At 32.3% G+C, this 72,089-nt stretch overlaps 5 protein-coding genes across 6 annotated transcripts in view; 1 reads left to right on the top strand and 4 right to left on the bottom strand.

Moving 5' to 3' along the window:
- The window catches only part of LOC124933773 (translation initiation factor eIF-2B subunit delta-like), a 4,613-nt gene extending 491 nt beyond the window's left edge, over positions 1-4,122 (top strand). The window contains exons 1-7 of one of the 2 annotated variants that reach the window (XM_047474216.1): positions 1-192; positions 370-546; positions 704-1,056; positions 2,113-2,857; positions 2,937-3,033; positions 3,525-3,579; positions 3,660-4,122. The exon at positions 1-192 is cut by the window's left edge and continues 491 nt beyond it. In XM_047474216.1, the coding sequence (XP_047330172.1) occupies positions 1-192; positions 370-546; positions 704-1,056; positions 2,113-2,857; positions 2,937-3,033; positions 3,525-3,579; positions 3,660-3,722 (1,682 nt within the window). In that variant the 3' untranslated portion in view covers positions 3,723-4,122. Of the gene's footprint in view, positions 193-369; positions 547-703; positions 1,057-1,486; positions 1,595-2,112; positions 2,858-2,936; positions 3,034-3,524; positions 3,580-3,659 lie in introns of those variants that run through there. The other variant, XM_047474217.1, reaches the window with a different exon arrangement.
- Positions 4,123-5,156: 1,034 nt separating this feature from the next.
- Positions 5,157-6,536, bottom strand: LOC124936292 (TSET complex member tstD). The gene is made up of 5 exons (XM_047476781.1): positions 6,379-6,536; positions 5,998-6,111; positions 5,793-5,872; positions 5,571-5,695; positions 5,157-5,443 (listed from the first exon to the last, which is right to left on the bottom strand). Exons 1-5 carry the CDS (start codon positions 6,429-6,431, stop codon positions 5,372-5,374), a joined length of 444 nt encoding a protein of 147 aa, XP_047332737.1. The 5' UTR covers positions 6,432-6,536; the 3' UTR covers positions 5,157-5,371.
- Positions 6,537-23,799: 17,263 nt separating this feature from the next.
- LOC124936178 (putative receptor-like protein kinase At5g39000) lies at positions 23,800-27,897 on the bottom strand. The gene has a single exon (XM_047476649.1). It carries the CDS (start codon positions 27,836-27,838, stop codon positions 24,005-24,007), a length of 3,834 nt encoding a protein of 1,277 aa, XP_047332605.1. The 5' UTR covers positions 27,839-27,897; the 3' UTR covers positions 23,800-24,004.
- A 2,226-nt stretch (positions 27,898-30,123) lies between these two features.
- On the bottom strand, positions 30,124-32,792 carry LOC124934735 (receptor-like protein kinase FERONIA). Its single transcript, XM_047475247.1, has one exon. The coding sequence runs from the start codon at positions 32,790-32,792 to the stop codon at positions 30,156-30,158; it is 2,637 nt and encodes an 878-aa protein (XP_047331203.1). The 3' UTR covers positions 30,124-30,155.
- Positions 32,793-37,117: 4,325 nt separating this feature from the next.
- Positions 37,118-40,907, bottom strand: LOC124936674 (putative methylesterase 11, chloroplastic). Its single transcript, XM_047477190.1, has 5 exons — positions 40,454-40,907; positions 38,950-39,186; positions 37,967-38,110; positions 37,745-37,873; positions 37,118-37,668 (listed from the first exon to the last, which is right to left on the bottom strand). Exons 1-5 carry the CDS (start codon positions 40,805-40,807, stop codon positions 37,378-37,380), a joined length of 1,155 nt encoding a protein of 384 aa, XP_047333146.1. The 5' UTR covers positions 40,808-40,907; the 3' UTR covers positions 37,118-37,377.
- Between the last annotated feature and the right edge of the window lie 31,182 nt (positions 40,908-72,089).

Below are 72,089 nucleotides of genomic sequence, written 5' to 3'. Positions count from 1 at the left end.
TTATCTCGCCAAGAGAATTCCCCGATGATGCTCCGTCACCAGGAGGTCATCAAAGAGGACATTTTGGAAAACATGCTTATTCTCTCCCTAGTGCAGGATTTGATTACCCTGCTATGAAACCAAATACTCCCCCTCCGGCGAGTAGTTTGACGACGGTGTCCGTGGTGAATCAACTGCCTCCAGGAGTATCTGGTATGCCATATCTTCTTTCATGAACAAAATAAGCAGTTATCTAGGGATATGTACTTGTATGTTGTGAAAGGACAATGAGAAGAAGTCAGATGTGGTTTCTCCATACATTAATATTCGTACCTTTTAGAATTTCAGCGATTGTTGATCTCATGCTCTGAAACCCTATCATGGACGCAGATTTCTCTGATAAGAGAGACTCAAAAGCATCAATTGTAGAGAAAGAAGGAGGAGGAGTATCAACTGATATTCAAAATGATCGACCATCAGGGCCAAAGCCCCCAAAAGAGAAACTCTCTAAGGCTGAAAGGCGCGCCATTCAAGAGGCTCAACGTGCCGCAAAAGCTGCTTCAAAAGGTGTGTATTTATCAAGCTATGCTTTTCAATATTAACCAGTTTTCCTGTAAGATTACATCTGGCCATCAAAAGTTCAAATGCACTTTTTATACCATAATGTCTTCTCTTGCTTGAATCTTAATAACTCTTGCTATTCAATGCCAAATAATTTCCACAGGTGAAGGAAAATCGGCAGTTGCTTCAACTTTGGAAAATGCAAAGGCTCCTAAAACTGTGAAACCACAAGCACAAAGGAAGGAAAATTCTTCTCCAGCCTCTGTGCCTGAAAGAAAAGGAAGTGATCTTCCTGCTGATAAAGATAGAAAGAAAGATGTACCTCATCCACGGATGCAATTTGATGATAAGAGTCGAGTGGAGAAAGCCAAAAAGCGGGCAGTTGTTAAACAAACCGAGGCCAGGAATAGAGTTGAATTATTCAGGCACTTGCCTCAATACGAACAAGGATCTCTGCTACCTGATCTTAGTTCAAAACTGTTTCAACTCGATACAGTTCATCCAGCAGTTTACAAGGTACTTTCATTCAAAGGGAAATATGAGCTTTTCTTTCATTCTTTTACAAAGTCATAATTTAATTTGGGTTTGATAACCAACTTATTACTTAAATCTAAATGATTAAGTGCTTATTTGAATTAAGTTCATTTGATCAAATTAAGTTAGGAAATCTAGCTTAATTTGTCATAGCATGACTTAACTCATCATATAGTAAGAAAATTAAAAAAGACAACCTTAACCCCTGAAATTGAATCAAATTAAGCCATTATGAGGGTAAAAATAGTCCTTTAAGTACTTTCCGAATATTAGTTCCACATTTTATCAGGGATATTTTCATTTAGTTCATTCAACATTTATTTTCATACACTTTAGCTCATTCTTCAATTAAATTTCAGCATTAAGGATACGAACACTTAATTTTTCACTTTTATCAAATGTACCCTTAATATTCACTTTTCTTGATATTTACTTGCCACAATACAAACAAGGATCTCTGCTCCCTGATCTTAGTTCAAAACTGTTTCAACTCGATACAGTTCATCCAGAAGTTTACAAGGTACTTTCATTCAAAGGGGAAATATGAGCTTTTCTTCATTTGTTTTATTAAGTCATAATTTATGTTGGATTTGATAACACAAATTATCACTTAGTTATATGATTAAGTTTGCTTATTTGAAATAAGTTCGATAGCTGTTATTTAAAATCACATAATTATTTTAATTAAACTCAAATCAAGTTAAGAAATCTGACTTAATTCATCAAGCTGTGTATGGTTTGACTTGGTTATGTATAAGGACATTCAAAAAACAACCTTAACCTCTTAAATTGAATTAGATTATGTCATTATAAGGGTAAAATAATCTTTTTTAGGTACTTTCCCAATATTAGTTCCACATTTGATCAAACCAACTAGTTAAAATTTAGATATTTTCATTTGGTTTATCCAACATTTATTTTTCATACACAACTCATTCAACACTTAAAATTCAGTATTAAGCATTCTAACACTTATGTTTTCTGTTTTATCAAACGCACCCTTAGTATTCACTTTTCTTTACACTTATTTGCTGTAAGGTTGGTCTGATGTATCTAGCTGGAGATATTTCCGGTGGAAATGCACGCTGTATAGCAATGCTACAAGCATTTCAAGAGGCGATTAAGGAATACTCAACCCCACCAGAAAAGGCTCTTATTAGAGATTTAACCACAAAAATTAATTGCTACGTCTCGTTTCTAATCGAATGCAGATCCCTATCAATCAGCATGGGCAATGCCATTAGGTTTCTTAAGACCCGAATAGCTAAATTATCCTCCACATTGTCAGAATCAGAAGCCAAGGCAACTCTTCAATCAGATATCAACAATTTCATTAGTGAGAAGATAATACTAGCAGATAAGGTGATAGTAAGCCACGCTGTGACAAAAATTAGGGATGGGGATGTTCTTCTCACATACGGTTCATCCTCCGCCGTTGAGATGCTTTTCGTACATGCACACGATCTCGGGAAGCAGTTTCGTGTTGTAATTGTGGATTCGAGGCCGAAGCTTGAAGGAAGACTATTGCTTCGTAGGTTGTTGGGGAAAGGTGTTAAATGTACTTACACGCATATAAGTGCGGTTTCTTATGTTATGCATGAAGCAACTAGGGTTTTTCTTGGTGCTTCTTCGGTATTTGCAAACGGGACTGTTTATTCTAGGGTTGGGACAGCTTGTGTTGCTATGGTTGCTCATGAGTTTAGAATTCCAGTCATTGTTTGCTGCGAAGCATATAAATTTCATGAGAGAGTGCAACTTGATTCGATTTGTTCCAATGAACTCGGTAAATCGCAACATCCTTGTGCTGATTTAGTTTTTTCTTTAGGGTTTATGTTGTTTGATGGGTATAATGAATCTTGTAGGTGATCCTGACGGTATTGCAAAGGTTCATGCGAAAGAGGATATGAGCAATTTAGACAATTTGGCTAAGAGTGAGAACTTGCAGCTTCTAAATCTTATGTAAGTATTCCAAAACTTGCAGTTATTTGACAATTTATGGTTGGTTGGTTGATTCTCTGTCTTGATTGATATTTGCAGTCTTAGAATTTGTTTGAAATATATATATATTTTTTGGAAATAAACCGTTTTTTGGATGAAAAAGTGGATTTATTAATTGAATCACTAAAATGTTCTTTGTATTTTAAAAACGAATTAAGGATATTTTAGATGACAAGTTGAATGATTTGATAAAGGATTATTTAGGTCTTGTTATCTGGGTTATTTCCATTTAATCTCGTCGAATAGCCCATCATCTCAAATTACCTTTTTAAGTGTTTTTACTCAAATAGCCCTAACCCAATTTTCAAAAATCTATACATTTGAATAAGGTTATTCTGAAATAACTTACTAGTTATCCAAATAACCCAAGATAGAAGAAGGCCTTACATTAAATCCAAATAATCATTCATTCAATAAACAAAACCTTACCGAGTTGTGATTCTTTGTGACAGTTATGATGCTACACCTTCAGAATATATTTCCATGATTATCACAGATTATGGCATGGTATGTATTGTATTATTTTACAAGTTTATATTTTTATGTATGTTTGAGTGAATTGGGATATTCATTGATTATTTAACCAGGTTCCACCCACTAGTGTTCCTGTGATTGTGCGAGAATATGGTAGGGAACACTTCTGGGTATAATAGACAGACGAGAGAAAGAGCACGAGAAACCCATCTCCCAAGTTTTGTGTTTGTTGTAACGTCGTTGTTTTAGTTCTTGCTGAGTTGATGAATGGGGGAATGGGAATATGGAAAGGAGGGCTCTGTTTTTTTGTTCTTTTTTCTAGAATAAAAATGCGTTTATGGTGTCTTTTTACTTGGATTGAACTCGATATATACTCTTATTTTTTTTGTTTGTGTACCTGACTCAGAGAAGAGTGCGACATTGTAGTACGCCTCTCCGGGCAGTTTGAATTGAGGAACACAATTGTTTTTGTTTTTATTTTCTGGGTTTGTTTTGAAATTGTTATGAGAAGCTCCGGCAGAAACATTTTATTTGTTTATGAAAGGATTTATGGAAGTTCAGGTCAGATTTTTGTGACCATTCTCATCAATTTATATATTTGTAGTAACATAGTATGTTAGCTGGTATGGTAATTTAGATGAATAACTTGAATCAAATATGTTAATAAGCTGATTTTATTTCTTTTTCAATGAGCTGAACATTAAGTATATGATCCCCATAATGGATCCAGATCCTACCATTATTTGAATTTTTGTAATTGTTAATCGAATTTAGTTAATTTTTTTGTTGAGACATTATCAAGTTAATTCACATGGAGGATCCTCCCTTTATGTTGTCAGGAGATAATTACTGCCATTTTGGCCAAATTGGTCTTTTTTATTATTAAATTTGGTATAGTTGTCTTAGAGTACAAATGAAGATCGGATCTGGGTGATTTGATATTTAGAAAGATAGTTATGCGATAAAAGGAGAATTTTTAAAACAAAATGGGTAAAATGGCATAAAACTCCAATTATAAACGATATAGATGGAAACAATTTCAGATAACAAAGTTAAATGATTCAATTCTCATTAAAAATGAAACAATGACTGTTTTATTGGTTCATATATGCTATTCTATCATGATCGAGCAAGAGGCCCAATGGAACTCGAGGAGGCTAGTGAGTTCCATTGGGATATGAATATACCTTTAGCCGATACGGGTTGTGTTGCAGGGTGAGGAGACAATTGTCCATCTCCTAAACAAGTGACAAACATTTGGAATATCCTTAAGAATGACACATTTGGAAATTACTTTAGTGTTATGCTAAAATGTATTGTGGACAATAATATGACAACTCTGGTCAGAACTTAATCGCTCTTCTTGATGATCTTTGAAATCAAAGACTTTGTGACTTACTTTTTCTGTTGTTTTCGGCCTTCTTTCTTGTCTTCTTTTTGTAAGTTTCCATTTCTCTTTTGTTGTGTTCATCACTGTTCTTAAACAATTTTATATTCATTTATGCAATGAACCTTTTCAAATAAAAAGTTACAAAGAAAGTTTTCCAGAAATAATGTGATAAATGTGTTATAACTTATAAGCAAGACAATAATAAAACATACAACATCAGTTGTCTAAAAAAACTAGCAATCAAATGGCTAGTTGTCACAAGCAATGATCAGATATTGATATTCCATAGTGAAACAGTTAGAAAAAAATGAAATCCCACTAGAATGAAGTTCATTTTCCCATCATTTAAGATATACAAACAATACAAATAAAACAACCTATCTCTCCTTGTTTGATAGATCATGTAGGGTTTGAGAAATGCATAAAGTTTCAACCTCAGAAATCAGTCGGAGGTTTCAGCCTGATTAGTCGTTTAATTCTTTCTTTATCCGTATTCTCTAGCAAACCCTACACAACATAAAAATATTAGAAAACTTGAATCAGCAAACCCTACCTGAAATTGTGTAATCAACAAATTTCAATTTTCAAATGATAATCAAATACTTGCAAGAGATTCATTCATTCATTCACTCACCTTCCACACAATTTCATCCAGACACAAGCATATTTTCCCATACTTGTCTAAGAAAAGGCGTTCTGTAGGAACTTTACCACAAACATCCTTCAAAGCCGAAGTAACGACATAAATTGCTTCCGACACTACAAAAGAAGATGGATTTTACATATCAGAGATTCAAAGGAATCACAATGTTCCATTCTAAAAGAACCAATTCAGAAAAAAACAAGCTAAACTCACATGCAAGTTCATCATATTCATCTTTCCCAACTACAAATATGCTGACATCTCCAAGAACAGTGTAAACAACAAAGACTGATCTGCATAAAAAAAATGACCCGATTGGTCAATCATAAAGTTTGAAATGAGGAACCCTAGATGATCTATCATTGAAAACTCAATAAATGAAGAGAATTTGCATAAGGGTATGTAATTCACAACATACTTATGGCAAGCAACTAGGAGTTCTTCATTTTTAACACCTCTAAGATTATCTGCTCCAAGCTTTACCAAGAAAGAACGCCAATGTAAACGTTCCTCAGCTGGAACACCATTAAACCTGTAAGCAGAGATCTAAATTAAACTCGGCGTTTACCTAATTTTTGTTATACAAGAAACGCTTCTTCTACATCTAGATCACAAAAGCGACATCAATAGATGGATCTATTACAGTAAAATATCCAAGAACAGACCGAAAGTGAAATTCAATGTAAGCTTAAAGCATTGAAACTATCAAGTGAAGATAAAATCGATGATCGCAAAGTGGATTGAATCGAGAATGGAACTGAAGTAGCAAAAGATGAAGCAAAAGAAAGTGGGTTTGTACCGTTCTACTAGGATGTTGCCTTCAGAGTTAGCGATCAACACGGCCAATAGCATATTTTCCGTCCGATTTCGCCTCTCTCCTCTCGATGGTTTGTCGTGCCAGCTCCAGATCAATCGAATGAACAAGGTTCAGGCATCAAGGGCGCGTTTGGTTTTGGCTGATTGTCAGATTTCTATAACAACAAATTCACTGAAATATTTTTAAATTTTATAAATTTTTTTCTAATAGTTAAATTGGGACAAATTGAGGGGAAATTTGAGGAGATACCCTAAAAAGAGGCCTAAATGCGAAAAGTGAGGGTCACTAATTTAAATAGTTGGTGACCCTTTTTTTTCTGACGAAAATGTCCCTATTGCGTCACACATCCTCGGTTGCGTTACGCAATTTTTTATTTTTTAATTTTTCAAAAAATTTTAATTATGAATTTGTTTGGACGAAAATGCCACAGTTGCGTCACGCAACCGCGAGACGAATTTTTTTTTTGAAAAAATAAAAAAAAAATCCGGTTGCGTCACGCAACTGGAGTTGCATTACGCAAGGGTACAATTGTCATTAAAAAAAAAAAGAGGGTCACCAGCGCTATTTAAATTATCCACCCACACAAATGGTAATTTACCCTATCAGTAGGGTCATTAATTTAATATATTTGGACTATTTAGTGTTAAAATTATGTTAAAAAAACGTAGTTAACTTAATATATAGATATTTATAAATAAATAAAATTAAAGATTTATATCATTAATTTAATTATTTCAAACGTTGTTAACTTAATATATATATAAGTTGATATTTATAAATAAATAAAATTAAAGATTTATATCACTAAATTAATTATTTAATACAAGCAAATTAAAAAATTTTGACTAACAATTTCAAAGAATAGGTGGTCAAAACCAATCATTTTCTGAAATTTTGTAGTTAAATTAATGACATTAATATTTTATTTATTTATTTATAAATGTTGCATAAATAATAAGTTAACTACATTTTTGAAAATGATAAAACAAAACTTAATTTTGTATAATTTTAACAATAATAAACTACTAACAAGACCGGACCTATTTGGAGGCGAGAAAGACCATTGTCATAGGGCCTCGCCTACTAAAGGGCTCAAATTTTTTTTAATATTAATTGTTGTGCGAAATATAATAAAGTGATAAACAATGACGTATGAAAAAACAAATGAAAAGAAACTTTAATTATCAAAGATGAAAAGCTTATAACAAATAAAATGGACTACATTTATTAATATGTAAATTACAGAAAAACGTAAACACCTAACTTAAATAAGCGTAACCGTTACATTAATATATATATATATATATATATTTATTATATTTAATATGATACAAAAGGCTCGCCACAATTTCTACATGCGTAACTTGCCGGTTGTCGCCCCAAATCCCCATCTGGTCATCTCATGACCCAAAGGTATCAAACAATTCCAATCCTTCTCAATCTGATAACTTGATTCAAATCTTGTTTGATTCTTCAATTTGTTGATCTTACAAGTTGAATAAAAAACTATTTTCTCTTATACTTATATGATTTTGATGAAATATTTGAAATATGTGGAGCTTTAGTGCTTTACTTGAATTAACAAAAAAAATCTTTATTATATTATCAATGAATTTTTTAGAATTTGTAGGCGAGAATTCAAAATCAAAATTATAGCAATTAATTATAACAGATGTTCTAATATATTGAAACGATAAAATCCTAGTTCTATACTTCTGTTGCTCCAGGATATGAATAAATGTGTTGTTGAGTTAGATTGCGTTGATTAAATTTACTTTGTTTGAAAAGAGCTAGATGAATTTAATTTTTATTTGATGAAATTATAAATTGTGACAATTTCAGAATTTGTCAATTGCAAGAAATTGATTGTAGCTACTGTAATTGATCTTGTGTAAAATGTCTCCTAAATGTATGTCTATATCTCAAAAGAGAAAATCGAAACAAAGGGAGGATGCATTAATTCAAAGTCAAAAGGCGATGATATTAATAAATATTTTAGGATAAATAACATAACAAAAAGAGGAGAATTAGAGATAGTTTGGTGATTGAAGAACAAAGTCACTATGAAAATGAAGAATTAATTGAGGCTGTCAATTTGGGTGAATCGAATGAGAACTTGGAGAATTACTCTCAACATGAAAAATTAAATTCGTTTGAGAATTTGGAGAATCCTAAATATTAGAATAACATTAGTCAAAAACTGAGAGATTACTTGGTACATATGGGTCAAAAAAGAGTGGATGATTTTTCGTTTCATAAGGATAGTAACAATATGCATTTTGATTAATCGTATTATACACGGATAATAGCAAATGGACAAACATTTGATAGACTATGGCTTGTATATTCTATTTTATTAGACAAAATGTTTTTCTTCTATTGTAAGTTGTTCAAAACTGAACAAATGATGAGTAGAATGGGGAATTTGGGTACTGACGAATACAAAGACTGTCATAATATACATAGAAGTCTTAAACATCATGAAGTAAGTAGGGATCATATGAATTGCATGTTTGCTTGGGTTGAAAATAGAAAAGAGGCTGAAAAAAAATCAAACAATTGATGATAATATGCAACTTCAAATCAACAAAGAAAGACAACATTGGAGGCAAGTGTTAACAAAAATATTTTCCATTGTGAAAACACTTGCCAAAAATAATTTGGTCTTCCGAGGAAATGATGAGAAACTTTATGTCGAGGTCAATGGACTATTTTTGCAAATGAAAGAAATGATTGCTGAGTTTGATCCAGTGATGGAGGAGCATGTTCGACGTTGTGAAGCAAAAGAATCACAATATACATATTTAAGTCCCAAAATCCAGAATGAGTTGATAGAGACTTTGACAAACAAAGTAAAAATGGAAATCATTGCAAAAGTTAAACATGCAAAATATTTTTCAGTAATACTTGATTGTACTCCAGATGCGAGTCATCAAGAACAAATGTCTTTAATGCTACTATGCGTGAATGATTCGACAGACACACCAAAAGTAGAAGAATATTGGGTTGAGTTTTTGAAGGTGAATGACACATCAAGTTATCAAGTAAACTTTGGAATGTGTTAACAGGAGTTGGGCTTGACATTGATGACGTAAGAGAACAGTGGTAAGACAATGGATCTAACATGAGTGGAAGACACAAATATGTACACAAAAGATTGCTTGAAATAAATTCTAGAACTTTTTACACACCATATGATTGTCATAGTCTTAATTTGGCATTAGTTGATATGGTGGAATATTGTTCTAAAGCCAAGTCCTTCTTTAGAGTGGTGCAACGCATCTATACATTGTTCTCTTCCTCTACACAAATGAATATTTTAAAGATAAGGTGTCTGGTTTGACTGTTAAGCCATTGTCACATACACGTTGGGAAAGTCATGTTGAGAGTGTAAAAGCTATAAAAGAGAAAATTGTACCTATAAAAGATGTTTTACTTGACTTGGCGGAAGTTGTTGAAGATTCTAAAACAAAAAGTGATGCTGAGACCTTAGCATTATATGATCTTGAGAGTTTTTAGTTCTTACTTGGAATGGTAATATGATATAACTTGTTACACGCAATAAATATTGTGAGTAAGTTTATCCAATCTAAAGATATGAACATTGATATTGCAATCAACCTCTTACAATGACTTGATTAATTTCTTGATGAGTTTAGAGAAGAGGGATTTGTTAGTGCCATGAATGAAACTATACAAATGGCAAATGAAATGGGGATTGAACGAAATTCGAGAAAAATGCATCAATTAAAGAAAAAAAACAATTTGATGAAAGTGGCAATGATGATGTGACACAATCTGGTGAAAGTCTTTTAGAGTTGAATATTTTTTGTTTATAATTGATCAAGTTCGATCTTCGCTTCAAGTTCGGTTTGAACAATTTAAACAATATCAAGAAATATTTGGGTTTTATTGAATTTGGAGAAGTTAAAACGTGAGTCTTTAACTAACTTGATGAAGTCTTGTATGGAGTTTCAACAATTTTTGAGTCACGATGGACATTCATACATTAATGGTGATGCATTGTATTTAGAGTTGTTAGTCGTGAGATGTTATTTAACAAATAAAAAATGAGCAATTGATATGCTACAATGTCTGGAAAACTGAATGGTTTATTCCCAAATAATTACATTACCTATAAGATTCTGTTAACCATATTAGTAACAGTTGCATCGACAGAAAAAAGTTTCTCGAAGTTAAAGTTAATCAAAAATTATCTTCAAACAATAATGTCACAGAAAATACTAAATGGGCTAACAATGTAGTTAATTGAGTAATAAATATTCCGTCAATTAGATTATACAGATTTGATCAATATTTTGCCTCTAAAACAGTTAGACGAATGATGTTTATTTAGTTATTTCAAATATTGTTAGTTTTTGTCTTTTTATTGACTTGCCATATGGTTTCTGTTTTATTTACATACTGAACTTTACGGCAACAAAATGACCCTTTTTTTTTTGCCTCAGGCCTTATCGGACATAGGTACGACTCTGATATTTTATTGGTTATTTTGAAAGGAATCATTACTTTTAGATAGCGACACATATTCATTCATGATAGCTCAAATGGTACAACAAATCAAGATGTTGAGATCTCAAGTTTCATTTCACTTATTGAATAAAAAATTGTGCTAGCCTCTGAATTAAAAACCTTGGTCTCAAACAAAAAAAAGAAAAAAGAAAGAGAAATTTGTGGGTAACCTCATTAACTTGTTCATGTCTATTCTTAATTTGTCTTGACAGATACACGGTGAATATACAAGTTATATGTGTTGTTGTTGGCAATATTTTGCACAAACTCTATTGATATCTATGGGCTTGAAGTTGGGAAAACAATTATTATTGCATTTTATGTAAATGAGCCATGCCTTTAGATGATGATTTATTTGTTGTTGGTTAATAATAATATATAGAAAATATATATGAGATGTTGATACACAATGTTATATGCAAATTGAATTATCTTCTAATTCTTTGAGTACAAACCATCACATTTATTCTTTATTTACCTTGTTGAGCCATTACTCACAACTTTCTTGTTAGTAACCTTTTAATAATTTTGAATTCCAATCTTTAAAATTTTATTTAGGTATCATTCATCTGTTTTTGTGAGGCATTTATACACACTTTTGCGAATGACAATGACTTTAACTATCATTTTTAATCAATTTGGCGAGGTTCTTTCGTCCCTTAAGTAATAATGTCACAAAGAAAAACATCAATTATTTTCACAATTCTACATTTTGTGTTGTCGTAGTGAAACCCACATTCTTCACTCCCAATTTCTTAACTTTCTTTTGTCAATTCCTCAATGTCTTTAATAAATTTATCTCAATTTATTATTTTTTCAGATGAAGTCATATATCTTTGAAACCAATTTTTTAATTAAATTTTACTATAGTTGTATGGTATTATCCTTTGTCCATGTCATTGACAATCAATGTAAGTTTCATCCTTTTGTGTTAGCTACATTGACAATAGGATGATAAATGTTTCAAATACATTTCTCAGATTTTGACTAGGTAAGCACGATCTAGAGGGTTATGGGTCAAAAATCAAAACAGTCTCTTTGTGTTGCATTAGTAGTTTTTCAGGTAATTTGATTCTTTTATCCCAATTCTTTATAAATAAAGAATCCAACAAGAATTTTTATATATACCTAAATTATTTAAATTGTTATAGCACAAATTGTAAACACTCATTTTTTACGCCTTCAAAATTTATAACTTAAAAAAAATCTAATTCAATTTTAAAAATTAGTTTTAGATTTTAATAAATTGGCTAATTACAGAGGATTAATAATAAATAACTAATTCAAAAAAAGAAACTGAGTCGACCAATTTTTGAAATAATTAAAATCCGGACAATTTTTTGGGGAGGGAAAATGGACAACGAATTAAGTTTCTAGCTTGTAAACACACTTAACAATTTAACAGAACTTGTCGTTTGATGAGCTTGAACTGAGAAACTTAGGGTTGTTATCCACCTCTTATTACCACTAGGGTAGAAGAGGGGATAAATTCGAATATTTTATAAATAAAATAAAATGATCCAAATAAATAGAACACAAATAAATAAACCAAATAGTCTAGTTTATACGTGGTTTCATATTAATATTGTATTTATTTGTTTGCAGGTTAAAAAGAATAAAAGAATTGTGGCATCAAAAGTCAACAAACGCGGTACGATCGCACGTAGCGACATGACCGACAAAGAGCGGTACGACCAACACAAAACGGAACAACCGACCAAGTTGACACATATTACTCTCGTTTTGGAATTACTGAATAATAAAATAGTTGAAACAAGAAAAAGAGTAAACAAATAATAAATAGATAGGGGACAACGATTAAGTATATAACCCGCAAACACACTTAACCATTTAATAGACACAAAATTTACAATTATAAATAGATAAACAAATGCATTTATTCAAAATAGGAAAATTAATGAATCTATAATCTCTTGCAACTATAAATAAAGAGGAAAACTTGCATTTGCGCATTAGAAAACTAATGAATCTCCAAGTTCTTTACATTTATGAATAAAAATACGAATACAAATATAAATCTTCACAAGGAGACACTGAAGATTTTCTGAAAGAGAGAGCACTTATATACTATTTTTATCTTTTTAACACTCTTTATTTTAGTATAAAATAAATAAATAAAGTGAGGTAGCCAATGAAGCATTGCAAGAATTCTCATTAGCCCAGCATTAGAAAAATCTTCAATCGTGTAAGTCATTCTAACTATTTTTTTTTTTTATAGAAATATTAGGTTGACCTAGAATAATGTTTAGGATTTGAGCTTAGGTTTAGCTTAGGAGTCTTACTATAGGACATTAAAAACTATGTAAGCCCCTACTTGGTCTCAATTCTCCTTATAATTCTCAAATTTTAATATAATCTGATTTGAAAATTTATTCAAATATTGCATTTCAGTTGATTATTTTTCGTAACAGGTATGCTCCTAGCTAAACAATTTTTAGTATGTTTTCTGGTCATGCTATAAACTATAAAAGCATTATTTAGGAAAGGAATTAGGCATATATAGCTTCTTGAACTAGTCGAATTGATTTTATTCCAAAACATATTTGATAAAAAAAAAATCTACAAATAAAGTGGTGTAAAAGGTGTAATGTCTAAAATTAGTAGTTTCGGAGTAGAGACCGTTTATCTGGACGAGCGTGCGAGTCATAGCGCCATTAACCTTTCCCGCACGTAATTAAGCACCAAAACAAAGAAAAATCTCTAAAAAAAACATAGAAAAATTAAAAAGCCAAAAGACTAAAAAACTAAAATGTCAAATGCTAAAAAGTTTAAGCTAAATTTCTTTCCTAATTTCTCAATGATTCAAATTATGTGACGACTCATAAATTATATAATAAAACCGAATGTCGAAGTCGTAACACTAACACTACCATTTAGTAGGTAGGTAATATATTATTTCATAATAACAAAATATTTAAGATCTATTTTATGTCTATATTTTTCTAATGATAACAAAATATTCCAATAATCTTATTTAATGAAAATTATGTATACATGATACCTGCGGTTCAAATTAAAGTCATGAAATAAGTAGTCGAAAAATTAAAATTGGAATTAGAACATTGTAGCAGTTATAGTTTTGGTTCCACTTTTGTGTTTTGTGTTTAGCTCCCGTATGTAAATAGACAATTCCTTTGGATGAATGCAGGTTAAAGGTTTCATTCCAACATCAAATATTTAATTAATATTAGTCTTTTTCTTATAATTCAATCTTTTTTTTTTTTGATAAATTTTATAGTAAACAAAAATATAGTCATTGCTACAACTAAACATGCATTGAGGTCCATCTTGCATTTTTTTTATGGATCAACTGCTTCTAGTCTCTAGTATTTTATTTAATTCTTAGGTCTCGTTTCGATGGATGATATTTTAATATATATATATATATATATATATATATGTTAATATATATATATATTAGTTGTTCAATTCTATATATACATATTTTGAAACTTGACTTAGCTTTATATATGCAGCAAGGGAACTTTAAATCAGTAGATTAGTTTTACATGTATCTCCTCTTTTGTTATTTTTCTAAATAATGGCATGAAATTGATCAGTTTTAGTTTTTCTAATGCACATTATCACTTTTCAAGTTTTTGTACATTTGAGAAATTGTAATAGATGTTGATAAGTAAAAAACATATTGTTCGGTTATTAATCGAGCAACTTAGTATATATACACTCTCATGGACGGATCCAGTAAATCAAGTTTGGGTGAATAAGGTAAGTTTTTGTCTTTTTTTTCTAAAATTAGATAAAGAAAATAATGTATTAAATTTTAAAAAATTAGAAATTAAAGGATAATATCACAATTATAACGTAAAAGTAAAAATTAGAAGATAAATGTCCTATTTAGTTGTTGTGAATTTGTTAAATGTAATAAATAATAATGAGTTAATATAATATATTACCTAGCTCAATATGAGGATGCAACAAATATTCATGATTATTCTAGTTCAATAGTATTTGTTAATACTAATTCGCAGTTTTGTTTGCATTAATTGACGGTTATATTATATTGTTGTTCTGAATTGATATTTTATACATAGTACACCAATTTTGAACCCCTCCCATGTTGTTAGATTAAATGGTGAGACGACAATGTATGAATTATATGTTGAATGTTGATTTATTATTTGTTTATTTAGTTCATAATTAGTTTAGTTAGACTTAGTCTTATTTTTAATTAATTCCTTATTTTAAGGATTAGACTTTTTCAAAGTTAGTTAGTTTAATGTTATGTGCTTATTATTAAAGGCTTGAACTATAATAATATAGGTAAGTCTTTTTGTTGGTTCAAAGCCTATTTTTACCATCATCGAGAGAGAAGAAAAATTTCGAGCTGCGGTTCGATTGAAGAAGAGATTACACGAACTTGTGTCTACGTTGAGAAACAGGTCGTGATCTTGAGAAATGGGAGACGAAAAGGGCGAGTCAAGTTTAACGAGCTTACCCACATTCGACGGGCAACACTACAACTATTGGAATGAGCTGATGGAGAATTTGTTGAAGGCGAAGGGATTGTGGGGGCTAATCGAACGAGGGGTTGAGGAGCCGAAAGAAGGGACAACGCTCAACCAGACGCAACTCGACGAACTAAGAATGAGGGATTGTAGGGTAAAACATATCTTGTTCTTAGCCATTTCTAGGGAAATTAAAGAGCAGATTTTGGACAGAAATACATCCAAAATTATTTGGGAATCCTTGAAGACAAAGTACGGGGGTAATGAGAAGGTTAAGAAATCGATGCTGAATACTCTGCGGAGGGACTTTGAGCTTCTAGAAATGAAGAACACTGAGTCGATTAAAGAATACTTTGCTAGGGTGACGGCCGTGACAAACAAAATAAGAAGCAATGGGGAGGTTACTCCAGACTCCAAGGTTGTTGAAAAAATATTGAGAACTCTTACCGAAAGGTTCACGTATGTGGTAATATCGATTGAAGAAGCCCGAGACACAACTACAATGAGTATTGATGAGCTGCAAAGCTCACTGGCTGTACATGAACAAAAATTCAAGAAAATGAATGTGCAAGAAGATCATGCTTTGAGGGTTGAAGAAACTAAATATGGTAGAGGAGGAGGTCGTATGGGGTCAAGAGGAAGAGGTCGAGGTAGAGTCAGAAGTTTGGATAAAGCCACTGTTGAATGCTATAAATGTCACAAATTAGGGCACTTTCGTTTCGAATGTCCAAGTTGGGAAAAGGAAAACTATGCAGAGGAAGAAGAAATATTGTTGATGACACTTACTGAATCAGAAAGCTCTAAAGGGAATATGGAATGGATAATTGACTCTGGATGCTCAAACCATATGAGTGGCAATAAAGCTTTGTTCTCTCAACTTGATCAAAGCTTTAGACACACTGTTAAGTTAGGAAATGAAGTAAGTTTGGCTGTAGTTGGGAAAGGAAATACAAGGTTAACTATGGGAAAAGGTAAACAAACCATTTCTAATGTGTATTATATTCCTAAACTACAGTGTAACCTACTTTGTATGGGACAACTCCAAGAGAATGGAATAACTATATTGGTTGAAAATGGGGAATGTAGACTATACCATCCTGAAAATGGTTTGTTCTTTGTCGCAAAAATGGCAAAAAAAAGAATCTTCAAGCTTACAGCCAAGCCAATTTTTGGAGAAGAAGGCAATGCACATTCATTGGAGACCTGCCACCAAACTGTGACTGAAGAAACTACACATTTATGGCATTGCAGATTTGGACACACCAGTTATAAAAACCTCCAAATCATGTAAACTAAGGGTATGGTTGAGGGTCTGCCTACTGTGAAGATTCCAGAGAAGAAGTGTTTTCACTGCTGTGTGGGAAAACAACCCAGAAATAAAATACCGAGGAAGAGTACTTGAAGAACATCCAGAAGATTGGAATTTGTTCACTCTGATATTTGTGGACCAATAGCACCAACCTCAAACAACGGCAAAAGGTATATTCTTACTTTTATTGACGATTTTTGTAGAAAAGTTTAGGTATATTTTTTAGTGGAAAAATCAGAAGCTCTAGATAAATTTAAAGTATTTCTAGCTCTAGTTGAAAGAGAAAGTGGTGAGGTGGTGTCAAGTCTTCGTACTGATAGAGGTGGTGAGTTCACCTCAAAAGAATTTAATACTTTTTGTGAAATGAGAGGTATCAAAAGACAATTGACAACTGTTTACACTCCCCAACAAAATGGGATTGCTGAAAGAAGAAATCGAACAATTATGAACTCAGTTAGATGTGTTATGTCAGAAAGAATGGTGCCAAAAGGTTTCTGGCTAGAGGCTGTCAATTGGTGTGTACATGTATTAAATAGAAGCTACACTACAGCTCTTGAGAATAAAACCCCTGAAGGAGCTTGGAATAATAATATACCATCTGTCAAGCATTTTAGGGTATTTGGTTGTGTAGCATATGTACACATACCAAATCAAAGAAGAGTTAAGTTGGATGATAAGAGTCTGAAATGTGTCTTGATTGGTTTTAGCAAAGAATCAAAGGGTTATCGACTATAAGATCCTAAGTCAAAAAGGGTGATAGTTAGTCGAGATGTTGTTTTTGAGGAAAAAGAAGGATGGAAATGGGATGAAGATGAATATAAAGATGGAGCAGAACATTAATGTAAAGGATTATGTGCCTGAATATTACTCTGAAAATGAGGAAGTAGAAGAAGTTATTCAAACTGGAAATGAAATTATACATGCTGATGTTTCTGCTGTTAACACTCCCAGTAGCTCAAGTAAAGACTCAAGCTCTAATGAAGATTCAAGTGACTCAAGTCTTACTTCACCCGAAAGAAATAGTAGAGTTATACTTGTTGATGTTCCTGTTGTTAACACTCCTCATAGCTCCAGTCAAGATTCAAGCTCTAATGAAGATTCAAGTGTCTCAACTGACTCAAGTCTTATTTCACCCGAAAGAAATAGAAGAGAAAATAGAAGGACTCCCACATGGCTTTAAGACTATGTCAGTGGGGGTGATATTTCGGCTGATGAAGATGATGTAGCCATGTATATAGAGTTGGACCCTTTAACCTATGAAGAAGCTACCAAAAGCTTGAAGTGACGTATGGCTATGAAGGAGGAAATTCAATCAATAGAAAAAAATCAGACATAGAAACTTATGGAGCTACCAAAGAATGCTAAAAGCATTGGTGTTAAATGGGTTTTTAAAACAAAGCTAAATGAGCTCGGTGAGATTGATAAATACAAAGCAAGACTAGTGGTAAAAGGATACTCTCAGAAACATGGAATTGATTATAATGAAGTTTTCGCACCTGTGGCAAGATGGGACACTGTGAGACTGTTGATTGCAAAGTCAGCCCAACAAGGATGAAACATGTATCAGATGGATGTGAAGATCACTTTTCTTCTTGGAAAATTAATTGAAGAAGTTTTTGTTGATCAACCACCAGACTTTACAAAAATAGGTGAAGAACAGAAAGTGTACAAGTTGCTGAAAGCATTGTATGGCCTTAAACAAGCACCAAGGGCATGGTATAATCGAATAGATGGTTACTTTACTCGACAAGGCTTTAAGAGGTGTCCATTGGAGCCTACCCTGTTTGTTAAAAATGAATGAAGGAAGATTGGTGATTATAAGTCTCTATGTTGATGATTTGATAATTAATGAAAATGATGAAGAGTTGATTAGAGTTTTTAAGGAATCTATGAAGAAAGAGTTTGAAATGACAGATTTAGGAAGAATGAAGTTCTTTCTTGGTGTTGAGATAGTTCAAAGTGATGAAGGTATTTCTATTAATCAACAAAAATATGCAAGAGAATTTCTAGCAAGATTTGGGATGATGGATTGTAATTCTGTTAGAAATCCATTGTTCCCGAGGCCAAGGTTGAAAAGAATGAAGATAGAGTTAAAGTGGATTCTACTAGCTATAAGCAGATGATTGAAAGCTTGAGATACCTCACTGTGACAAGACCAGATATCATGTTCGTAGTTGGTTTGGTGAGTCGATATATGGAATCACCTACTGAACTACATCTGAATTTGGTTAAGAGAATAATCAGATAAATCAAAGGGACAATAAGTATGGGCATTTTTTATTGAAGAGGAAAATTAGAAGAATTGATTGGATATACAGACAGTGACTATGCTGGAGATGTGGATGACTGAAGAAGTACATCAGGCTATGTTTTTATAATGGTATGCTGGAGATGTGGATGACTGAAGAAGTACATCAGGCTATGTTTTTATGATGGGAAAAGGAGCAGTAGCTTGGTCTTCCAAAAAGCAACCTATTGTAACTCTATCCACTACTGAAGCTGAATTTGTTGCTGCAGCTTCATGTGTTTGGATGAGAGGAATCATAAAAACACTTCATCACTTTCAAAAGAAGAGTACAATCATATTTTGTGATAATGTGTCCACTATTAGTTTGTCTAAAAATGCAGTGCTACATGGGAGAAACAAACATATTCATATACGTTATCATTTTATTAGAGAGTTGTCTAGTAAACGTATTGTGGAACTCGTACATTGAAGGACAAGTGAGCAGGTTGGAGATGTTATGACAAAGGCCTTGAAACTTGATTTATTATTTGTTTATTTAGTTTATAATTAGTTTAGTTAGACTTAGTCTTATTTTTAATTAATCACTTATTTTAAGAATTAGACTTTTTCAAAGTTAGTTAGTTTACTTTTCAAATAATGGTTTAGTGGTTTAATATATTCCTGATTTATAGGTTAGTTGATAATGTTATGTGCCTATTAAAGGCTTGAACTATAATAATATCAGTAAGTTTTGTTGGTTCAAAACAATTTTTTTTATCATTGAAGAGCTCGAGATTTAAAGATATTTCGTTTATACTTGCACTTATATTCCATTATTTTGTTTTTGTTTATATGGAATTGATTTTTTTTAGTTATATCCCGTTGAACTTGTTTATTTGAAATTGAACTTTTACTAACAAAAGTTTTGCTAGTAAATATGTAATTGATTGGCTTTTTAGAATATGAATAATAAAAATATATTTTTTGATAATTGAAATTTATAATTATTATATTTATAATATTAAAAAAAAGTAGAGCACTAATAGGTAAAAGAGCCCTAACACAATATAATAGGAATATGGTGAAGGTTGCTTAAAATGGAAAATGGAAAATGGAAAAGTAAAACACATAATGGGTAAAAAAAAAAAATAGTCATAACAACGCTAGAAACCAAAGCACAAAATATTATGTGGTCCAATATTATAAAAAAGTTCTTAAACTCTTAGAGTTTTAATAATAAAATATGAGAAATGATATATACATTACCCTTATACAACATCTTCCTAATTTGATAAGAAAGAGAAAATATATTTTGAAAAAATACCGGAGAGAGAAAAATATTTTATCTTTTTTACAAAATCAAGTAGGTACTATATGAATGTGTTGTAAAAGGGTATTGTATATATCATTTCTCATAAAATATTGTTACAACCATAATATTTTTTTTTATAATATTGGATTAATACAATTTTTATTCGTTACACATTGCTCAATATATGAAATTATATAAGAAATCATAAGTTAGTCATTATTCAATTCAATGCATACAAAACATCAATCTGTCTATAGCTAGATGGATACCCAAATTTCCTCACAGTCCAATTTTGATTTTTAAAAAACAAACATAACATTTTCTTGCTGGTGGAATATGAAGATTGGTAAATTTTAGTTTGCTTTTCTAATCTCCCATTTATTTTCATGTATAGTTTAATGGGAATGCAGTTTCACATATCCATTGTTCTATAACTAGATAAAAACTTTAGTGGCACATGTATACATCGAAATACCCTGTTTTATGTGCTGGTAAAAGTCAAATTTATTATGGTGGTGGAATGGCACGACATAGTCCAAAGGTGGTGGTACATTTTCTTGAGCCAATGCAATCAGCGATCCTATTTGCATTACAATAAGTTCCTTTTCTATGGACAGCCGAAGGACCAAACGAAATGAAATTTGCTAGAATCCTTCTGCTCGATTCAGACTCCATCAAGAACTCGTCTTCATTACCGACCCCATCTGCAATTCTTCGTCCCATTGAGAACTTGTTGTTAGCTTTGCTATGAATAATAGCGACATAGTTGATGATGAGGAAGAAGATGATCATGTTATATATTTGGATAGTTTTGGTGGCCATTGTTTTGTTTGAGGGTTAACTTATTTATTTTTTTTACCCATCCTTTTATAGAGCTTTAGATCAATGGGAATTGCAAATGACAATAATGAGAATGAGATATAGAAATTGAATAATGAGACAAGGTGGTAGGTTTGCTTTTAATTGACTAGAGTGGTGGTGCAATACTCTCATCTAACTTTTTTAAATATATATTTTGTTTTTGAAAGAAATATATTTGTATAAGTAACTATCAAATTAATTACTTAATTAATCAAATAAATTATCAAAATTATAAATTTACTTTATTAAATTTAAATTTAAAAAATATATTTTAATATTTTATTTACACAAATTTAAAAGAACTCTTTTTATTATAATTATCAATTTTTATTAAAAAAGTTCATAAAAAATAAAATCAAACCGTACAACAATATATCAATCACTTTATTGTGCTGGGGTCATTTTCATTTTAGTGGATCCATAAGAATTTGCATCCACTCAAAAATATATATTTTATCATTTAATTATTTATATATATATTTCTGACAAAAATTTATTACTTGGATTATTATAATGGGGTCATCTTCTCATCCATATATGAATTTGCATCCACTTCATGTATTTTTATCTTTTTAAATATTTTTTATATTATATATATATATATATATCAGTTATTCATCATTTTTTCTTTTTAACTTAAATTATATATTATCATTGAAATGATTCAATTACTATATATGCCTATTTTAAATCGATTTTATAATAGTCTCTCCAATTTGAATTAGTTTGAATTGCTTTGTACAAGACAATTGAGAATTTTTACCTCATATATAGTTATTTAAATTATTACCTAAACGAATCGCTCACAAAGGAATAATGAATTCATGTTTATTTATTTATTTTTAAATTAATAAAATATCTAAGACTAAAATATTTAAGTGAAAAAAATAGTAGGTTACCTAATGACTAAGGTAATCGGCCAAGAAAATAGTTGAGTTTCCATAACTAAAGATCAAACTTGACATTCATAAATTTGAATGATCATTTTTATATTTTGTTAAAAATAAATTTATATATATATATATATATATAATATATATATATATATATAATATATATATATAATATATATATATAATATATATATATAATATATATATATATATATAATATATATATATATATATAAACAAACTTTTGAGATTTATGAAATATATTAATGAACAAATTAATATTCATTCACATTCACAATAAATACTTATATTTATTTGTAAAATTATTAAATTAATTTTTTATTTGAATTTTTTTAAGATTTTGAATCTTTTATTTTAAACTCACCCTTTGAGTCTCATTATTTTTAAAGTTATAAAAAATATAATTTTGACTTATCAATTTTCAAACATCGTTAATTTATTATTTACGTTGTATATATAAATAAAAAATTATTGAATTGTCAAATTCAAATTTTTACTAAGAGCCAATTTAGATTTCGGATCTCTTCTATTAAACCTTACAATTTGAGATCTTTATTTTTTAAGTTATATATAAATATGTTTTGTTTTAATGGATTCAAACGCTATTAACTTATTATCTAAATGACATTTATAAGAAAATAAAAAAATTACATCACTAATTTAAATACCTAATTTCAATAAATTGAGGGTTTTGACTACCAATTATTTTCTAGATAACTGGTAGTCAAAATCCTCAATTTAGTGAAATTTGATAGTTAAATTAGTGATATAATTTTATTTAGTATTTTTTTATAAATGTCACATAAATAATAAGGTAATGATGTTTGAATTCGATAAACAAAATCTTGTTTTTGTATAATTTTAAAAATAAAAAGCAAAAAATTTATAAGATTTAAAATAAAAGGTCATAAATCCCAGTTGACATTCAATAAAGAGTTTCAATTTACCATAAATAAATAAAAGATTCATATCACTAATTTAACTACAAAATTTCAGTGAATCAAGTGTTTTGATTACTGATTCTTTGAAACTCGGTAATTAAAATCCTTCGTTCTCTGAAATTCGATAATTAAATTAGTGTAGTTTATGATAATTTTAATAATAAGAAGTTTTAAATTATGAGGTTAATATACTCATACAAGAAAGACAAATTTTAAAATTCAACCCATAATATTATAATAAAAAGTAATATTAAAGAGTTTAGCTAATTATATTGCTGATAAATTTTATAACAAAATCTGCTTAAATGACAATATTTTCCTTTAAGACAACTTCAAATAATTTTTATTTTGTTGTGGAAGTAAATGAGAAAATTAAAAGAAAGAGAGAACTTGTGTAAAAAAAGAAACAATGAACCCAAATTTGCATAGTCGCCGCCGGCCATAACTCCCGACGATCCTTCGGCTAGAATCTCTAGGCGAGCAGCATTCGGCTAGACCTTGATCTTCAATCAGCAAGAATACGGTAGTGATATCTTGAAATTCATTTTTTTTTTTGTTAAGCAACACATCATCTTTACGAAAACGGCACTGTAGTTGCAATTGTAGAATGTAGATCTTGTCTCAACCTTCATTTTCGTCAGCCCTTAATTTAGGAAGATGAACAACATACCTATTGATTTAGTGTTCTTGTTCATCATGAAATTATAACATTTTAATGTGATAGGGATTTTGGAAACATGTAAACTAGTCTTATGCTTTCTTGTAAGTAATGCTATAACTGAAGTGTATAAACCAATTCAAATTATTATCCATTTAGGCTGATGTATTCAAATTTGAGATGAAAGAGTTTAAATTATGGTGTTCTCATCATCAATGCTATGCAAAAGTTGGTTCTCTAGATGGAAAACATAATTCAGTTCCGAGAAGCTAAATTTTCTCTTGTGCTTCACTGTTCTAAACTGACTTGCTAGTTAATAAGCATTCATCACCCCAGAATCTTAGTCATTCACTACATAGCTGAATACTAAATTTCCAATTTCTTTCCTGTGCGAAACAGTACTTTGTTATAAGCGGCAGCAGCAGCTTCATGTAGCTTCTCTTGAGGATCCCCAGTCTTGGTACCAAAAGTAAGATGATCTCCTGCAGTTTCCTGAAGTTGCTGTGCTTGCTGGAGGCTCCCTAATACAATATCCATGGTTGGCCGTTTCTTACCCAGATCATGCAGACAGCTCAATGCTGTTTCAACAAACTTCCTCAGACACTTGCGTTCTACATTCCCCATCAAATTAGGATCAATAACCCTCTCAGTGTTCCTCTTTGTGATACTCTGCTTGAACCATTGTACTAAAACTCTTTCTTTTTGTGGCAAGAGCAGATCCATTGCTTTCCTAGCGCAGAGCACCTCCAGCAACACTACACCAAACGAGTATACATCAGATTTTGCCGTTAGGTGACCGGACATTAAGTACTCAGGATCCATGTAGCCCAGGGTGTTCCTAACAACAGCAGTGACAACTGTATGTGTGATTCCATTTGCGTCATCTTCATCATCTTTGAAAACCTTTAAGCCTGAAATTTTGGCACTCCAATTGTTATCTAGCAAAATTTTGCTGGACTTTAAGTTTCCATGAATGATATTTTCTCTATGAAGGTAATGCAATCCACTTGCTATGCTAATACATATATCAAGTCTCTTCTTCCATGGAAGAGGGCTAATCCGTGATCCATATAGATGTTTGCAAAGAATTCCTTTTACCATGAACTCGTAAACAAGGAATATTTCTTCTTCCATTTTGCAATATCCAATGAAGGAAACTATGTGAACATTGTGGAGCTGATAGAGCTTCTCCACTTCTGAAAGACTATACTCCTTGTTCTGTTTTCTACATCTTTGTATTGCGACCTGAAGTTCTATATCATCCAGGGAACCTTGGTACCACTCTCCATAATCTATGTTGTTGGGACGACCAAAATTGTGTGTGGCAGCTCGAATTTCATCTAGTGAGAAAATACGGGGAGATTCTGGAAGGAGGCTACTCTCTGGTACTTCAGGTAATGGTTTTACCTCAGTCATTTTAGATGTTTTTTTCGACCACCACGATGCCTGATTTTTGGGGCTATCATCTTTTGTCTTTCTTCTCAAGGCACTCTGAACCAACTTCATCACTGTTCTCTTGTTTGACTTTTGTGTACTTATCTCAGGCATGTTACCATGTATCAAATTGGAAGACCCTATAGGAGGAGAGGTTTTAGATAGAAGATTTGTATTTGAATTCCCATCCCCAGCTATCTCCTTGTTTTCAGATTCATCATCAATATCAGATGTCTTTCCCACATCTCTCTCTTCCCACTTGGTGATCGCATCAGTTCGCCCACTATCGCCTGACACGGCTTCATCAGTGTCAGTTGCAACCTCCTCAAGATCTTTTTCTTCATCTACCTCTGTCAAAAGCCATCCAAAATGGTCTTTTGATGAAAGTGCAAATTCAAGCTTTTGCAAGACATCTGACATTCTAGGCCTTTCATTTGGACGGCTATGTAAGCATTTTTCGGCGATGCCTACAAAGATCTTGAGAGAATGAGGCAAGATTTTTCCCTTGAGGAAAGGGTCAATCATGTCTTCAATTCTTCCCTCATTGATGCAACGTCGTGCCCACAATGCTAAACTACGTTCCTCTCCCTCAAACCTTCTATCAACTGCTGGCCTCCCGCAAAGCACTTCAAACAACACCACACCAAACGCATAAACATCGGATTTCCTGGTTAATCTATGAGTCAAAAAGTACTCTAGATCCAAATATCCGAATGTGCCCTTGACATCTGTTACAATAGAGGTGCTCGACTGGTTGCCATTGTTGTGGCTGTTACCTCCCATTTTGGACAATCCAAAATCTGATATTTTGGCCACCCAGTTCTCATCCAACAAAATGTTTGAGGTCTTCACATCTCGATGTATCACTCTGTGCTCTGCCCCACTATGAAGGTAATCCAATCCACGTGCTGCACCAATGCAGATTTGGAGTCGTCGCTCCCAAGATAGTGGATAACTCTCAACTTCACGAATCTCGGGAGTTTCATTTTGGCGACTGGAAAGAGTCCTCGTAATTTTGTGGAGATGATCAGCAAGGCTACCATTAATCATGTATCCATATACAAGAATCATCTCCTTGTTTTCATCACAATAGCCAATTAGAGTAACAAGGTTAATGTGCATGAGCTTGGAAAGCGTTTTGATCTCTGTCCAAAACTCATCCGCTCCTTGTTTGGACAAAGCCTTCAGCCGCTTTATAGCAACAGTTCTAGATCCTTTGTCAATTTGCCCCTTGTAAACCTTGCCGAACCCACCATCACCTATCACTAAGGCATCATCAAAGTTGTTGGTTGCCGATTGTACCTCACTAAGTGAGAATCGTCTTCCAAATTGGTTTGAGGGCAATAACGATGGAGATATCTCTCTCTCACTTTTCTCAACCCAATTTCTTAATTTGTGTACACCAGCATTCAACAGAATGAGCAGAATTATCAAGATACCTACTATTCCATCCCTGCTCCAAAGGGTCCGTTGTAGTTTTGTCTTGATAGAGTTGGGAGTATTTACTGAAGTTTGTGGAGTATGACCTGCCAGGTTGTTGTCGGGATTGCTTAACTTCACTATCTCCAATCCGTTGAGAATAACACCGGTTGGGTAGTTAGTCTCCGACTCAGAATAATGCGGTTGTAGTGCTATGGTAAGATCAGACTTCCCTTTACTTGGATCTCCTTCCAAAATCACCATATAATCCTTGTACACAGGAACCCCATTTGCTCCGCTCCATTTGATTATATCGGCATTAGTCTCTGCGAGCCTATCATTTAGGAAGATATCGAATTCTCTTTGACTGCTTTCCTTAATCCCGTAATCCAGTTCACAGAAATGCATTCTAACAAGGTACCTAAATCCAACATCAACTGGTAACTTCCATGTAAGATTGAAGTTTATATATGCCAGCTTGTCTGGATCCATTAACCAAGCTGATTGATATACTCTTAGTGGCGCTGTGTATGCAGGAAAATTATTGTACTTTATGGGAATTGTTGTAGCAATCGGCAAGATACCTGATGGCGTCGAGTAGGCAGATGCTCCCAACCATGCACGAAACATGCCCGTGTCTTCAACAGGCAGAATAGAGCTCCCCCCAATATTTAAACGGTGAACCACCTCAAGTGCTATGCTATTGTCAATATCAAAGAGGAGATGTTTTCGGGCAATGATAGGAACACCCGGGTTGCTTTCTGGAGTATGATAGAGGTCAGTAGGCATGGAAATGACCTCTATTCCATTCACGAAAGCATACATGGTAGGCGATGGAGTGAAGGTAATACTTAGAATCTGATTCTCTTCCACATTCAGACAGAATTCTTTACTAAAAAAATTCAATCCCATGGAGTTTGCTTGAATGGAAGCGCTGAAGTTGCTGAGGAGCGTATAGGACCCAGATTTGACTGTGAAAAAGTCCCTCGACTTGTCAAAACCAGGATATGAAGCCGGGTAAAAGTGCAGGCGGACAAACTTCTGGCCAGGAGTGACTCTGAAGTCATAGGAGAATTGGGAAACAGAGACACGAGCAGTTGAATATGGAATAAGTTCTGTAAGAAAGGATTGAGAAGGCTGTGATAGTCTAACTGAACTTCCATGTCTTGAACCTTTATCTCCAGCCCACTCTCGTCCATCTGATGCAGTTGACTTTCTTGAGGAACCACAGTCGATGGAGATGTTGTCCACGGGATGATAATAGCAAGTGATAGTGGTTACTGTCGTAGCAACCAACAAGGTGATGAGCATAAAGGAGGTGGAAGAGAAGTATTGGAGTAAACCCATTTTCAAAGTGTCTGCTATTATGAGTTTAACAATAAGATCGAGCTGCTCATATTCAGCCAAGAAGAAGAGAAAGAAAATTGGCTTTAGCAAGATACTTGTTAGCATATAAATTCTGTCCCTATATGTCCCCACACGGCTTTTACAATATGGTCCCGCGGTAGACAAAGGCAATAATGTCCTTTCCTTGAAGGAGACTTGGACTTGGCTAGTCAACTATGGTGAGAATGAATTCTTTATAATAAATTTAGCAAAAAATGTTTATCTTTATAATATTGTGTACTCTGTGCGCCTCTAAGTAGAACATTTCTTGCCCAAGACCAGATTTTGAATTCTTCACAGTAAAAGCCTATGGTGATTTAGAGTTTGTTAATTAATTTACTTTAGTAATAGTAATAAATTTCATTTTTTTTTTCGCAAAAGGTTTGAGATTATGTGGAGATCTATTGAAACTAATATCTTCTTTGTTTCTACTGTGAAGTCTGTGGCCAAAACTCCAACTGTGACAACTACAACCGAATCGGAATTGTAGCAGTGGAAACATTTTTCTGGTATGTTTCCTTCTCCCCCTCACTCTCATCTATATTTGTTTCCATTTTCATACATTTAAGGTTGACTGTTTCAAAATAGTCTGAATGAGGCCTGGCTCTTTCATTTAGAAAAGTGTTGTGAAAACTGTAAGCAACTATAGTTATTAATTTAAGTGGTTAATAGCTGTACGCCTGTGCACCATGTTGAAAAAATATTAGCCTGACTGGCTAAACTTTAATTTAATTATCACCTTATTTTTTTGAAAGGGACCTTACTTAAATAAAATTCAACAAAATAGAAAACAACAACAAAAGATACATAAGCCATGGAAAATAAAAAAAGATAAAGAAAGGCAACACCAATACATTCTCTCATAATTTTCAAACATTACTTGAGATTTGTGATTATGTAGGGGGCGATGAGTCTTTAGTGAGTATTCATACCTCAGTTATTGCACGAGGTAGTATGATTATTCGCGTGTTTTCTCTGGCTAATCAATTTTCATATTAGAAGTCTTGAAACCTTTCTCCACTTTACCTCATTTCATCTTGTTCGTATTGGCTCCCAAGTCGAAAAATTACAGAATTACCTTGCTTCTCAACAATCCGTAGAACAGGTCTACTAGGCCAACTAATAGTTTCTAAGCGGACTATGCCATCTTTCATTCCAAATATCTTTGAATTTTCACATATTAAAATATTATGAGCATGTAGAATATGCAATATTTAAAAAAAATAATAATAAATAATTTTTAAAGTTTCAAAATAGTGACTGATCAATAGGCTTGGCTATTTTAGCTAGATAACTGATGTGAAAACTGCAACTAATTTAATTACACCTATTAATTTATTAAATGTTATTATTAGTGCTCATTACTCCTATTAAGTTTTTTTTTTGGAAAAGAGATGATCTTATTTAATAAATGAAAATCAAAGTCCACAAAGTAGAAAACCAAAAATTAAATCAAGATACGCAACATATTGAATAACACAAGGAAACATAATAAACTTAATCTATATGACTAAAGAAAGCCAATAAGCCCACGAAAGTAAAGAAATCAGAAAGTCAACACATAACCATTCTCTCATAATTTTCAAACATCACTTGTGAATTGTGATTATGTAGGGCAACAAGTCTAAATGAGTATTCATACTTCATTCTTTGCACCAGTTAGCATAATTATTAGTGTATTTATTTGAGCTTCTGCATGTAAATCGCAAGATTAATTTTCATATTTGTTCTTCTGTTTATTCTTGGCCTTCCGACCACTTGCATTTATTTTGGTCCAAATCTCGGACACAATTGAAACAACATAACATTTTAGATCTTACCTTTGACTTCCAAGAACAATCCATTATTTTCTTATACTCCAACCTCTAGCTCATCTCAAGATCATTATACATTTCGTAACTCTATTTCATAAAGACAAAGAAATTGAACAATCAAATATGGTATGATGAATATTTTCCTCTTGTCTCCTACATAAATGGCACGGATGTCTCTTATAGCCAAACAAGCATTTGATTTTGTCCTTGGTTATTTATGAAAGACAATTCAAAGAATAAACTGATATTTAAGGACAACCTTTAGTATATGCTCCCAAGCTGAAAATGTTGCGAACTTGCTTCTTAACAATCCATTGATCAAATATGTTAATGTCTAACTGCCACCTAAGCCGGCTATGTTTGTTCTTCCCAATTAGTGATACAACGTTTCATTGACCATGAAATCATGCACAAAACTATTTCCACAATAGTTCTGTCACTAATTGTGCCTTAGTAGAACGGCCCTATATCGAGAAATTATAAGAGAAAGAATCAGCGTCTTCTATAATCTCCGACTTTCTGAATTTTTGATACAACTGGGACTGCATCATCAGAGATAGTGTTTCATCACCAATTCTCTCATTTCTCTGCTTCTGTGTCTTATTTTGAAGTATCAGTAATGAGTTGGAGGTAGAAGGAACTGTACTTTGAGCTATGGAGGAAGAATAACACGATTCATTATCAGGGTCATCATGTGCCAATTGAATCTCCTCAGCCTCTTTTGTTTGACAATCATCATCCTCATAAAGTCTAGCTAATGCTTTTTGGAGCTTGGTTATTATATCAGCCATAGTAGGTCTACCACTAGGATGATTACATAAGCATTCTTTGGCAAGATTGGCAAAAATGTTCAAACAGTTCCTAGGTACATGTCCCCTTAAGCTGGGGTCGATGATCTTTTCAACCGTTCCTGTTTCAAGATACTCTTTAGCCCAACGGTCAAGACTTCGCTCTTCCCCTTCTAAAGTTGTATCGAGGGCAGGCCTCCCGCATAGGATCTCCAACATAACCACACCAAATGCAAAAACGTCAGACTTCTTTGTCAATCTACGGGTCAAAAAGTATTCTGGATCCAAATAACCAATCGTGCCTTTAACAGTTGTGCTAATGTGAGTGTGAGATTGACTTGTAGTACCTGTTTTGCAAAGTCCAAAATCACCAATTTTTGCCACCCAATTCTCATCCAAGAGAATGTTTGTGCTTTTCACATCTCGATGTATGATGCTCTTCTCAGCACCTGTATGAAGATAATTCAACCCACGAGCCGCACCAAGGCAAATGTTGAGTCTCTGCTCCCAAGACAAATTAGGGACAGCAACATGATTTCCTTTACGATTGATTTTGTAGAGATGATCGGCAAGTGTCCCTCTTATCATGTATTCATAGACAAGTATCATTTCATGTCCTTCACGACAATATCCAATGAGAGACACGACGTGGGTATCTTTGAAATTAGACAACATTTCAATCTCTGTCAAAAATTCAGTTGCTCCTTGCCCAGACGTTGGATTCAACCGCTTTATCGCCACAGGCTTTTCTGGTACGTCAATACTCCCCTTGTACACTTTGCCAAATCCTCCTCTTCCTATCAATAATTTGTCATCAAAGTTGTTAGTGGCTGACCGTAGCTCTGATAGAGAAAAGCGACGGCACGACACATCTAGTTGTGGCGATGAGCCATTCTCTTTGCATATTTTTTCTCTCCAACCGCTTATTGCATAAACAACTACAGTCAAAGCGGTTAGTAAAGTTACTACTATGATAGTTATAATATCATGGACAACAATAGGAATAAACAAGGACTTGTGATGATCCGAGTGTTGGGAAGAAACAACCGGATTTACTCCTGCAAGGTTGTAATTATCTGGGTTGCTCAACTTGAACAACTCTAATGCCTTGAGAATTGCATCAATGGATTCATCTGACTCGGGATTCTGGTGAGAACATATAGTGACAAACAGATCATACTTACCTTCTCTTTTATTGCCTTCCATCTCAACCACATAATCCTTGTACAATGCAACTCCAATTTCACCACCCCATTTGATCAGTTCTCCCTTAGACTCAGCCATCTGATTGTTTATGACGATGCTGAATTTCCTTTCCCTAGAGTCCATAATTTCATAATGAAGCTCACAAAAGTGGAGCCGTATCAGGTACCTAAAGCCCGAATCAACCAATAACCTCCACGTGAAATTCAAACTCACCTGCTTGCTTGGATCCACAGACCAGGATGTTTGATAAACTCTCTGTGGGGCAATGAATGTGGGCATCTCTTTGTAATTGATCCGAGCAGTAGTTGTGATCTGAGAAAAACCTGATTCTTGCAAATGAACCGTATCATCAGACCACTCCCTGAACAAACCGGGGTCATGTATGGGAGAGATAGAGCTGCCCCCAACATTCAACCGCTTAACCAACTCCATAGCAGTGTTTTCCCCAACAACAAAGCGATAATTCTTTCCAACAACCTTAGCCCCATCATCACCAATTGGAGTATAGTACAATCCAGTAGGCATGGAGACAATTTCAATTCCATTAACAAAAGCATATGAACTGCTGCTACTGTTTGATGGAGAAAACAATATGCGCAGTGGTTCTTCAATGGTGATGCAGAATTCCTTAGTAAGCACCTTCAATCCTAAATCATCAGCAGTTGAAGAAGCGCTGAAATCGTTAAGCAGCGTGTAAGGGCCTGCTTTGACAGTAAAAAGGGCACCTGAGCGTTGGAAGCCGCCAGGGAACGAAGCTGGATAGAAGTGTAGCCGTATGAATTTGGGGCCAGGGCTAACTTGGAAAGTGTAAGTGAAGTCAAACATGGAAAGCTGAGCAGTGGAATAAGGAACATAATCAGTAGAGGTAAGTAACTTGTCAATGGGGGAGGCTTTGATTAGTCTTCCTGTAGATTGTCGGGATACAAGGGAGCTGGATTTGAGATCAACATCTCCAATCCATTGTTGGCCAGAAAAAGCAGTTGAGCTGCCAGAAGAACCACAGTTAAGGAAAATATTATCAAGTGGTGTGTGGGAGGAATCTGTACAAATCATGATGGAAAGGAAAAGATGAAAGAAGATGATGATTGAAGATTGAAGTGGAGTCATTGTTTAGATAGCCATGATTGATTATGAAAGAAAAACAGAGAGATGTGTCATGCCCCGACTTGGGACTGCAACCTTAACATGAACAATCTGTTGAGAAACTAGAATCAGCTAGATGATTGAAGGAGATGCAGCAGAACTATTTCATTTATATATTTATATATTAATCAGCACCTTCTTGAATACTTAATGTCTTACACATGGGCCTATCACCAATACCGTGAGAAACTGGAAGACTCCTATTTGGTAAGGATTTTGAAACTGTCATGCGGTAACTGATTCAATAACTGATTCAAACCGAACCGATTAGTGTGATTTTTTTCCACTTTGACTATGGATCGGGTTGTTCGGGGCGGGATGGTATTTACATACTCCGCACCATCCCCGAAATGAAAATATACAATATTTTAAATGATAATTGTTTATACTTATTTAATGTAATTCTCTTCTTTAATTAATGCAATTTATAATTGATGTTTTGATAATTTATAATTATATAAATTATTTTATTGTTTATATTTTAAATTTAAATTATTTTTCGTCTTTGGTGAACCGCGGGAAACCCTGATTGGGGCGGGATGGTTTATATTTAAAATCTCTGTCAGGATTGGGGCGAGATTGGTAGATTCGGGTGGGATGATAATGTGATTCCTTGAACCGCCCTATTGTGATTCTTACTCTTTGGTTACGTGTATTAAAAAGATGACTTAGTTTGGCTATGAAGGGAAAGTTCTTATGGGTCCTTTTATGCTATTTTTTTCCAATAGCATAACATATCCTTGTTTTCTGAAATAATAAAGAAAGACCGAATCAAACATGTCAAGATCAACTTACAAATTTTCAAATAAGGGTACAAGTCAAAAATTGAAAACTGCTTAGATGACTATTTCGCCTGCATTCTTATAGGTCATTTTTCTCTTATAAGTGACGGGTTCTCACTTCTCACCCTCTTTACTATATTGCTAAAACCTTTTAACATCAATTTCAGCTTAAAACCATAATAAACTACATATAATAGTCTAAGTTCCAACAATTTAAATTTTAGCAGTCTTACGTTTTAGTTGAACTTGCTGACTTGACTTGGAAAAAGATGATTTGATTCTACATATTACAATTAGTTTGTTTATACTAAAAAATTGTTTATTTTTAATTTTTTTTTTTTTTTTGTATTGTTTAGTGTTAGAAAAGTTATAATATAAATTATGAACCCTAAAAGGTAGCTTAAATGGTAAGAGTAGTTCCTAAGAGATCAAATGTCACGGGTTCAATTCTCAATTAAAATGTAAGTTGAAGTGTGTAATGTTTTGTTTCATCTTTGATACTATGTATGGTTAGTTTTGTATTATTTTGGTATTTTTTATTTGTAATATATATATATATGAGGAGTGATAGGGGGAATTTGAGGGAGAGAATGAGAGGATTGGTTGAAAAAATGGTAAAGTAGGAGGAAAGAGAGAAGAAAGATAAATTATTTAATTTTTAAGGCCTATCATATTGCCGCCGCCACGTCTTTCTCTCTCTTATTCTCTTACCAAATTCCCTCCCCAATTATTTATATATATATATTTATTTATTTATTAGTTGTGTTAGTTCGTATATATTATTTTGTTAATTGTCTTTGAAATTACTTTGTGATAAAAAAAAAAAATTGTTTGATTGATTTATCTCATATTTAATTATTTTGTATAAAATTCAAATTAATTTTGTTTCGTATTAATATATTTCTTTAGGATAATATTTATAATTGTGTGAATTAAGGGTATTTGTAAGAGAAGAAAGTTTATCATCCAAAATCCAAAATTAACATTGATTTCAACTATTACAATTTTTCTTGAGATTTTTTTTAAATTCATGTTTGTTTTGTTAATTATATTTTGGTTCACCTATGACAATTAGAGGTGTTCAATCGGCCGATTAACCGGTTAACCAGTTAAACGGTTTCGGTTAATACCAGTTTTGGCTTTTATATTACAAACCAGTTAATTGGCCGTTAATGGTATCGGTTTTACCTGTTCTGGTTCTACCGGCTTTGGTCGGTTCTGACCGGTTAACCGGGTTTAACCAGGAACCGATAATTCAATTTTTTTTAATTAAGTAATAAATTTATAAAATATATTTTTTTAAATTATTGTTTGCATTTTCCTATTATACTATTCTCCATCCTTTTTTTGTCTCTATTATAATATAATATAAATATATTATAAATATATTATATTATAATAATATGTTTTATTGATATATTTAGGAATATGTTATAATATATAATTTTACTGTAACAATATTATATATTTTATAGCTATTTTGTTAGGTTTGTATATGTTCTTTGAGAAAATTCAAATTCATTATGTCGATTAGTCTTTGACCAACCAAGTATAAGCGAATATGATAGAATTCCTTTCTTAACCGATAGAACGGGAAGTAAAATCGGTAAATTATAATTTATAACTTTGATTTTAGGTGTTTCCGTATTGGACGTGTTGGAGAGAAAGTTAAAACATAAAGTGAAGGTTGAACTCTGAAGACATTAAATTTTAATTTGCTTAACTATTTTGATTTTGTTAATTTATAATTCCTAAAAACAATTTTACATATTTTAATGAAATTATTTTAATTTATTTTTAATTTATTTTTGTAAAATTTTATATAGATTATAATGTTTTTTAAAAATTATTCTATAAAAATTATTTATAAAATAACTAATACAAATTATAAAATATAAAAATATATAATTAAATTATTACTGGTTTACCGGTTAAACCGTTAGAAAAATAAGGAAACCAAAAATCGAACCGTTTAACCGGTAAAAAATGATTAATTGGAACCGTTAGAACCGATTAATCAATAAACCGTTAAAATGAAACCGATTAACTATCGGTTGGGTTACCGATTTTCCGGTTTTTTTGCACAGCCCTAATGACAATCATAATTTAGATTATTATAAAATTTTGGATTTGTCAATATTAACAGCTAATCAGTAATTTTATGGTATGATAGGTAAATAAAAAATAATTTCACTTTAAATAATAATAATAATAATAGTAAACTAATATTTAGTTACACTAATCAATTAATTGAAAAAATAGTAAAATGTAAAATTGGGAGTGTTTTTCTTGGTTTGGTATGAGATTTTAGATTATAGAGATTTTTTTAATTTGGTATAAAGTTATGTTGTAGATCTCTATAGTGGGATTTTATTTTTCTTGTACAAGATATTTTTTTTTCAAAGATTAGTTCTTTAGATCATTGTAATTTTTGATAAGTATAATTATTTTTTTGGATTTTAAGAGTGACAACAATTATTTAAACTTGTATCTATTATTTACATTTTTTACAAGTGTGTTGTGTTTTCCGCAAAATCAATATTCAATGAAAAAACATTTAAATTTTTTAAACAAAATTGAATCACAGTCTATCTATGTGAAAAAATATATTGTTAAGAAAGCAATCCACATCCTCATTTAAAATTTGCATAGTAAAATTCAATGGACCCTTTTTTTTCCTCTTATTTTGTTTTTCTTTCTTTTTACTGAATTCAGAACCATTTTATTTACAATGAAAAAATCTAGTCATACAATACATTCACTAATTATAGTTACATTTAAAAAAATACAAATTAGTTACTAATAGAATTTTTACTTCTAAGAAACCATTTTTTTTGGGTATTTGATATTTTTCTTCTAAGGTGTGACTGGATTATCAAAACTTATTTTTCTTTTGGTTTATTAAATAAGTCTGAGATATTTTTTTACTGATTTAAAAAAATTAACAATTAAATTAAATATATATTTAATATTTTAATTATTTTAAATATTTTTTTAATAAACTTTTTTTAAATAATATATTGTTTTTAAGTAATAATTATTTAGCATTAAGTTTTATATAGTTCATAAATATTTATTATTTTAATTTATAATATTATTGTATAACAAAAGAACATTATTTAAAAAATATATATTAATAAATTCAATAATGAAAAAAACAATGAAAATAAAAAAAATATTGTCAAATATATTAAAATGAATTAAGAAACTGAAAACAAAATATTAAAATATTATTTAAATTAAAAAATATATGTAATTAAAAATCCAATATTTACAAAAAGATGAAAGTAGTTTCCAGAAAATACAAAATTGTCAAATGAAGATCCATAATTATGAACTTTTTTTTTCCTAAATAAACTAAATCAATTTTATCTTTAATATATTATATATCTCTAATATTTCTTAAAAAAATGTTAAAAAGTCTTTAAAAAAATAGCATACGACCTCAACACTATTCAAGTTTTCGGGCCGGTTGTGTAGATCAAACATCAAACATGTGCAAAAAAATTCAATAAAGAGCATATTTATCGAAGATCCATTTACGATAATATTTGTCAAGGCGAAAACCGTTAAAACGGTTCCATAAGTACATATTAACTCTAATTATCCCAATAAATCATATAGCAAAAAAAGAATTCATGAATTATTCTGCTCTATGAGATACTAATGGCTTAAGCTTTGAGAAAATGCACATCAATTGAGTTTATCCTCCTATTATAAGCCTGGAAGAATGATCTTCTAGATAAATGCACAATTCAAACAAACCTTTAAGAAGAAGAAGATGAAGTCGGGATCTTTGAAATCTCTACCAAAATCTTGTGCAGGGACTGTGGTTTCGAGAAAAATGGTGAATGGTCGCCACCTTTAAGACGAAAAACCTGTTCTGGTGGACTTTTATTTATCATGCTTTCTTGTAGCTCAATTGGCATGAAATTATCTTCTGGCGTCTCTATATAGAATCGCCTAATTGAACCATAATTGTTCTCCGAGAGTGTCAGTTTCTCCAAAACCGGTGCAAATGGAATCTGTCGCATTGAAACACATGCCAAAGCAACATCCTACATCGAAAAGTTCAATTATTTCTGAAACTGACAAAAAAATGTAAGATATACAAGCAAATGGGGCCATAACTACCTTGGAAGGACACTGATTAAATAATAGGTCTCTTAACAACGATTTGTCGAGATCAATTGAAGTTGGAGGACAATCCTTCCCATTCGCATACACAAACACTTGTGCTTGGTCCATTTCGTTTGAGTGTTCCTGAATTAACACCATAATGAAATCATATAAACATCAATATTCATAAAACATTCTCAAGTTAAAAAGCTCAAACAAAGTAAAAGGCAAAGAAACCTTTTGCGAAAGAATATCGAGTGTACTATGTCCACTTGTCAACATTGTTGCAGCTAAGAAAACTGCTCTCGAGATTTTGAGTGGGAACATTTCCATTGCGTATGATATACACGTGCCCCCGAAATCATGTCCTACCAAAATAACCTGCACAAATAAAAGAACAGTTCAAACTAAACTAATTTCCGCGATAAGGAACTTCTAGAAAGTGAAACGAGAATGACCTAAACCTTTAGAGGAGATAATCCAGTTTCAATCCTATTTCATTCATTCCTCTAAATGATACATACACTACTATTTTTATTTTTATTGTTTTACCCGAGTTTATTCCCTAGAAGAACCTCACTTAAATCAGAGCGTTCTTAGTGGAAATTGAATGAGACTCTTAGGCAACCACTTGACCCCGACTTATAAGCTACTAATCTACTAACTTTCTCTAGTAAGTACCATACCGCCCTTATACTACTACTAATACATCCTATGTTACAAAAATAAGGATGTAAAAGAGTAAATTAGTCCAATTTCACATTGAATGTGTAAAAAGAAATGGTTTAGAAGAGAAAACATTAGCCTTCAGCTGGTGATTGAGAAAAAAGACAAAATATAGCCAAAACAAGAATGGAAATAAGCTACCAAACCGTCATCACCATATTAAGAAGTTGTTTCCAAAACTTTTCTTTGTAAATCAGCTTCAAGTCTAGAACTTGTTTGGCAAGAACAACCCAGTTCAAAGATGTATTTGATTTAAAAATAAATAAATTAATCGGATAGATTTAGCCGGGGGAGGAAACAGTTGCTTATTTCATTCATCTACCATAGAATAAGGAACACACTTTAATTGTCCTATCTGTTCTATTTCTATTTCCATTTTTCCTCAACAAATCTATGCGAAAGATGAGATAAGCACTACTACATATGTAACAATAGTTCCTTTTATGAACCATCTTTTGTTTTCAGAAATAGAAGGGAAAAACGGAAAGCAATACCTTCTCATCTTGAGCAAGAGTTTCAAGAAAATCAGCAAGTGGCTTCACATATTGAGAAAGACTTGTAATTTTATTAGCATCAGATGAATGAATCCCAGAACCAGTTAAATCTATAGCTGTAACTCTGAATCCACCTTCTTCTAAAAGAGCTATTGACTTATACCAACACCAGGCACCAAAACCTCCTCCATGCACAAGAACAAAATGATTTGTCTCTATATTATCAAGCTCCAAATCCTGTCACTCAATTTTCACACAATTAGAAGCTAACCCATCAAAGGATAGAAGATTGAGCTAATTAAGAGTTGAAAATCTACTTCTGCACATTACAAAGTTCTACCAAGCAAGAAACTGTGCTATGATTTTGACATAAACTGCATCTCCATCTGACTCTAAGGCCTTGTTTATTAGTTTCGATTATAATTACAAGTATATTTGTATTTGTATTTGTATTTGCTTTCTTCAGCCACATAACCAAACACTTCTTCCCCTACCTGTAGCTTAAACTTATCATTAACAGCATCGGCTTCAATACTATCAAAAAGAAAAGAAAAAAGTGATCAAATCTATAACCAATACCTTAGTATACATGTTGTGAATCAAACCTCTAACCTGATATGACACTGTAAATAAAGCCTCTCATATAAAGAGATCCATGAAGTGAAGATTCATCATCAAACTTAACTTCTTTTAGCTACTTAAGCCTAAGATCCAGCAAAATAAAAACTTGCTCCTCTTTTCTCCTTTTGTCAATTAAGTTGTAGTAAAGCAAATAGGCAACTGAATGAAATGACAGGGTTGAAGACAATTGAAGAAAGGATATTGACAGCCTCTCCATGATCTTTATCAGAGAAGATTATTTTCGCCAGTACAGAAGTTAAGCAGTTAAGCAGGACAGGACTCAAAAGGTCTAGTAGCTAAACTAAGGGATCATTTACATTCATACTAAACTCAACTGTAATACCTTAACAGAATCAACTTGTAATCTTCCTATCCAGAAGCCCTATTGAAGTGGGGCAGCAGACAACTACTTGAACTATGAACATTTCCACTTTCATGACAGCCTTTCTTCAATGCGAAAGATGGGTTTATACTCACTCATACAAGAATCAAATTAAAGAATGTCACGAGTGAGAGTCCATTGATATATAGCTTAACCATGTCTAGAAACATTCTAGTTATATTCTCGTTTCCTGAAAACTAGATGCATTTGGATGATTCCCATAACCCTTTATCTCAGAAAATTCACGAAAAACGAATTAAAATTCAGCTAAAATTAAGGTAAAAGAATGTTTAACCGACCAGAAATAAATGAAACTTTACCCAAAAAAGTAGGATTTAGTGTTTTTTTTTTGTTAATTGGGCAATAACATATCAGAATTTTCTTTGATTACTCTTTGTAGGTAATGAACAACAATCCAAGATCTTCAGAAATGTAATAGTGCAATGGAAAGGAAATAACAGAAGCAAAATGTTAATAAATTAGGGATTAAGAATAAACAACCTGATTAAGAAGTTGCTGAGGCTGAAGCAGAGGATCAGTCAATGACCGCGCCCTAGTGCTGGAACTCCGTGGAAGGCCCTGCTGCTTCTTAGAGCTGGGAACCGAATACCGGAGAGATGCCGATCGATCGAAGGGCAAGGAACCTCCGCCGCCGTTCTGCAACTGTTGCTGCAAAAGAATCGCGGCTGCTGCGAGAGCCTGGTCATGAATTCCGGCATCATCGAACTTATCCTTTTTGGAGGATCGCATTCGAGTCCATCGATTGCTGGAATTGGCGCCGGTAGCCGGCGGATGATGAACTACCCGATGCGACGGCGTCTTCTTGACGGACTCGCTAGAGAAACAAATGCCCATCGTAACCGTCGCATGCAAATGATGTGCAGAGAAAGAGAGAGAGAGAGAGAGAGAGAAAGAGACGTGAAATGTGGAGATGGGAGAGATGGGGAAAAATGAGTTGCGGACTGTGACGCTGAGAAAGCTGGCGACTTTTTGTCATCAGATCATTCAGGGCTGAGCTGAGCCGAGCCGAGCCAAGCCAAACACAAGCAAATTAACTCCCCAAAATTCTTCGGGTCAGGTCGTAAACGAGTTCAATCGAGCCGAGTATCATATTACTCAAATTTGACTCAGTTTTTGTATATACTCGAACTCGACTCAATTTATATTATATATACTTGAACTCGATTGTGTATTAAAATTTATACTCGACTCGTTAACAACTCGAGCTACTCGAGTCCAAACTTAAAAAACTAAAAAATTAAATTTTATTAATTAAAATTACATATTTTACTAATTTAAATAATATCTCATACTTAATATATTTTAAGTTTTCAAAAGAGTTTTCGACCTTATTAGGAGCACAACTTGTATTCATAGTAATGTTAGAGATATGTTTGTTCATGATGATAATGGTTATAATGCTAATATCAGATTTCGTCGTAGACTCAACAACTTAGAGAAAGAGATATTGAGAAACTAATTAATCAAATCAAATGGACAAAATTAAACTATACAATTGATGATAATAAGATGATGTGGAAAAAATTAGATTTGTTTAGCGTGACCAAATACTATGAATCATTAAAGAAATTAGAGGCGAAAACTACCCTACAAATTTATTTCTTTGGATGGTGTGCCCTCCATGATGCTATCCTTACGGACAATACATTTCAATCTAAAAGAATCGTCATTGTGAGCCGATGTCACTTATGTAGGGAGGCAGAGGAGACCGCTTCAAACATTTTTTTGTATTGCCTTTACGTTGAACACATTTAGAGTTTATTGTGCAACATTTTGAGAATTAATTGGATTATGCAAAGGAGCATCAACGATTTTTGGTCTAAGTTGGTGAATCAATGCAAAAACGTTGGGCTTGAAAAGAAGTGAATTCATATTCCACCTACGACTTGGTGGACGATATGACTTGAAAGAAACATGAGAATCTTTGACAAAAAAAAAAGTAAGTTCAACAGAATTCTCAAAAGCCTTTTTTTATCACTCTTGCGGAGATCAGGATAGACAACACCATCGGTTCTGCTGGATGCATAGTAGATCTTCTTGATTAGGTCGGAAGAAAGTAAAGTTTTGAGGTTTCTTTTATCCAACCCTTTTGTTTTTTGAAATATGTGTTTTCCAGTTTGTCCCAATTTTTTTTGGTTTAGTTTCTAGTCGGTTTATTCCAGTTCACTGGATGACTTGTGGCTATTTTTTTTGGTGTGAGAGTGAACCATGAGCATGTTCTATGGGTGAGTTTTGGTTTTTGTCTTGTCCCTTAGGAATTTTTGTTTTAGACATTATCGGGATTGACTGATCTGATTTTGCTGGTGCTCTTCCGTGTTGGAATGACGCCAAACAATTGTTATTTTTTTATTGTTTTAATTAAATGAATTTATTAAAAAAATCACAAACTTATAATAAAATATTATTAATCATCAAATTTATAATATTTTTTTTATTATAAATATAAATTTTTATAATATTTATAAAGCGAGCTACTTGAACTGAAAATATAAAACTTAATCTCAGTTAAACCGATCGAATTTTGACCGAACTACTCACGAGCAACTTCTCTCGTAAACTTACTAAGAATATGTATTAATTCACTCATAAACTTAAAATAATATTTTTATCTCGTGGAATATAAAAATAAATAATAAGAAAATTCAAATTTTAAGGATCTTATTTAATAAACAAAAAAATTCAGGTTCATTCTAACTAAAATATGTTTATTTAAAGAGAGTTACTAATAAACTTGGTTAAAAAGAATAAGGGTATCCATAGAAATATCATATTACTTCACAAAAAGGAAGAAAAATACTTTTTATTTATGTGAATGAAGCAATAATGCATGGGGTACTGGTGGAAGGCTGAAGGAAGCTGGTAGTGGTTGTGAACTAACTACACATGATCATGATAATTATAAAGAAAGTTGAAAGTTGGAAATCCTTCCAATATGGCTTTTCAATTAATTTTATTGGTTGGCTCACAATGACCCACCTTTTCTTTTGGTCAACAAATTAATTAAGTTGATCAAGCTTAATTCATAATCTCATGATCTAAATGTAAGAAATCTCAAAGTAATCCTCTAGGAGGAGAACACAAAGACTATATAATTAATGACTTTTAAATTAGCTACCAATCTACAATATTGAAAATTTGACTATTTATTTTATGGAAAATACCAAAATTACAGTCAAGATTAAGACAAATCAAAATGAGATAATTGAAGACTTTTTGGAAATCTGGTTGACCAACACATTATGATGGTTGGTTGTCATCTCAATGAAAGATCTGTAAATATTATGGGTTAGAAGATCAAATATCTTTGATTATTCACTAAGATAACTCAACTACTATAAAGATTCTTTTACAAGATATTAAAAATCTCATATTCGATTCTTACTGTACTATATTAATTTGTAAGTTATTGTTATATGTGGGGTGAATGACAATTGAAATGAAATGGAGGTCAATGTCATAAGAATCCTTACTCCAAAAATAAACATGGGTGGTTATAGAGAAAAAAAAAAGACCATAGGAACTTATAAAACGCGAATATCAAGTTACTATGTGATCAAAAAAATAAATAAAATGATAATCATAAAAATGCGAAGTCCCACAACAATAACAAACAACAGTCAAATCATATATAATAAATTTAGATTTTAATATTAAAATAAAGAAATATATTATTCATTATTAGACTCGAAAAAGTTCGACAAACCATCGAACAAATATTATATGACCTCGAACTCAACTCGAATATTAAATGAGTCGACTCGTACTTAGTTTATAAAGTCAAACTTAAATCGAGTTTTGTCTGAGCGGTTCGCGAGCGACTCATAAGCAGTTTGACTCATTTGCAGCCCTAAAATACCTTCGTTAAAAAAAGATGCATTATCTATTAAAAAATTTACTATAATAAAACTCATTTTCTCAAACTCATCACTACTCAACATCTTTAAAATAAATAAATATTTATTTAAATAATTTCAACCGAAAAGAATAATGAATTATATATGACCTTTAACACATTTACATGTACAACTAGAATTGAAGAATTTCATATAATTTGATACTATTTGGAGACAACTTATTTAGTAAGTTAGGTGTAAATTAAAATAATCCAACAAATGTAATAGATGTATACCAAGAATGAATTAATTAGATTAATTAAGTGAGAAAGTTGGTATATATATATATAGGACCACATTCATGTAACAGAAAGAGAATGTCCAAACTTGTGGCCTTCTTCTTCTTAAGAGTTATCATTTAAAAATGTTTATATTAAATTGAATTGGTTATAATTAGGTCATGTGACATAGCACGATGATAAGACATATGATTATTAATTAAGAGCATGTGTAAGACATAATCATGGGATTTTCCATCATATGATCATATGCACATGATCCCACATCAACATGACACGTGGCTTATATAGTCATATACTTTAGGCACGATTATATATTTATGAGTTGGTTGTTGGTCTATCTTAACTGTCTTTGTCCCATTGATTATGAGATTATGTCATTTTTTTATTTATATTCACCTCTTCTTATAATATTTTAATATATAGTTTTGAAAGTTTGGGTTTGTTTCTATAGAAATCTAGACCCTCTTGACTTATTTACAAAATAAATAAATATTTTATGTTCAATTTTTATTAAAGTATGGTTTAGATAGTCACCCTGAAAATAAAAATATATATAATTATTACTAATATATTAAATAGGTGGACCATTATAAGAGAGATTAGTTAAAGAGGGACAAAGCATGGTGTTCATTGAATTCATGAGATAGTATGTTATTTAGTCCATTGGATCCTATCTTTTCAATCTCGTAAGTGTTCAAACGTGGACCCGGTCTATCTGTTCGCACGGAATCTCTATAGCAATGAGTTTTTTTTACCTCGATTGACTCGTACGGTTTAACGTAAATATGTAAAAACAAGAAGATAAAAGAGACTACGAATGATTTTACCCGCGAGAAGAGAGATATTTTTTTCAAGCATGATTAAAAAGAATAATTAATTATTCTCTTGCAATGGTTAATGTTAATAATAATTACTTACTAATCTAGTTGGTGTAATTCAAACAATAATGATATTTTTATAAATTCGTTTGGATTTGTAAGGTTTTCACTAATCAAATGAATTACCAGATCATTATATTGTGGAAAATATAACTCAAAGGATCGATCAAATTCAGATAAAAATGAATCTAGTTTGATTGATTAATTACACTCATATTCAGTATTAAAATTATAAAGTTTGAGATAGAACTTTTTTTTGGTGTCATAGAAATGGATATAAATTTAAGAAATTAAAAGTTTTGAGTTCATTTCTTACTTAAAAATGTTCTAATTTAAAGGGTGATTGATTTTGGAGTTAAATTTAACCACCGGATCCGTTGCATAAACAATAATAATAATTATTATTATATTATTATTATTATTATTATTATTATTATTGTTGTTGAGATAGCAAAGTCTGCACTGGATAAGCCCGCAAGACCTTCGACTAGATAGCCCAATCTTATGTAAGCCCAATTATTAAAAAAAAAATTGTTATTAAACCTAAGTTTGTTAATTATAATTAGGGTTTAGAAAAATTATTGATATTAAAGGTATATCGAAAACACCGTACCGTAATATATTGAAAATATCGACTTTTAAGGTATACCAAAAAAAAGGTAAGGTATGATACCGATACCGTAATTATTGGTACGGTAAATGTATAAGATTTTTAAAATTTTGGTATATCTCGATATACCGAAATACAGAAATACCGAAATAATATTTATAAGTTAATATATATATATAAATATATATAATACTTATAAGGAAATAATTAAATAAATTTGAAATTAATTTAATTATAGAAATATAATTTTTGAATAATATTAAAATATAATTAGAGGAGTGATAGAGAGAGAATTTGGTGAAGAAATTTGGTGAAAGAATGACTTGACATCACTTCATTGGTTGAAAAATGTAAAAGTTGGAGGAAAGAGAGAAAAGATAGAAATTATTTGATTTTTTCCAGCGAATAAGATTATGCCAAGTCATTCCCTCACCAAATTCCCCCACCAAATTCCCTCACCTAATCATTTCTCATATAATTATACTGAAATATTATTCAATATAAACAATCTCTACCTTACCGATGAGATTGATTTTTTTTTAAAAATTAATATATTTTTTAGGTATCAAAGGTATAATATCGATACCCTATCGAAAATAAGGTATACCGAAATTAAGGTAAGGTAAATGTATGAATTTTTTGTATACCGAAATTAAGGTAAAAATATGAATTTTTTGTATACCGAAATTAAGGTATATTGAAACAAGGTATACCGAAATCAAGGTAAGGTAAAGATATGCATTTTTTGCATACCGAAATTTTAGGTAAGATATAAGGTATGGATAAAATATTAAGGTATATCATACCGACCCACCCCTAATTATAATGGCTAGTATGGTTAAATTATTTTATTTTTTCTTCTAATTTTATTATCTAATTTGTTAATTTACAAATAAAAAAAATTAATACGTACAAGGTTAAATTAAATAAAAATAATATTCGCGTATTAAGGCGAATATAAACTTAATTGAACAACATTATAAAAAGTATTAAGGCTCGGTTCTCTTTCAGTTTTTTTTAAAACTCAAACAAAATTAGTTTTTCAATCAATCAACTCTAAACAATCACATCACTCATTTTATTAACAAAAATATTAAAATATTTTATATTTTAAATTATTATATTTTAATTTATTTATTTATATATATCAATACATACCTTTTAAATCTTTTTATCAAAAATAATCATCACATACCAAAATCATCAACAATCATTATTTTTTTCTTTCTCTAATTTATTTTAAAAAACTTCAATCCAAACAAAGCCTAAGGAATGATGAAACATGAACTAAATATGAATTCTTAAATAAAAAGAATTAAGTACGGGTATTTAATTAAACTTGTAAAGACACTGAGCTAAGAATATAAAAGGAGTTGATAGCTTGACATGATCTTTAACCTAGGGAAATTTGACGAAATGGCCTTCAAGATGTCTTATTTAATTTTATTTTTTTGATGGTGACACTTTTATATTTTTTTTACGAAATTGCCTCTTGTCGTAAGACGCAGCCGAATGTCATGTGAAAAATCGACAATGTCTTGTAAAAAGTCTACAATTACACTCGCAATTGGCATTCGCGAGACACAATTTTTTATTTTTCGAAAAATTTCCAAAAAAAAGTTAATAAAAAAATAAAAATAAATTGCGTCTCGCGATTACCGGTTGCGTCTCGCGATTATAGACTTTTCGCAACGGAGTATTTTCGTCCCAAAAAAAGGTGTCATCAGCACATTTAATTTTATGCGTTGGTCAAAAAATCAAATAAAGGCATCTTAGCACTGGTAAAAAAATGACCTTTACCGACAGATATTACCGAGGATTTTATAAAACTCTCCTAATTGATCCCGAGAGAACAAATCTTTCGTTATTGAAAATAGATTCCGAGAGAGGTCTAAAACTTTCAATTTTACTAATTAGTACCGAAAGTTCTACAAAGAACTTTCGGTTTTGACATTCCCAAAAATTCAAAAAATTCTAAGTGTTGGGAGTTTGGTTAATTGCGAAGGTTATTCCAAAAACTTTCGGTTTTACCTTTCCTGAAATGTTTAAATACGAAGGTTTTCCATTAAACCATCGAATTTTACTCATCCCAAAAAATTGAAAAATATTCTAAGTTGGAGAATGATTAATTGCGAAGGTTATTTAAATAACTTTCGGTTTTACCTTTTCCTGAAATTGTTAATTGCGAAGGTTTATACTATAAACCTTCGGTTTTGACTCATAAAAAAAAACAAAAAAAAATAAATCCCGTGATTCTCAAAACCGAAGGTTTATTGAAAAACCTTCGGTAAATACCTTTATAAATACAAACTCTACCCCTTCTCTTTTTCATTCGCCTCTCTCTCCTTTCTCTCTCTCCCGCGCCGCAGCCGCCTTCGACGCTCCTCTTCTTCTTCTCCGTTCCAGGTTAGTTTTTTATTTGTTTTTTGTTTTTAGATTTAGATTTGTTATCATTTAGTTTATATTATCTAGATTTATGCTAGTTTAGATTATTTGTTTGGTAGTTTGATTTAGATTTGTTATTGTTTAGATTAGATTTAGGTTAGTTTGTTAAATATATATGATTCTCTAAGATTTTGTGAAATGAATTATATATTTTGATTATTGTGTTTGATATATATATATATATATATATATATATATATATATATATATATATATATATATATATATATATATATATATATATATATATATATATATATATATATATATATGAAATGCATTTAGGATGGGTGAGTCATGGATGAGTATTCGGCGTACACCGGAGAAATTGTCTCGGTCATACCAGAATTTGCTAGCACAAATAGAAACTGCGGCACATGAGGAAGAGGTGAGAAAAATGACGCTGGAAATGGAAGAAATCCGATTGAGGGATGCAGAAAGAGGGAAAATGCTTAATGAAATTAAAGCGGACAGGGCTGAAATGGCACAAAAATTGGAGAATCTCGAACAGCAAATTGAATTGTTGAAGAGGCAGAAACAACCACCCCTTCCTCCCCCCACATCTACTAATTAATTTCTCGATTATATTGTTGACTAATTATGTAATATCGTTTCCGATGAGATTTTTCATCAATATGATGGGAATGAAAAGCAGAAGCACACGAATGATGACATTTTGGTGTGTTTAGCTTTCATAATAATGTATTATTATTATCCTTTAATTTGGTTTTGATTTATTAATGTTGTTTAGGGTTTCTTTTTCTTTATTTATTATATTGCCTTTATTTGATAAAATTATATAACATAGTATCTTTTAAACAAAAAAATAGGGGTAATTTCGAAGGTTTTCAAATAAACATTCGGTTTTGACATTTGTTTAAAAAAATACTAATGGTCAAAACCAAAGGTTTTCAAATAAACCTTCGGTTTTGATCATTGTTTAAAAAAAAACAGAAAATTTTCTAAGTGTTGGGAAGGGACAAAACCGAAGGTTTATTTGAAAACCTTCGGTTTTGACCATTGTTTAAAAAAAACAGAAAATTTTATAAGTGTTGGGAATGGACAAAACCAAAGGTTTATTTGAAAACCTTCGGTTTTGACCCTTGTTTAAAAAAAACAGAAAATTTTCTAAGTGTTGGGAAGGGACAAAACCAAATGTTTTCAAATAAACCTTCGGTTTTGACCCTTGTAAAAAAAAAACAGAAAATTTTCCAAGTGTTGGGAAGGGACAAAACCGAAGGTTTATTTGAAAACCTTCGGTTTTGACCCTTGTTTAAAAAAAATAAAAATTTTCTAAGTGTTGGGAAGGGACAAAATCGAAAGTTTTCAAATAAACCTTCGGTTTTGACCCTTGTTTACAAAAAACAGAAAATTTTCTAAGTGTTAGGAAGGGACAAAACCGAAGATTTATTTGAAAACCTTCGGTTTTGACCCTTATTTAAAAAATAGAAAATTTTCTAATTGTTGGGAAGGGACAAAACCGAAGGTTTATTTGAAAACCTTTGGTTTTGACCTTTGTTTAAAAAAACAGAAAATTTTCTAAGTGTTGGGAAGGGACAAAACCGAAGGTTTTCAAATAAACCTTCGGTTTTGACCTTTGTTAAAAAAAACAGAAAATTTTCTAAGTGCTGGGAAGGGACAAAACCGAAGGTTTATTTGAAAACCTTCGGTATTGACCCTTGTTTAAAAAAAACAAAAAATTTTCTAAGTGTTGGTAAGGGACAAAACCGAAGGTTTATTTGAAAACCTTCGGTTTTGACCTTTGTTTAAAAAAAACATAAAATTTTATAAGTGTTGGGAAGGGACAAAATCGAAGGTTTATTTGAAAACCTTCGGTTTTGACCCTTGTTTAAAAAAAATAGAAAATTTTCTAAGTGTTGGGAAGGGACAAAACCGAAGGTTTATTTGAAAACCTTCGGTTTTGACCCTTGTTTAAAAAAATAGAAAATTTTCTAAGTGTTGGGAAGGGACAAAACCGAAGGTTTTCAAATAAACCTTCGGTTTTGACCCTTATTTAAAAAATAGAAAATTTTCTAAGTGTTGGGAGGGGACAAAACCGAAGGTTTATTTGAAAACCTTCGGTTTTGACCCTTCCAAAAATACATTATGTTTAAGGTGAGGACCGAGAGGTTTATTCAAACTTTCGCAAATACCCATCAAAACCGAAAGGTTTCAAATAAACTTTCGGTTTTACCACTTGACAAATTGTTAAATTAATTGATTTTTTTACCTCCAATATAGACTCCTAACAAATATATTCAAGTTTGTGTTGTATTTTAAAAATTAATATTGTGTTTAATGTTAAAATGTTTATGATTGTGTTTGATTATATAGAGAAGTGTATATGAATGTTTATGTTTGATTATCTTATGAATGTGTGTAATTTTTGATCATATGGATTGTGCAATATTTTAAGTATATCAAATGTGTTAAATTAATGTTGTTCAATGTCATTAGAAGGTGAAAAACCAATTAATTAAAGAAATTGTGAAGTGGTAAAACCAAAAGTTATATCATTAACTTTCGGAAATTACCATAAAAACCGAAAGTTAATGATATAACTTTCGGTTTTACACTTCCCCAAAAAACATACTGTTTAAGGTCAGGACCGAGAGTTTTATCTAAAACTTTCGGTTTTGATAGCTATTCCCGAAGGTTATTGATATAACTTTCGGAAATACCACTTGACAAATTGTTTATTTAATTGGTTTTTACCTTCCAATATAGACTCCTTACTAATATAATCAAGTGTTTTGTTGTATTTTAAAAATTGATGTTATGTTTAATGTTAAAATGTTTATGATTGAGTTTGATTATATAGAGAAGTGTATGTATGTTTTTGTTTAATTATCATATGAATCATTTGTATATAGTTTGATCATATGGATTTTTTTTAAGGATATCAAATGTGTTAAATTAATGTTGTTCAATGTCATTAGAAGGTAAGAAACCAATTAATTTAAAAAATTGTGAAGTGGTAAAACCGAAAGTTAATGATATAACTTTCGGAAATAACCATAAAAACCGAGAGATTTACCAAACACTCTCGGTTTTATCTATTTAAATTTAATTCTAAAAATGTTAAAACCGAGAGATTTAGACACTCTCAGAATTTAATTGATCAAAACCGAGAGTTATATGATTAACTTTCAGAATTAATCAATTGATCAAAACCAAGAGTTATATGATTAACTTTCGAAATTAATCAATTGATCAAAACTGAAAGTTAATCATATAACTTTCGGTAATGACCATTAAAAAAAACAAAACCCCTTTTATCTTTCTTCTTTCCCCCGTTTTCTTTTTCACCCTTTCTCTCTCCCCGCTTCTTCTTCCGCGCCGCCCCTTTCCAGCCGAAGACGAAGCCTTTCGATTGAAGACCGCCCACTTTCCAGCCGAAGACGAGCCTCCTGATTGAAGACCGCCCGCTTTCCAGCCGAAGACGTGCATCCCGATTGAAGACCGCCCGAGTAGCAAGGTTCCAACAAAAGACGCGCCGCCGATTGAAGCTACCTCCGTCGATTGAAGCCCGCCAGGTCTCGAATTGACGACGCCGCTGCCGATGTTTGAAGACTGCCACCGACGACATTTGAAGGTTAGTTTTTTCTTTTAAGTTATATTAGTTTCATTTTAGGTTAGTTAGTTTGATTTTAGGATTTTGTATGAATTGATTTATGTTAGAATTGATTTAGGTTAGATTAGTTTGATTTTAGGATTTTGTATGAATTGATTTAGGTATGATTTGAATTGGATTTATGTTAGAGATTTGATTTAGGTTTGAATTGAATTGGATTTTTTTTTGGAATTTGTATGAATTGGATTGAATTTTGTATGAATTGGATTTTAGGTTAATATTGATTTAGGTTTGAATTGAATTGGATTTTTTGGAATTTGTATGAATTGGATTGAATTTTGTATGAATTGGATTTTAGGTTAGTATTGATTTAGGTTAGAATTGAATTGGATTTTTTTGGAATTTGTATGAATTGGATTGAATTTTGTATGAATTGTATTTTAGGTTAGTATTGATTTAGGTTAGAATTGAATTGGATTTTTTGGGAATTTGTATGAATTGGATTGAATTTTGTATGAATTGGATTTTATGTTAGTATTGATTTAGGTTAGAATTGAATTGGATTTTATTGGATTTTTGTTATATTTTTTCAATTAGGTTGAATTATTGTTAGATTATGTGTATATTATTGTTAGATTATGTTATAAGTTTGGGATTAGGTTATTGGATTACATTTTGGAGTTGATTTTAGATTTGGTTTTGGATATGGTTTTTGGAATCGGTTGTTGGATTTTGATTTTGGAATTGATTTTGGATTTTGTTTTTGGAATTGATTTTGGATTTTGTTTTTCGAATTGATTTTGGATTTTGTGTTTGGATTAATTATGTTGGATTATTGTTAGATTAGGTTTATATTATTGTTTGATTAATAGGTATATGTGTTTATATATGTTGATTTTGTTGGATTTGGTTTTTTGATTCATACTTTATTGTTTGATTAATAGGGTTTATTATTGTTCGATCTACCTACAACCGCTCTTTTTCGTCGCTCTTTTTGTGCAAGGTTAGTTATTGTTGGTTTATTATATGGTTAGGTTAGTTTAATGTTAGATTTTCATGTTAGATTTAAGTTTGATTTATGTTAGGTTTGATTTATGTTAGATTATGTTTGATTTATGTTTGATTTATGTTAGATTATGTTTGATTTATGTTAGGTTATGTTAAATTAGGTTTGAAATGTGTATGAATGAAATAATGTTGAATTAGATTTGGTTTGAATTATATTTGATTTTAGGTTAGAATTGTTATATGGAATGAATTGTGTATGAATAAAATTATGTTTGATTTGAAATGTGTCGGAATAAAATTATGTTTGAAATAAAGGTATTATTGATTTAGTTTTTTAGTTTAGATTGATTTGAAATGTGGATGATTGAAATTATGTTGGATTAGATTTGGTTTGAATTAGATTTGATTTTATGTTAAAATTGTTATATGTTTGAATGAATTGTGTATGAATAAAATTATGTTGGATTAGAATTGGTTTGAAATGTGTAGGAATGAAATTATAATGTTAGATTATGTTGAATTTTGGTTGGATAATGATAGATTAGGTAGAAATTATGTAAGCCTAATTAATTTAGACAAATTTAAGTAAATAATAATCACGGTTGTTTTCCATTTTATTAGAAATATGGAAGTACCCAATAAAAGCTGGATGACCTTACGTCGAGATCATCCAGATTACGAGGAAGGTGTTGACAAATTTCTCGAATATGCTGTTAGGAGTACATCCCGACAAACAGTGAAATGTCCTTGCGTGAAATGCTTGAACACGCCGTTTATGGAAATAGACGAAGTGAAGACTCACCTCATCATTTATGGAATAAATGTTCATTATGAGTATTGGTATTGTCATGGAGAAAAGAGACGTACTACTCAAGTGGTTAACGACGATGTCGATGAAGATGTCGATGACTTCGATGATGATGATGATGACGATGATCAGTCGGAGGATGTCGTGCCGGAATTCAACGATGAGAGACCGGATATGAATAATACAGTTAATGAAGAGGTCAATGAAGAACGTTATATGCACGATTTTATAAACGATATGTTCTCCAACGTTAATGATGTCCCGAACAACCATGAACCATTCGAAGATGCGCAGAGATTTTATAAATTACTTGATGATTGCAAACGACCATTGTATGAAGGTGCTCGAATAACGAAATCATCAGCACTATTGAAACTACTTCACATAAAGAATGTCTGTCAATGGACAAATTCTTCGTTCGATATGTTGCTGCGTCTGCTTAAAGACTACATATTACCGATTGACGCTCAATTGCCAAACTCCTACTACGAGAGTAAAAAATTCATTACTGATAGCGGGCTTAAGTATGAGAAGATAGACGCATGTAAGAACAACTGTATGCTATTTTGGAAGGACGACAAAAATGTAGATTTTTGTAGAGTTTGCGGTCTTTCAAGATCGAAAGTCGACCAAACAAGTGGGGCAGTTCGAAAGAAGCAAAATGAGATATTCATTCCAACTAAGGTGTTGAGATATTTCCCTCTAATACCCAGACTGCAAAGACTATACATGTCCTCGAAAACGGCTCCAATGATGAGATGACATAAGGAAGGAAGAGCTGATAGTGATACGTTGAGACATTCCGCTGATTCCTTAACTTGGAAAACGTTTGATAAAAATTATATAGATTTTGCGTCAGAATCTCGAAACGTAAGACTGGGTTTATCACACGATGGGTTTCAACCATTTGCAAATGGGAAAAATTCATATAGTGTTTGGCCAGTTATTCTCGTTCCTTATAATGTGTCACCCACTACTTGCATGGATTCCAACAATTTCATTCTATTTATGTTAATTCCGGGTCCAAGGAGTTTGGGAGATGCAATTGACATATTTCTCCAGCCATTAATCGACGAGTTGACTGAACTGTGGTAAACAGGTGTGAGAACGTTTGATGCACACACCTCGCAATACTTTAACATGCAAGCGGCGTTGCTATGGACCATTAACGACTTTCCGGCGTATGCGAATTTGTCAGACTGGAGTACGAAAGGAAAATTCGCTTGTCCTTGTTGTAACAACGACACGGTATCTCTTCGATTAGTTAATGGTTCCAAACAATGTTACATGGGTCACAGACGCTTCCTCCCACCAAATCACAAATACATAAGGGATAAATGGTCGTTTGATGGTCGAACAGATAAAAAAGAGCCCTCTATATTGTTAACGGGACAAGAATGTTACGACCAAGCACGAGACCTAGAAGACACAATTCTTACTACGGATCAGAGCAAGAAAACCAAGATATATCATGAAACGCGGGGAGACAATTGGAACAAACTAAGCATTTTCTTCTGTTTGCTTTATTGGAAATCACTATTATTGAGACATAATTTGGATGTGATGCATATTGAGAAAAATATTTGTGATAGCGTGTTGGGAACAATAATGAATGTGAAAGAGAAGACTAAGGATGGTCCTAAAGCCCGTAAAGACTTACAACTCTTAGGCATAAAACCATGGTTACATCCCATAAATGATGAAGGAGTGGGTCATTATCCAGAAGTGCTTTTCACTTTGACATCCGATAATAAAAAACGTCTTTGTAAATTCTTGAAAGATCTCAAGTTGCCTGATGGTTTTTGCTCAAATATCAGTGGTTGTGTAAATTTGGAAGTGAAGAAGATTTCGGGATTAAAGAGTCATGATTGTCACATTTTGTTAGAATATCTTATTCCTTTAGCAACCCGTAGATTACTTCCAAATAATGTGTATGATGTGTTAGTAAATTTGTCTCGGTTCTTTCAGTTGTTGTGTTTCAAAGAGTTGATTCAAGCGAATCTCGAACAATTGTACATGGATATTACATTGACACTTTGTAAATTTGAAATAATTTTTCCACCGTCAATCTTCGATATCATGATGCATCTCCCGGTTCACTTGTCATTAGAGGCTTTGCTTGGGGGACGTGTCCAGTATCGATGGATGTATCCGTTTGAACATTACATGGGTACAATGAAAAGATATTTGCGAAATAATAACCACCCTGAAGCCTCTATAAGCAAGAGCTATCTCGTAAATGAGAGTATTAGTTTATGTGCCAGGTATATGGACAAAGAAGACCAAGAAAATGCACAAACTGAAATCTCGGGCATTTCAATATTTTCATCATCGGAAGACCTATCTAACGGAAAAATATACAACTTGGATTATGGCGATCGAGTGACAGCTCATTCATACATTTTGAAAAATTGCCCCGAAGCAGAACCTTTTTACATGTAAGATTTTATGTTCCTGTTATTAATTAGCATTAAAGAGTATGCTATTTAATATTCGATCTATTTGCAGAGATTATATGCAGTATTGCAATAACAACGAGTCCCGTGGAGAATCGTTTGCCGGTCATTTCAAGCATAGAGTGAGTAAATTATAATCAATATTGACTAACTCTTTATATTTATTTTAACGACTACATTTCAGGTATATATATAGGTCGCTCAATTAGTAGAAATTAACGACATATCAAGAGACCTCAAGATCTTAGGAGAAGGTCCAAGTATGTACTCGTCTATGTATGTTTGGTGTAAAGTAAACGGATACAAATTATGTACAGAAAAACACGACGAAGGTTTGACCACTCAAAATAGTGGGGTGGTTGTTGAAGGGTACAACGGGTCTGAAACTATGTCATACTACGGAGTTTTAACGGATATAATCGAAGTACAATACTTTTCTCAGAAACGAGTTATTTTATTCAAGTGTAAGTGGTTTGATACACACTCGGAGGAACTAGGAGTGAAAGTGAATAAATTTGGCTTCGTAAGTATAAATGTAAACCGAATTTTAAAAACCCAAAGTCAAGACCCGTATATATTGGCGAGTCAAGCAAAACAAGTATTCTACGCCCCTGATATGTCAGACCGACCCGGTTGGAAGATTGTGATTAATCAAAACAAGTTTACAAATATGTAGTTCAGATTAATTAATTAGGTAGATTTATGTTCTTTACTTTATATTCGTTCTTATTACTACTTGATCTCAATTATTCACTCATTTTTATTAATAGTGCATTAAGAATGTCTAAAGGTAGTAAAGAACCTTGGTGGAGTATGAGGAAAATACCCAGCAAATTGTTAAAGCCATACCAGAACCTCATTGTACAATTAGAAAACTTAAAGCTCCGAGAATCGTCTTCTAGAGACGAACCACCTATTGCTGTGATCCCGATAGCTAATGCTCCCCCAACACACGAGGATGTTGATGCTGCTGAGGCTGAAGAGTTTGTAGAGAGTACGTTTGCTGATATGGTGGATGACGATGAGGCTGAAGACGAGGGTCTCGAGGAGCCTCACGAGGATGATGATGAGGAGGAGCACGGTTCCACTCCCGAATCATCATCGACAGGTAACTTGTTTACAAATTAGTTATTGTTTGAATTGATTCACATATCTAATTATGAATTTGATAATTTTGAAGAATCTTCAGCCCGCAAGAGACGGGGGAAGAACAAGAATATTGCGTTGTCTAAGAGGGTAGCGGGGACAAGGATTCCTCTTACTTTTAGAGAGGTAGATGGGAGTCTAGGCGGTGCTGACGTGGGAAGAACACGATGGTCTAGACATGTGGGGTCGATTATCCAGGACCCCTCAGCCGTCTCACACCGTCTTCTAAAGTGGAAGGCATTAAGTGCAAACCAATTGGATTCACTTTGGACTGCTATCAAGGTAATAATTATTACTTAATTATACATTATTCATTAAATAATTATTTTTAACATTTGAATGTTTTTTTTTCAGGATCCGTTCGAAGCTACTAATGGTTTTATTGATTCATTTCGAAAGACCGGATTGGGACACGCCAAGCAGATATGGGATAAATGGCGGTCGGATTTGAACAAGGCATATACCCACGTCCACAAAGGAGACGAGGCGACGGTACTGGCTAATCCTCCACCAGACTACGATCGAGCTGATTGGGAGTTTGTGTGTCGCAACCATTTCTTCACGAAAAAATTTAAGGTACGGTTTTATAAATTATAAAATATGATATTAATTAATCTAACTTCATTTTTTATTTCAAATACAGCAAAACAGTCGTACAAATATAATTAACAGGAAGAAGCTAAAATTCCCACATCATACGGGAAGTAGACCGTTTGCACAAATTGAAGAAGAGTTGGTAAGTACATTATTTGTAATAACTTAATCTAAATATTGTTATTAATTATATAAATCATTTATTTCAACAGGCGATTGAAATGGGACGGGCACCGTCTGTCATTGAAGTATTCAAGAGGACCTGTACCCCAAAACTGACAAAAGAAAACACAACCCCCGTCCCGGACGAACACGTGCAAGATAAAATTGTAAGTGAATTGAATATGCCTAGTTTTTTATTATAGAAATGATACTTTATTTCAATTGTGCAGGTTGAGATGGAGGAGGTTCTTAGTAACGAACCTGGAATATCTGATTTTGAATTGACGGAGAGGGTGTTCGGACAACAAAAACACGGGGAGTGTTCGGAATGGGATCAGGCGTCCGGCCCACACACTTTTGTGAGGATCGTCGAAGTGGAAACAGTTCACAACGAAACAATGAGCGATTGTATGAAGAGAATCAAATATTGGCGCTCAAACTAGAGGAATTGGAGAAGAGGGACGAAGAAAGAATGCGCATAATCAATGAAATGCAAGCGGAAAAGGAAGCAACAAATGCAAGAATGGAGAGGGAGAAGTTAGAAATGAATGCAAGAATGGAGAGCGTCGAATTGTTTATGAGACAATATCAACAACCACCTCCTCCCCCCACCAGCTAATTCTAGTACGTTTTGATAGGTTGTTTCGATTGAAAACATGTTTTGATTAGTAGTTGTTTCGATTTGAATTTATAACAGATTGTTCGGATGATTAGTTTGGTTGCGAATTTTGATGTATGTGTCATTTCTTTTATTATTGATATATTGGTTTGGCTAAACAGGTTTTGGTTGCGAGCAAAATAATCGGCATATTTTGTAAATTTTACAGGGAAAAACCGAAAGTAATATTGAAATCTTTCGGTTTTTCTTTAAATGGAAAAACTGAGAGTTATATGAAAACATTCGGTTTTTCCATTTGAAGAAAACCGAGAGTTAATTAGAAAACTTTCGGTTTTTCCCGTAGGTGTATAACCGAAAGTTTTCTAATTAACTTTCGGTTTTTCCATTTGAAGAAAAACCGAAAGTTAATTGAAAAACTTTCGGTTTTTCCTTAGAGAGAAAAACCGAAAGTTTTCTAATTAACTTTCGGTTTTACAATTGAAGAAAACCGAGAGTTAATTAGAAAACTCTCGATTTTACTCCTACGGGAAAAACCGAAAGTTTTCTAATTAACTCTCGGTTTTCCATTTGAAGAAAACCGAGAGTTAATTGGAAAACCTTCGGTTTTTTCCTTAGGAGTAAAACCGAGAGTTAATTGTAAAACTTTCGGTTTTTCTCTCTGAGGAAAAACCGAAAGTTTTTCAATTAACTTTCGGTGTTACTCTAGGGTATCTAAACCGAAAACTCTACGATATCTCTCGGTAAACGCCCAATTGTTTTTAACGAAAGAGTCAATACCGAGGGATGGCGAGAGTTACCAAAACTTTCGGTAATGTGTCTATACCGAAAGTTATAGGGTCAAAACCGAGAGTCTTTACTCTCGTTTTTGACCCATTTTTTTACCAGTGTAGGTCATTCAGTCAAATTTCCCCTAACTTATATGTCCTTCATCTGGCATGATCGGTTCACATCATGCGTCTTCTTTATCTAGAGGCATGTATCGGGCTAGTGGGAAACCACTGCGATTACAAGGAAAGAGAGAGGATGTTAGTTTCAAGATCTTAAATATGGTGTGTTTGGCTTAGCTAACATACAAAACTGGGCATTTCAACATGGTTGGTTCTAAACTAAGTTTGGTCAAGCAAACATAACTCATGCATTTCATAATAATTTATGTAATTGTGGAAGATAGTTTGACATACACTTTCTTCATGTAATTGAATCAGATTAGAACTACTTATGCAATGAAAACAAATTACAATAGTAGGTGGTTGTTGAAGAGCTCCCTGTGAAAAAAAGCATGACATCTAATATTTGTAACTTAGAGAAATATTTTGAACATACATGTTTAGAAGAATAACCTTAACATAATCACATAGGGCTATTTTGTTTCATGTATGTCCATAAATCGTTTAAGCTTGTTAAAAAACATTTCACGAAATACCAACTACATTAGGAATTGGTGCATAGGAATAATCTTGGAGGACTAAACAACATGATACCTTCCAACAATATCCCAATACAAACAATATCCCAAGCTAAACTCACAACAAACTTTTCACCATTCTAAAAATTCCAACAATGAGAACCCTTACTATCAATAGATTGTATAGCATGTGCAGAGTCAAGGATTCTCATACATTTTGGAATACGCCTCAGAGGGTGTTTCACTCCTCGTCCATGATTTTCTGAACCGTGGCATCTCGACAATATTCCTGCCTTATTCGATTTTTTTTAACTCCTCTTTTGAGAATCAAAGATCATTCCAGAACAAGGTAATACGAATATCTCCAAATTGAATGTTAAACAAAGACCTTGCATTATCTTTAAGCTTTAGAATCTTCTTAAGCGACCATGCCATATTCATTTTGATTTTACTCGTCCATATGCTTATGTTTGTACTTTAAAAAAATAAGGTCTAATTATGAGGTGTGTATATAATAAATTAAACACATAGAGGTGAAACATATAGTGATGAATATCTTCAATCTCTCTAAAGTATTGGGTTCGAGTCAGTCAGACGACATGTCTTGTTAAATTGGTTGAGTATGTTTGCAGATTATGTTTTTAACCCGCAGATATTAATCGTCATTTTTTTCTCTCAAATAAATAAAAGCAGAAACTCAACCGTTCAAAAAAAAAAAAAAAAATTGAAGCACATAGAGATATTCTAAAGAGATAAGAATCTATATAAATATTTAAGAGTTTCACTTTCCATTTTAAATTTCTCTACTCAATGGTCTTCCAAAAGGAGTTGACAAGTTGAAATAAAAACAGAACCAACATTCTATTAAAAAAAAAAAAAGTTGAAGCACATATAAATATTTTTAAAGAAGAATCTATATAAATATCTAAGAGTTTGCGACATACCATGACATACCATTCATTTTTTCTACTTAATGATCCCCTCCAAAAGTAGTTGACAAGTTGAACATGATAGGTAAGAATTATTGTATGAATAGACATATTAATTTAGTTATAGAAAAAAAATATAATTGTTTTTAATAAATTTTGAATTATTTAAAAAGTAATAATTTGTGTTAATTTTAAAAATGTTGAATTTTGTTTTTGGGTAATAAGAGTTAAATATATTAATATATAATAATAAAATATTTATTTTTAAATAAATAATTTTTTAATATTTTAATTAATAAATTAATAACGTAATTGATGAGATAATACTGATTCAAATAATATTTGATCATGTTATAATTTATTTATCTTTAAAATAAATTGGATATAATATTTTAATTTTATAGATAAATAATCTTGTATGACTTTTTTTTTATCATGTTACCTGTAACCATAATTAAGAATGTGACAGTTTGGTTTCATTAGTTTATTAACTAAAATGCATATTCAAATTATTGACATCGTTTTACTAAATTCGATAATGTGATAGATTCAGTTTAAACAGTTAAAAGATTGATTGGTGTATTTCACCCATTGAAATTTTTGTTTAAATATTATATATATATATAATATCAATAAGACATGTACCTATTTTCATTTATATGAACAACTAAAAATATTATTAAAAAGTTTGGTAACATAATTCCTGAATCGTTACCATAATTTATAAAATACAAATACAACGTAAATTTCTGTTACTAAACATCGTACTAAAAATGAGTTAAAAATTTTAAAATTCAATTTGCTACTAATAAAAATTGATAACTTTTATAATAGTTTAAAAAAAAGTGTTTATGTTCATGATATTCTCTTGTTATTATTCTTTTAAATATGTGTTATGACCTAATAGTTATTGATGGTGGTTTAAGATTTGATTTTCTTTTTCGTCGGTTAGATTTTATATTTGATTTGGTTTAAACTATTCGATTTGAATGGTTTATTAACCCTCTCAATATCAACCTAAATACTTAAAGTCGGTTGAGTTTAATATATATTAATTAATTAGAAAAAAAAACAAAGATGTGAGCAAGTTTTGTTTCTCAACTATGTAGAAAATGATGGATAGGGCCGGGCTGCCTCCTTGATATTTTCCGAGCAGTCAAAATTTTCATTCCCCTAATCAAAAGGTCCAATAGTTTATTCAATTAATTTGACTAATGAAAAAATAATAAATATATAAAGGAAAGAATCAAGAAAACATCAATAATTACAAATTTTTTCTAAAAAACATCAACATTTTCTGGTTTAAAATGATTCTCAAAACCAAATTGTTCACAACTTTAGTAACCTATCCGGGTCTACACCTTTTGACTACACGTTCATGCATATATATGTCTTACATTTTGCACCTAATATTATTGTTTTGTTTTGTTTTATTTTTATGTTTTTTATTATTATTCTCTATGTTTAGTTGTGTTTATTATCGTGATTGATATATAAATTAGAATTATGTTGGACTTTACAAAAGTAAAGAAAACATGTTGAGTTTACATGAAAAAAATATTAAAAAAATAATATTTAGGTAAAAGAAATTGATAGGAAATGATTTACAAAAATTGGAATAAGTAGATTCTTTACTATGTTATCTTAATGTTAATTATTTTAAAAAATAATTATTTATTGTAAAATATTATTTGAACATAAGAAAAGTACCTCACTAGTATAAACATATCAAACCAATTCTAACAAATAACTAAAATCAAAATAATCATATAATTGGCTTGATCTTTATTCTTTTGTTTTTTTTTCATGATATTTAAAAAAAACTTGGTTGAACAAAATTATAAATCATTTTTTTTTTGTTGATTAAATATCAAAATACCCTTATTCTTTTAATCTATTTGAAAAAAAACTATTTTAAATTATTAAATATTATTTTATTATAATAAAAAAAATAAAAACTTAAAATCTCAAATATAAAACAATCTCTAATCAAATATTCTTGTCATTTTCTCTCAAAACAAAAATATAATAAGATTGGGTAGGCTTAAGCACATGACAACAAAGTTGGATTGGAAAACAAATACCATCCCGATCAATCAATTATTGATCTACCAAAAGCAATTAAAATTGTGTAAAATATATATTATAACTATTTTTAATATATAAATTATATAAGCTAGTATATTTTGTTTAAAAATTAAAAATAATTTAACTTATATATATATTTTTGTTTAATATTGATTATAAAAAAGGTTTAATAACATTATTTTTTTTTTAATTTAACCCACTCTTACCATATGTTAAAATAATATAATTTTTTTTTATAACATTACAGTTATTTAGTGAGTATCTAAGTTATTTGTAAAGTTATAATTGCTAATAAAGTTATTTAGTGAGAATAAGGATAAAATAACATTAAATTCAAATGAATGAAAAAACTATATATGTATAAATAATTTTGTTTAAGGCAAGTTATTTGCAGTCCAGATCTTCTGCTACCGATTGCCGTGTTCCCCTGTGGCGGACCAATCAGATTGCAGCATTATTATTTTAATAATAAATCAATCTGGGTAGGAGACGGAGGGAGGGAGAATCCGGAATCCGGGTTTCGTCCCGGGTTCACACCAGACGCCGTTAACGGCAGCGCCTGTTAACGCCAGGAAATTAATATAATAATCATATGATACCCAGATAAGATATCTTTGCTCAGGGCACCGTGTAAGAGGGAAGGGTGTGATGCGATGAGAGCGAAGATCTACACGCCCGTTGCCCTGACCCTCATGTAAACCCCCCATACCCAACCATGAGAAGACCGCTTGCCTTTCATGAAAATACACTTACACGTCTATGTAAAGACCAAAATTACAGGGATTTTATATTTCCGTTTATTAAATATTAATTTAATTTATTAAAAATCACATGCAGCGATATAATATTCGCTTCAATTCATTCATTCATTTTTTTTGGAATTTTATTTAATTTTTTATTTAATTTTTTTTGCCTTCAGACCCTCAGGAGCGAAGATATATTTGCTTCAATTAATTTTAATAATTATATTTCCGTTTATTAAATATTAATTCAATTAATTCATATTTTTTTTATTAATTTTATTTAATTTTGTTATTTAATTTTTTTTGCCTCGAGACCCTCAGGAGCGAAGATATATTTGCTTCATTTAATTTTAATAATAACCTCATGTAAACCCCCCAACCCACCCATGAGAAGACCGTTTTCCTGTCATGTGAATACACTTACCCGTGCATGTATAGACCAAATTGACATGGATTTTATATTTCCGTTTATTAAATATTAATTTAATTAATTGAAGATCACATGCAACAACCGAACAAATCTTCGCTTCAATCACTTCACTAGTTTTTTTTTATTAATTTTATATTTCCGTTTATTAATAAATGTTAATTCAATTAATATAAATTGACATGCATGAAACGGACAAATATTCGCTTCAATTATTGAACTCTCATGTTTTTATTTTTTTTTTCGAGGAGACGATTGAAAGCGAATATTACTTCTTTCATATATTTTTAGCCTGACGTACATGTAAAACCGCCTCCCCTCCCATGAGAGGACCACTTGCCTGTCATGTAAATTCACTTTCCCGCGCATTTAAATCCCGCGAATAAATCTTCGCTTCGAATAAGAGTTTTTATTTTTAATATATTTTATGAATTTTTTTACGAAGTTACGATATAGAACGAATATTTATTCGCTTCAATTACTTGTTGATATAATTTCAATTTCCCGCTACAATCCCACTCTCCATCATTTTCACTTTCATAAGCAACTGTTCATATTCTTCTCTCTCTATCTCCCGGCGATAATCCAAACACTCAACGTTGAAACCCTAGATATTTCTTTTATTCTACAAGGATTTCTTCTGAAGATGTCAGGGAACCAAGGCAACAACATGGAAGTGGATACCATCGACTCCCAAGAGGTCGTTTTGCAAGTCTGTAGGAGCATAAACGAAAACGAAACTGCCCCCCACTCCTGCATCCAACGTTAATCCCCGCAATAAACCAGAGATGTATGTTATTCTTATTGTGTTTATACTAATTTTACACATGTTTATTCCATTTATTTCGTTGAATACTGATTTATGCTATCCCACCAAAAATAATGACTTCGAGGTTTAATAACTTTACATATGAAAGGAAGAGGAAGAGAAATCCGAAGACGAATACTAAGTCGTCATCGACTACTGAATCAGTTTCCACAGTTGCTGTCGAAGCTACTGATGTTGCTGCAGGTACTACCCATTTTGATGAGATTTTATCACCACCTTTCCCCCCCTCAAAAAAAAAACCTAATGTTATTCCTACCTCCACTCCAACAGTCGATGAAGAGTTACCAGAACCACCCCAAGAAACCACTAATATTTCTCCGTGTACTACCCCATTCGATGAAGAGTTACCACCATCTCCCCAAAAAACCAAAACCATCAAGAAACGTAAACTGACATTTCTAACCAGATCATCACCTCATGGCCTCGCTCAACTGATTCCTAAATTGAGCGTAGAACAGAGGGAAGCCGTGAAGGAAATCGGGTTTGGTTCTCTTCTTACAATGGGTGTCTCCAAGTGCCTGGCGCATTTTTCCAGACACGTAATCCAATATTTTGACCCGGATAAGAGTTCTCTGGTATTGGCCAACGGTGATGAGATCCTTATCGATGAAGATCTCGTACAGCTCGTGATGAACCTCTTTAGAGGTGCAATGAACGTAGTCGAGTCCGTTGGGGGGGACAAGACTAAGGACCCTGATTATTTTAATTTCTTGAGGGATTGGAAGACCAGATGGACCGGGGAAGACTCAAAAGCTCCCGAAACACTTTCTATGATCCCCAAGATATTAAGTAACACAAGTGCAGACAACGATTTCAAAAACGACTTCGTTGTCTTTGTTGTCTCAAGTTTTTTATGTCCAGTTCAAAATTCACGAGCCAAGTAAACATGTATTCAAACCTATTATATATCTAATTGTATTTGTGAATACTGACACATGTATTTTTTTCATTTCAGGTTCAAAATTCTCAAATCCTTAATGGATGTTGATAACATAAAGGAACTGAACTGGTGCCACTTCACACTACAACGATTGGTTGACAGTGTAAGAAGTTGGAAAGAAAAAGCAAGTAAAGATAAAAATCCATATTTCGATGGACCTATAACCCTTTTATTGGTAAGTATTGTTGCCTCTCTTGTATATGATTTATAGATATGTAATATTTTCTAACATGTTTCCCATTCCTTTACTCCAGATTTGCTACCTAGATGGTGTTTTTGTGGAAGGTGAACGTATCCCCTACGAAATGAAATTTCCAATAATCTCTTGTTGGGATGACGTCACCGTGTTAGAGTTTACCAACTTAGAAGTTTGTGCCGGTGGTTTTGGGCTGGGTAGGGCAAGGGCGCGCCTAGCAGGTAAACAACCCGAGAATCCAGTTGACTCGGTTGAAGTAAAAGAAGACGATAATGAGGTATGTGGAAACAAGAAATTGACTCCCATTTGTCTATATTATCCTGTTTTCAAGATTAATGAAATCTGTATTTCATAATGTACAGATGTTGACATCCAAAATCCTGCAAACTTTTAAAGATACAGCCCAACAGCTTAATTACCTATCAGGGGAGTTGGAGAAACGCAACATCGATCCGAAGCCTTTTTTTGAGGCCGGTTTCCTGAATTTAAGAGAGTCTGAAGGGTTCATGAAACACTTGAAGGTGGTGAACGATGGTGATGTTCGTGTAGGTGTGGAAGATCCTCCAAGTGAGGCACTTAGGGACACTTTACTGTGTGCGGGCTTGAAAATCAATAGTCTCCCGGTTGAATACCCCTGTGAGAATGCAGTGGAGGACAATGCAGACAATCCACCAGCACGGTTTGAACTGAATGATTTTGAGGATGCAGTGATGGCAAATCAAGAAAATCCATCAGATCACGTTGAACCAAATAATCTCGATGATGTCGTTCTGCACAATGAAGCTCCGTCACCCCCTGTGCAACCGAAAGATGTTGAGGATGTAGGTCAGGACATTGAAGATGAATCACTCCTTCTTGAACAGGAAGATGTAGAGGCTGCATTTCAGCACATTCAAGCCAAGTCACCCCCTCCTCAACAGGACGAACCTGAGGATGCAGTTCTGCCCAACAAAGATGACTCACCCAGTGTTGAACCAGCTGATCATGAGGGTGAAGGGAAGGAACCGGATGAGGCACACAAAGTGCAGACAACCACTATTGAAGACGATGATCAGGGTGAAGGGAAGGAACAGGTTGAGGAACCCAAATCTCAACATGTTGAACCAAATGATCAGGGTGTAGGGAAGGAAAATGTTGCGGAACCCCAAGCTCAGTCTGTTGCACCAAGTGATCAGGGTGAAGGCAAGGAACAGGTTGAGGCTTCTAAGGCCGTTGAATCTTCTGAAGATGAAGGTGATGGGGGGGGGGACGCATCAACATTAGAGAATATCCTAAGAGGAAGATCTCAAAAATTCATGTGCACCTTCGATCCCCTTACATGCAACAGGTTGCGAATATGTTGGACCACAAAATAACCAACAAGGAACAGAGATTAGCCGATTTTGTGTTTGATGAAGACCTGCCTCCATTGTAAGTTACTTCGCATACTTTTAGAAATTTGAAAAATGAAATTAGTTAGTTATGGTCTTCTAAATGAATGTATTTTGCAGTGACGTTCTGTACGAAGGTGCACCGGGTAATATCACCCGTCGGCTATTTCAAACAATGAAAATGGGTCAAGAAATTGCGAGCGAAGTGATTGACGCTTGGTCCATAATTGTGCACTTCAAATGCCGTAGGTTGCCAAGGCATGAACCAAGAATAATTTGTTTCTCATCAATTTCACATGTAAGTGCTTCTCTTGTTTTGTGCTATGTATCCTTCAATGTTCATGACTTTGAGTCTCCACCCTTATTTTGCAGGTTAATCTGCAGTATGATAGCACCTTATTTTGTCAATCCCTTGAAGAAGACATGAGAAACTACCATGTCACAAAAAAAGACCTCATCTTCGCTGACCTGGTATGTACATATCCCTCAATTCCAAGTAACTAGAATGCCATAAAATAACAAATGTTTATGTTCTTTTTGCAGATATTCCTACCTGTCGTCACTTCCGGACATTTCTTTCTTGTATGTGTGAATATTAAAGACTCCCACATCAATGTACTAGACAACTCCGGTCGTCCGCCTAGAATGAAAATTTTGGACAAGTATGTCAAGTTGAGGAATCAACTCGATAGTTTTTCGACTTTCTTGGAAATGCAAGGCATACAAAGATTTGCAGAAAAGGTTAAGAAATACAGGATAACGGCCCCAAAGCTGCCTTGGCAAGACCAAACAAACAAGACAGACTGTGGTGTATATTTAATGAGACATATGGAAACATATAGAGGAACGATGAAGGGTTGGTCTATTGACATCAACGAAAATAATGTAAGTGTTATACCATATGTTATTCTATGACATTTAACAATTTTAAATGTTCTTATACTTTCTCTTGTTCTTTTGAAGGCCGACGAAGCTTTGAGTACATTGAGGATAAAATATTTATACAAAATTCTTATGTCTGAGCACAATGTCAATAGGTTCAAGTTAAAGACTGCAATTAGATCAAGATATTAGGGATTTGTATGTGTTATACAGAATTATACTTGTACAGTAATTCTTATGTTTACACAGGTCAATTGACCTATTTTTAATGTATGGATGTTTGATATTGAATTATAACTTATAATGCAATTCAGATCTTAATGTATGGAATGCAATTCAGATCTTAATGTATGGAGTTATAATGAATTTCTTATAATGTATTGATGTTTGATATGTCTTCTTATACCCATATTTGTGAAATCCTAAACGAGGTTATTTTCTTAACTGTATGTTTTAATATTCTTAAACGAAGATATATTCTTAACATGATGAAACTGATAAACTTGCAACCGTAATATTGACATGATGACCACCTTTGAAACGAAATTATCTTTTTATGTCTTCTTGTGGCCCTCTTCTTAACTATAAATTTTCAAATTCCTAAACGAAGATATCTTCTTATGTTCTTTTTTGGTGCAATCCATATTTTGAAAATCCGAGACGAAGATATCTTCTTCACTATATGTTTGCAAATTCATAAACGAAGATATCCTCTTAACTATAAATTTTCAAAATCCTAAACGAAAATATCTTCTTATGTTCTTTTTTGGTGCAATCCATATTTTAAAAATCCGAGACGAAGATATCTTCTTCACTATATGTTTGCAAATTCATAAACGAAGATATCCTCTTAACTATAAATTTTCAAAATCCTAAACAAAGATATCTGGATAGTTAAGACTTGGTTGGCTGGTAATTGATTTGAAATCAGCCTTCAACACATCATATCTTCTTTCATCGATTAGTCTTTCAAAGTGTTTGAAAAATTCTAAAAACTTGTGTTTGTAGGAGCAGTACCTTTTCAACAAACTGTTCATACTCTCACTTCTCTGTGTTGTCGTCATATAGCACAAAACATTTGTCGTCAATAGACTAATGCCCACTTTCGCCTGATGCTAAACATGCGTTTCAACCAGTCGTTGTTTTCAAGCCCGTAGTTTGTCAACATTTGATTCCAAGCTTCAACAAACTTTATCTATTCTTCAAAATCATATATACACGAAGAAAAATCCTTAGAAAATTCTCTGAAATTATGGAACACCGAGCTAAGATGTATGGCTGCATTTTGAAATATGTGCCAAATACAGAGACAATGATTTGTTTCGGGCCATGTAGACGACAAGGCCTTAGCCATGGCCGCGTCTTGATCTGTAAGAATGGTTTTTGGTTTTTCCCCACGCATAGCTTTGGTGAAAGTCTCAAACAACCAGTCAAAAGTCATCGCAGTTTCATCGTATAATAGATCTGCACCAAAAATAATTGATTGTTTGTGATGATTGACACCTACAAAAAGCGCAACTGGACGACCTTCATTATTCTTCTTGTAGGTGGTGTCAAAACTGACAACGTCTCTGAAGTATGAGTAATCGGACCGCATGTTGGAATCACACCAAAAAATATTCGTTATCAAATCGTCCGCATCAAGTTGAAAAGCATTACAAAAACCAGGATCATTGGATTGTTTTTTCTGCAAATACTCTAATACACCCCCTGTTTCCCCAAAATTACACTCTCTCGTTCTTTTAGTTCGCAGGTAATTTTTGTAATCCTCAGGAAGAAAACCTAGATTCTCCCTTCCACCGATCTGTTTAGACATTAGAGCATGGGATGACTTAGGAGGAATTCCCACGTTAGTGGCCATCTCGATATGTAAGCCTGCAACTGCAGAAATATTCCTATGGCATCTATACAGGTGAGTTTTCTTTGGACTTGCAAGAGGATGACTATAATCACTAATAAAATTTACCACTTGGAACTTTCCATTGTCTGCCCTCTTTATCCTCAATTTCGCTTCACAACAGAACCTCGTCACAGAACGTCTACGTCTCACATAGACATCACGTTTGTCCTTTCCCCGTTCACCCTGTGCACTACAACAAAAAACTCTATCCAGTATTTTACCCTCGTCGTCTACATGTTTTGAACTGCGCCTTATACCAAATCCTATTAGTTTAGCGTATGCTAAGTAGAATACGTAGTCTTCTTCTTCACTCTCAAATTCCCTACCTAAAAGTGGAATTAAGTTGGCTTCGATGTCCTCCAAAGGTTGGCCGTTTCCATCGAAATTCAATTGACGACGACAAGTAGAAGATTCGCTGTTCAATTTGAACACGTGGAAAATAAAGGTTCAACTAACCAGAACTTGTAGATTATTGTAAAATGAAAACAGTATAAGCGAAGAGAGCTTCACTTCAACATTAATAACATTGTAATATTAGGCGAATATAGTTTCGCTTTAAAACATATTATCAAAAAAGCTATTAGTGAAGAGATCTTCGCTTACATATGAACGAAAAAAATTAGAGAAGTTAAACCATGTTACCTTAAATCGTTAATATCATTCTCGTTCGTATCATTCTCGCTCATATGTGTTCCTTCCTGATAATCAACCAGAACAGAACATTTCATGTCGAGTATTCAAAAAACATAAAAAAGGTTGGGATGAAAAGTAAAGAAGGTATAGATGACATTCAAAAACATACCATTTTTTAATTTAGGAAGATGGATTGATATTATAATGAAGTCTCCGGCGAAGGAGAGGTCGATGGTAGACAATGGAGTATCACTCCGGCGAAGAAATGGTCGTACATGTGAGAGAGAGAACAGTACAAACTTTGTCTAGCTTAGCAGCATGGCTTGCTGCATGCAGCATTTAATGAAAAGGTGGCAGGTGTTAGGTGTTAGGTGGCGGTGAGGTGACTTGTTAAAAAAATTATTTCATTATAATAATTAAATGACTAAAATTATTATGAATTAATATTAATAAATCAATCAATCAATCAGTAAGCGAAGATTGCTTCACATTATTATTTTGACAATTGTTTTAGAAATATTATTTTGACAGTTGTTTTAAAACATATTAATTATTTATCACATTAGGGGCGATTAAGTTACATAGATTGCTATGTATTAATAAATGAATAAAAATTTATACTTCAAGTTATACATTATTTCTTCATGTTTCAAGATTTAGTTTAATAACACAATTCGAAGAACAAAAAAGATAAATCTGAAATCAAATATAACAGTAACAAATTCAAGAATGCAAAATATTCAAATATTCAGAAACAAATTCAACCAAAACATGTCTATTACAACAACAAAGGCTGCAAATCACAAGCAGCAATGGATTCTAGCAAGCTTGTGTGAGGAACACCAAACACATCCAAATATGTCTTCAAAGGATTCTCTGCCTCAAATACCCAAACAAGTTCATTAACATCGTGTCGAGACTTGTCGTATACAACTATAGTTTTGTCGTCCTCGGGCTCGACAAATGAATTCTCCATTTCTTTAGTCGTACCTCCTCCAGCAATTACAAACCCCGTAAGATTCAGTTTGTAAGCCGGGATGAATTCACCTGCAAATATAAAGGTGTAACTGTCGAACAGTTTCGGCAGCTAAAAGAAAATACAAAACATTTTTAGTGATCATTGAGAATTGAATATCATATGGAGGAGGAGTAGGAATAAGACAAAACTTACATTGTTCAAATACCGCATTCTTCCAGCTCTTGGACCGCCCACAGTCCCATGATTATCTCGCTGCACCTCGTACGGTTCCTCGTCCACGTAACAATTAAATCTGATTGATGATTTTATCCCTGTACAAAACAATAGGTGTTTTTAGTTTCATATATGTGAAAATGAATA

This window comes from Impatiens glandulifera, chromosome 4, assembly GCF_907164915.1.
Source record: "Impatiens glandulifera chromosome 4, dImpGla2.1, whole genome shotgun sequence".
Taxonomy (NCBI): Eukaryota; Viridiplantae; Streptophyta; class Magnoliopsida; order Ericales; family Balsaminaceae; genus Impatiens; species Impatiens glandulifera.
Note: the sequence above shows the minus strand (reverse complement) of the source record. Positions and strands in the feature narration are given on the sequence as shown.

Bases quoted from the DNA above. Each gene is read 5' to 3' on its own strand.
- LOC124936292 (XM_047476781.1), bottom strand. From the start codon at position 6,431: ATGCTATTGGCCGTGTTGATCGCTAACTCTGAAGGCAACATCCTAGTA. The intron at 5,873-5,997 runs GTATGTTGTGAA...TTTTTTATGCAG, and splicing joins CTCCTAGTTGCTTGCCATAA to ATCAGTCTTTGTTGTTTACA. The intron at 5,696-5,792 runs GTGAGTTTAGCT...CTTCTTTTGTAG, and splicing joins TGAATATGATGAACTTGCAT to TGTCGGAAGCAATTTATGTC.
- LOC124936178 (XM_047476649.1), bottom strand. From the start codon at position 27,838: ATGGGTTTACTCCAATACTTCTCTTCCACCTCCTTTATGCTCATCACC.
- LOC124934735 (XM_047475247.1), bottom strand. From the start codon at position 32,792: ATGACTCCACTTCAATCTTCAATCATCATCTTCTTTCATCTTTTCCTT.
- LOC124936674 (XM_047477190.1), bottom strand. From the start codon at position 40,807: ATGGGCATTTGTTTCTCTAGCGAGTCCGTCAAGAAGACGCCGTCGCAT. The intron at 38,111-38,949 runs GTATTGCTTTCC...TTATTTGTGCAG, and splicing joins CTCTTGCTCAAGATGAGAAG to GTTATTTTGGTAGGACATGA. The intron at 37,874-37,966 runs GTTTCTTTGCCT...GTGTTAATTCAG, and splicing joins TCGATATTCTTTCGCAAAAG to GAACACTCAAACGAAATGGA.